The 70,815-nt window shown below is 47.1% G+C and overlaps 3 protein-coding genes across 8 annotated transcripts in view; 1 reads left to right on the top strand and 2 right to left on the bottom strand.

Annotated features, from left to right (window-relative positions):
* The window catches only part of LOC128796707 (uncharacterized), a 14,427-nt gene extending 13,323 nt beyond the window's left edge, over nucleotides 1-1,104 (bottom strand). For 2 of the 5 annotated variants that reach the window (XR_008433871.1, XM_053958607.1), the window contains exon 1: nucleotides 519-1,104. The gene's annotated coding sequence lies outside the window, so the exon portion shown is untranslated. Of the gene's footprint in view, nucleotides 236-518 lie in introns of those variants that run through there. The other 3 variants (XM_053958603.1, XM_053958604.1, XM_053958606.1) reach the window with 3 other exon arrangements.
* Nucleotides 1,105-24,881: 23,777 nt separating this feature from the next.
* NPBWR2 (neuropeptides B and W receptor 2) lies at nucleotides 24,882-26,868 on the top strand. The gene has a single exon (XM_053958650.1). The coding sequence runs from the start codon at nucleotides 25,087-25,089 to the stop codon at nucleotides 26,083-26,085; it is 999 nt and encodes a 332-aa protein (XP_053814625.1). The 5' UTR covers nucleotides 24,882-25,086; the 3' UTR covers nucleotides 26,086-26,868.
* A 9,147-nt stretch (nucleotides 26,869-36,015) lies between these two features.
* OPRL1 (opioid related nociceptin receptor 1) lies at nucleotides 36,016-49,712 on the bottom strand. 2 transcript variants are annotated; one of them, XM_053958452.1, is made up of 4 exons: nucleotides 49,445-49,712; nucleotides 48,728-48,981; nucleotides 39,789-40,144; nucleotides 36,016-39,101 (listed from the first exon to the last, which is right to left on the bottom strand). In XM_053958452.1, exons 2-4 carry the CDS (start codon nucleotides 48,952-48,954, stop codon nucleotides 38,578-38,580), a joined length of 1,107 nt encoding a protein of 368 aa, XP_053814427.1. In that variant the 5' UTR covers nucleotides 48,955-48,981; nucleotides 49,445-49,712; the 3' UTR covers nucleotides 36,016-38,577. The 2 variants fall into 2 exon arrangements, with proteins under 2 accessions (XP_053814427.1, XP_053814428.1); XM_053958453.1 differs by lacking the exons at nucleotides 48,728-48,981; nucleotides 49,445-49,712 and adding an exon at nucleotides 46,446-46,535.
* Between the last annotated feature and the right edge of the window lie 21,103 nt (nucleotides 49,713-70,815).

Genomic DNA, 70,815 nt, shown 5'->3' with positions numbered 1-70,815 from the left:
GCTTAACTTCAGGTATCTGAGCAGCTCCTGAGAAAGTGGCAGGATTGATAACACCTTTTCAATACAGCACAGGCTTTAGTGCCAAAAACTCAGGGCCAAAAGGCATAAAAAAAAAAAAAAAACCCTTAATGTTTTACTTAGTAACAAGCCCCACTGAGAGGGATCCCAGCACATCATCTCACTAGGGGAGGAAATATGATGGGGAAAATTCATCTCATCACATCCCGGGGGCTCAGCACCCTTTTCCACACCATTCCTGGATGGAAAGCTGCTGCAGGGAGCAGCAAATCCGAGTGCAGAGCAGGCAGGGTGCCAGCAGCTGCTCCTGCTCCTCCTCTGAGTCACTGCCCCGTTACCGTGGCGAGCACAGCCACGAGCACCTGAGAGCAGCTCCAGCACCGAGAGAACGTCTTGTTTCCTGTTACTCCAGCAGCACAACTCTGATTACACGTTCTCCCCCTGCTGCTAATTAATTAAATAAAATCAAGAGCACGTTAGCAGATGCAGAAGGGACTCACCAGTTGGCACACGCTGCCTCCAGCCCCCTCCACAGCATCCCTGTGGAACAGAGCTCTTTTTCCCCAGCATTTCAGGGCTGGTGTTCCCCCTCTCCCAATTTTTGCCCTGTTTCTGGCAGAAGGCACCAAAAAGAAGTTCCTTGCATTAGGAGGGAATGTGTTTTGGGCTGATTTTGGACAAAAAGCCAGGTGGGGCCTCATCCCTCTCCCTGGTGCCTTGGGCTGCCACACTCCGGGTGGGAGTTTCTGCAGCAGCACCTGATCCTCTGCCAAAAAGCATTAAACCCTCTGATTTTATCTCACAGCACTAATTACTTCTCACAGGGCCTTTGATGCTGCTGAATAACTCATTAAATTCTCTCTAACCTGCCACAGCTTTGGCTGAGGGCACAGGGCCCTTGCAGGCCCGGGTGCCTCGTGCAGAGCCACCTCGGTGCCCCACGCAGGCAGCGTGTGCCAGGATGCTCTCGTCCAGGACACCACCCACAGGGATGCAAAGAGAATGGAAAGCTCTGTCAAACACGCTGTAAAATCAGGCAGAGAAATTGTCCTTGACCAGCTCTCTCTCCAGGCCCTGGCACCAGCAAATGGGCCCTTGTGTGAATAGATCTGTCAAAGCCCATGGGAGCAATTCCCATCCCAGGCCTGCCTAATCGAAATGGCATCATTTTCGTACCTGACTACTTCAAAGGTGAAAGCATATTCTCTCTAATTTGCTAAATTGACAAAATTTACTCCTCTCAGGAGACAGTCTCATTTCCATCTTCTACCTCTTTAGCTTTGTACACTCAGCCCATAACATGAAAAGATTTTAGCTTAATTTCTTCTCCAGGAAAGAAGTCATTGATCTTTTATTTGTGGCACTTTAATTTGGCATGTTGACTGCAAAAATCCACTTCTCATCACATCGAAGGCTGATCTAATAGTGCCAATTACTCCAGCAGTGGAGATCTTTAGAGGGATGGGTGGAAGGGACAGGATCAAAATGGATGGGTCTTCTCAGAGGAAGAAGCAGAATCTGGGAAGACAGCACAGCTTTAAATTAGGATATCTGCTGTGCAAGGCAAGACAAAACACAACCCATTCCTCATCCTATCTCTGGATGTGATTCAACCCACTTGTCTCCAGCTCTGGAAGTGTGGTGCACAGTCTGGTCCTCACTCCCCTGGCAAATGACAAAGCTGAGCTGATCTCAGCCTGGAATCCCTGTGGATTGACAGCAAGGACTCCTACAAGATGTAACTCATGTGTTTGTAACAAGCACAGCATCCACTGGCAGGAAATGTTTTGCTCTTCATCCTTCCCACTCTCCAGGTATTTCTCTAGGAAATTTCACTCTCTAGTGTGGATAAAGCAGTAGAGATGGAAAGTTCTGTGTGCCCCAAAAAGCCATCAGCCTGTTCATCCCACAGCTCTCCCACTCACAGCCAAGAGTTCTGTGCAGAGCAGGCAGCAAACTGGTCACTGCTGGCACTGCCTGTGGTCTGAACTGGGAACTGTGCATCACCATCAAGCTTCAAGTGTTTTCTAGTGGGAAGTATTTTACACAGCTCCCTCCAGATTCTGGTTCTGGGTCAGTCCCACAGCAGCTTTGGGGCAGTGTTTAGGTCAACAGAGTCTCCCCAGGCTGCAGCTGGAGCTCGGGACCTCCTTCCAAACCACAGCACAGCAAAAAAGACGTACTAAGGTCACAATGAAAAATCCTCTGCTAAGCCTTCTTTACTGTCTCCTCAACTCCTAATTCTGATTATAAAATGCTATTTAGGAAGATCAGACTGATCAAAATCAGGACATTTTTGTAAAAATGCTTTTGGAAGCTTTAAGATGGAAGGATTTTCACTAAAGTCATTATTCCTCTTACAAGATTTTCAGCATCCTGTTGTTTTGACTTTCTATTCTTATCTCCTGCCAACTTTTACCTGCCCAGAGCCAATTGTTTTGCTGACAGCTGCCATGCCCATGTGCCAGTTGCTGAGCATCACTGAGTTGCTCACTAAGGAAAACTCACTCCTTTATACTCTTTGCAGAACCAGGGAAGATCTTGCTTGTTCAGTTGGGCAGTGGAAGAGTCTTCTATTCAAACCTACTCTGTGTGGCATCACTGGTGTATTTTTGACTCAGAGAAACCTGTTTATTTTCTGCTCTTAAATAAGGAGTGAGCAGCTGCATGAGCAACACCACGGCAGAGGAAACACAAACAGGCTGTTACTCAAACAGCATCTCTGAAGGGATTGTGCTCTGCTTTTCAGATGAGATTAAGAGCTCAATTACAGTAGAGAAAGAGGCTTTCATTAAATCACACATAGAACATAATAAGGACAAATTACAAAGCTTCAGAAGCAAATCTGTGTCAGACTGCCGGCTAAAGAGACCCTTTAGGGGAGGCCTTCAGTGGTTTCTCCTGCCCTTCTGAAGAAATGAGTCCTACACACCTCATCTCACCACGTTTTTGAGGAAAGCTCACACCCAGAATCCTATCCTTTGAATGCCTCTCCTCCAGTGGCAGAGATGAGCAGTATAAGCAACTACCCCCTCATGACTGTAGTGAGTGGGGTGAAGCCTTGGGTTAGTGCTGATGTGCACAGTTTAGAAGTGCAATAATTTGTTCTGCTAACACAGGAAAAGCCCAGAAGCTCAGTGTTGTCTCAGTCCCATATTGGTAAGAGGAGATGGCATGTGGAGCTTAAAAGAATTTTAAGGCCCAGCAGCTAAGGGATGAATCAACTATGTAAAGCCAGACCCTGGACATAACTTTTTAATTCCTGCCAGGCTCTCCTGTCTGCAAAAGCCTCCACCAAGAAACCTGCTGATAAGGAGGTGAGGAAAGAACAGATTCAAGCCCCTCACACAGAGGAGAGAGCTCAGAGACCCTCAAGCCAGAGAGATCCCTCCCTGAGCAGCCAGGCTGCCCAAACTTTCAAAATCAAAGCTCCAGTGTGCAAATCCCAGGCACACGAACCACAGGCAGAAATACCCACTGGCCTCTGGATTTGCAGGTGACTGTGCAAGTGTGAACCTGGAGCTGAGGGATTGGATGCTTTTCCCTCCCCAGAAACCTAAGGTACTGCATGGCAGAGCTCAAAGTGGACAGCAAAGGGTTACAGGGCTGCCCAGAATCCTGCAGCCGGGAAAGGGGAAGTCCTGGTTCAGTCACAGTTGTCACCACTTGATTTTGGTCCCTTGTTATTCTGCTCACCTGGAATATATTATGGTTAATTAAAGGCAGTTAGCTAACTGGATTGTAAGCAGGTGCTGGTTAAAAAAAAAAACAAGCCACTGTTCCCCTTTGAAATGCCAGACAGGAGATTCATTGAAATTCCCTTTGAAAAGACATCCCCAAACCTCCTAATCTGTTGATGAAAACAGTCAAGAATAAATGTTTTTCAGGAGGTTTCACAACTTGGGCAACTACAACCCCCATCAAGCATTAGGATTGAGGATTCTCATTCCCACACCAGGAAACCTTTCAAAGACTCATAAACTTTCATTGAAAAGCAGTGCCAGAATGCACTAAATTAAACAACAATCCCATGAAGGCATAATATTTCCATCAAGGCCAGGATGAGATGAGCAGGACAGGATGACTGGGCTCTTCAAAAGCCAGACCTCAAAGCTGTGTACAGGATTTAATCCTGATATTCCCTCTAGTTATCCAGAAAAGGATCAAGACATGTGAGGGAGCTCAGAAAGCCAGAGTGCTCAAAACAACAGCATGTACAGAGAAGGAAGAGGAGGAAATACAGCTGGATACTTCCTAATGCTCTTCTTTGGACTGACCTGGTGTCTGGTGCAGTGAGTCACAGAAAACTTGCTCAAAACATGGGTGGCAGAACTGAAAATGCTCACTGATAAGCAACAGAAAAATTAAGAGCATATAGGAGTGAGCGTAGTCACGAGGACCTGGAGAAGAAAGAACCCCAAAAGGCCAAACATGATGTAATATTGTGCATAATGAGGGTAAAATACATGTTGCTATTCATCATGTATCCAAAGAATTATAGAATAGTTTGGGTTGGAAGGGACCTTTAAAGGTCATCTGGAATGACAGAGGATGGAAAGCAAGAGCAAAACAGTATCTTAACTGCCAGGGGAAACTGTATTGAAAGCAACCTAAGATTAGAGCCAAAACAGCAGCATCTTATCTTTGAACTAAAGACTTATCAATAACTAATGGTGTCTGCCACTGAGGGGCACACTAAACCAGAATCGCTCCACTCCAGTTTTCCCATGCTGTGCTATCAGAGCTCTCCATGCTCCCCAGCTCCTGCAGGAACTGGACTTTGTGATGTGACCCCAGCATGGCAGCAGCCCACGTGAAATTCCACCTCACAGAAGAGCATCACCCCTTCTACAAAATAAAGCAGTTTTTTACCTGAACATCAAGCAACACTAAACTCTGGGAAACACTGGGCGCAGGATAATCAGATGTGGATGTGGACAGAAAAGAGATGTGTCTGTGGAGCAGAGGACAGAATCAGGGACAGAAAAGGGATGTGTCTGTGGAGCAGAGGGCTGGTTTCAATTCTCATTAGGTTGTTAACAGCTGGTTTCATTAGTCTGCCTACAGACAATCATAAATACTTAGTGGCAACTGCAGGGTGAAAAGCCATTTCAGTTTATTAACATTCTTAGAGCCTCAAACCTGTCAGTGAAATTATTTTTAAAGTAGCTTGTAAAGTTCGTCTCTTCTCGAATAACTGTCAGACTGACAGACCGAGGTGTGACATTTATGCCCAAATAAAAGGGAGTTTGAATGCAGTTTAATAGCACTTGAAATGTTCTGCTCTGAGAAACTGTCCCCAAAGTCCAGGTGGACCTTTCTCCATTGGAACTCGCAGAAATTTGTAGAAGCTATAACTTTGGCATTAATTTTACAGGAGCATTTATAGCCCAAGAGTCAAGACCAAAGCCATAAAATGTTGCATCCCGGGTGCTGCTCAAGCCCTGGGCTTTCTCAAACCAGAGGTAAACTTGTATCTAAAGGGCTGTCTGGAGCCCAGGACTACTAAATTTGCTCTAGTAGATTTCTGTTACAAAGCTTAGCCTGCAATGAAGGCAGATTTTTATCTTGGCTTAGTTAAATATTCCCCATAACCAGGATAAATTATAATTTCCCCACTATAATTCATGATTTGTCCACTCCTAATTACTCTTTCTTCTTGCCCTAAGCACCATCTTTATTCATACAATAGGTTTGATGTCTCCCATTAAGTTTATTATTCTACAGACATATGTTGGATTAAAGTTTACCTGAATGAGAGCTTTATCCAGCTCCTGCCAGAGCTAATGGAGAAGATATTTCAGTTTATTCAAAGCAGTTATCTCAGAAAGAGGATCATGCTTAAATTAGAATAAAAATTCTGCCAGAAACAGTATTCATTTGTTTCCCCCAACCATTCACTAAAAACCCTCAGTCACTTAAGAGCTTTTTAAATTATTTCCAGTATTCACTACATGGCCAATTATTAAGAGAGCTCTGACCCTGCAGTGCAGTTAATGACCATCTCTGACATATTTCTTACATGCATTTTTTTCCACATTTCCTTCAACAGTAGCTAGCCAGGTGCCTTGCCCTTTTTATCTCCTGTTTAATCCATTTACTCTCATCCTCCATGGCACAGCACACGACGTTTCCACAAAACCAGCCTGCACCAGCCACTATTTCACAATTCACCCATAAAATCACAGTCTTTTACACTTCCACCTCTTCATCTTCCCATCCGCGGAGGGGAGTCAAGGTCAGCCAGATGCAAACGAGGTGTTTGAAGCTGAGGTGTGATGAGGCAGTGATTGCTTGATGAGCACAGGAGGAGGAAAGGTCTTGGCTGTGCCTTGGTTCTTAAATCATCCTCAGTTGTGCAGGAAAATTAAGGACAGAGCAGTAATGCCCCTCTGACCAGTTTCCCCATGGCATTGCTCCTGTCACGAAGTCAAAGGCAGGCAGATCACACATATTATTTTACTCTGACTCCTGCTGGGATAGGAAGAAAATAGGAAAAAAAATAGGAAAAAATATAATTATTAGGGATTTTCATTGTGTGAGCTCAGGATTCCCCATGCTCTTGCCAAGGGGGAATGTTCATCAGGCAAAGGATATGAGAAGGAGCCTCAAACTGTCCAAAATCCCAGTAAAAATACTTTTTCCTATTGAACCCTTCACCAAAGCTGGTCACACTTCAGGCCCTTTTTACACCCATTTCCTGATGTGTATCTCCCAGTGGGGTGTTCCCACTGCTCCAGGGACCCAACACAAACCTTACAGCCCCACACAAACACACTTCAAGGAGCTGCACCCTTCCCTCCAAACCTGGGTACCTGCCACAGCCACCTCTGTGCTGATCTGAGCCTGTTTCTCCCCAAAACAAGGTACTCAGTTTATCCTTGAAAAAGATAAAGGATAAGATAAAAGATAAAGGATTTGAACCTTGGAAAGATTGACAACAGCATCCTTGTCTTCTCCAAAAGAGCCATCATTTCACAACTGTAATCTCCACACTGAGACTTTATTCCCTTTAAGTGTCCAAGTCCACAGGCAGGATCAAGGAAGGCGCTGAAGTGAGTCAAGTTTAACCCCAAAGATCCCCCAGCTCCCTGGGAAAGCTCAGACAAGCAGTAGAGAAAGAATTAATGCTCCCATTTCTGGCATCTAACAGCCACAGGGCAAGTGAAAAGTTGGTTTTAGAGAATGAAGAAAAAGCACTAAGTAATAAAAGGTGAGAAAAATCCATCACTCCAACAGGTAAATGAAGGCAAAACACTTGAAGAAACAGAGGTAGATGGAGGGAAAAAAACCCCACAATTAATAGTGTCCATGACACACAAAGCCAAAACAAGCCCAGGGGATCAGGAAAGAGGAAAGCATGTGCTCCAAACAACAGCAGAAATGAAGTGAGAGATTTAGAGGGAACAAAAGAAAGAGGCAGCCTGAAGAAAGGAAGAAATGCCTCCCCACAAGGTGTTTTGGTTTTTTTAATCAAGAGTCTCTTGTATCATGTGGTAGGAATCCAGAAAAGTAAAGGTCAGGAGAGGCATGGTTTATTGGGAACATTCCTGCATAGCAGACAAGATATATCCTTGTGCAAATTATTCCATGCAGCACTCACATCTTTAATTGCTTCTTTTCCTCTTCCTGGGGAAGCAGAGATACTTTATTTACTCCAAATAATATTTTCTCCCTCCTCCCTGGCAAAGAACAAGCTCCCATCTTGGCAAGTGCTCACTGGTTTACTAAATGCTCATCACACCCATGCTAAGGAGAGTGGAGCAGGTTAATTTATCACTTGCTACAATGATTAACTTGCCCAGGTGCAGGGTTCAAGAACACAAGAGCGCCTCAGGTTATAGAGGATCACAGGAGGAAAAGCTCCATTGAATTAAGCTGCTGCCACACTGGCCCTCTTTGCCTGTCAAACACATTCAGCTGCTCTGGCACTGCCCTGGGAAAATCCCCCATAAAATAAAAGTGAAATCCCTCATCTCCTGTGAGAAAGCACAGCTGGGTTCTGCTCAAGGCATTTCAAACTACATGGGGTATTTGTGAGCTCCCCTTGCAAAGGCAGCATCTCAGGAAAACCAAAGGTTTCTTTTCATGGACTCACCATTCTCAGGACACCTTCCCCTAGACCAGGTTGCTCCAACCCCCATCCAACCTGGCCTTGAACACTTCCAAGGGTGACACAACCACAGCTTCTCTGGAACCTGTTTTGCTCCTCCCCCCACCTTTGCAGCCTCAGAGATAGATTTCTATTAAATATCTACATTTTTCTAGGAAAGAAATATGGCAAACCTTGTTTGCATCTGACTTTGCAAAATCAGCATAAGCACTTCAAAAAGGGCTGCCGCCCACTTTTCTTATTTTTCCCCATTTGGTGGAACATTTTCATTCTGTTGTTGTTTGGAGCAGTATTTTAATATATCTGGCTGAGGCTGCTTAAAATAGTACATTTTTTAAAAGCTACTTTAGTGAGGGGTGGAAAACTGAGCTCTTGCACATCCAGTGCTTCTGTTGTTGGAAGTCTTAAATCCCACCTCTCTGGTGGGATGAAATAGGTGCTACTAATCCAATTTCTAAAGTATCATGCATCAAGCTGACACTATTTTAAGACTTAAAAAAAAAATCCAATTTAAACAAACCTCTGCTCCTTTCCATTTTCGCTGTTCCATAGTTTATGACAGAAGACAGGAGAGAAAGATTGTTTTGGGAACAATGTTTTCAGGAATCTAAAAATAATATAAAAACTGCTCTGCCACGCTCTCAGCTGTTACAGCCCCAAAAAGCACTGGCTATTTTTGCTCACAGAGTCACAATTGTGGTGGGATTTCTACCACACCACAGGACAGCTAATTTTTGGTTTTCTCCTGGAAATAACTACAGCACTTCTGAGTAGCATGGTGAACATGAGCCTCTTTTAAGGGCCCTTGAAACTGGACACGTGAAATGAGGTACACAAAGCCAAAGGCCAGGTGAACCTGTGATCTCTGAATGGGTCTTCACATTCTTCCCAGGGAGATGAATGGCAATCACTGTTTTGCCAGAGAAACAGCATCTGCTGGGAATGTGGTGTAAAAAATGTGCTTTCTGCTTCTCTCAGAGCCAAAATTCCTGCCCGTTTCTTGTAAGTCCTTCTTAGATAAGGACTATGTTCAGCTGAGTGACAGTGAAGCAAAATGGCAGTCCAGGAATACATTTTCCTGCTCACAGTATCCCCCGTTCACATGGGTGGTCTCTCACTGGCACACAGGAGTAAGGAAGGAACCCAAATGCATCATTGTTCATAAAATCAGATGTGCTGAGGGATGAACAGATCTTGCAGGGATATGGAAACCTCCCCTGAAAACCCAGTTCAGGGAGACCCTGAGCTATTTTGTGGTACTAGGCATGAAGATGCTCAGGATCTTCCACAGAGGCTCAGCAGGCAGTGGGATTGTGCCTGGATCTCACCCTGGAAATGCCAGTGGCTCAACTGAGAGCTGGGAGAATTATTTATATTGCATTGAGAGGGGCCTCAGTCCTGCAAGGGTCTTTCATCAGGAGCAAACAGCAGCCTGGAGGGTGGGGAATGCTGGGTCTGTACCACTGTGTGCTCATCCTTCACCTTAATGGGGAGCTGCCCCCAAAGTTGCCATGTATCACTTTTATAGTTCTCCTGTTGGGTATATTTTGGAGCAGCTGTTATATGTGGCTTTTTATGGTGATCCTGTGGGAAGCAGCCATTTCCCTGCTGTGATATCCTCACAACTAATACTAACTCCTCATTCCCTTTGGTTTTATTTGGGTTTTTTATATGTTTGTTTTATAATTTTTTATTTGTTTGGTTGGTTTGCGTGGGTTTGTTTGTTTGGGTTTTTGTCTGTTTTGGTTTGAGTTTTTTGTTTGCTTTTTTATAAGTGACTGGTGAAGTTGGCATAGCCAAACTCAAGAAAATGTAAACCAGGCTTGACTTTCCAGAAATTACTTTTGGCTGGGTTTAACTGCATCCGCCAGGCTCAGGATCACCAGTATATTTGCAGGTTTTGCTCTGCATCATCAGCCTGCCCAGACTCTGCTGCAAAACCGGCATCAGCACAACAACAACAACAAAAAAAAAAAAAAAAAAAAAAAAAAAAAAAAAAAAAAAAAAAAAAATTCACCACTTAGAGCAGAACCAGTGTCCCACCATGTTCCCCTCTACTGTTATTAATTTTGCACATTTAGAGGCAAACCTGGGCCTAAAGCTTCCATCTCTCAGTTCTTGATGCTATCGGACTTCAGCCTTGACTCCCCCTGATCTAACTGACTGCTAGCCAAGTGGGGCTGGGGATGCTCAGCCTGGAAAGAGGAGACACTGGGGAGGCCTCACTGCAGCTCTGCAGGACTGGAAGGGTCCCACAAGAAAGATTGGGACAGAGTGTTCAACAGGGCCTGTGGCAACAGGACAAGGGGGGATGGCTTTCAGCTGACTGAAGTGGGATCTAAGGAAGCTGCTCTTTTACACTGAGGGTGGTGAGGCACTGGCCCAGGCTGTGGATGCCCCATCCTTGGGAACAGGGCTGTGAGCAGCATGGTCTGGGGGAAGATCGCTCAGCTTGGAACAAGATGCTCTTTAGATCAATTGTGATGTCACATTCCATGTTCCAGCTGGAACTTCCAGCGTCCAGCAAAGAGCACAACACAACCACTGGCCCTGGTGTCAGTCCACCCTTCACCCTGCTCCTGCCCACTCCTGTCACCCTTCCTGTCACCTGCCCACTGATACCCCAATCAGTTCTGCAAGCTCCCTATTGCCTGGATTGTGTCATCCATCCCTGCAGGATGCTGACTTTGGTCCTGAGGAAGGTACGGTGCCATTCCATGGAGGTGGACACCCCCCAGCTGCCCGGCTGGGCTGGAGTTCTGTGGGGATGGTGTGGGACAGGGACCCCACTCTGAGCTTTTGCTACCTCTGCAGACTGTCACAGACAGAGAGGAAGAGATGGAGGTCGACCAACAGACTGATACAGAGGAGGACATGGAAACGGAGGGCGAAGAGATTGGAGAGGAAGAGATGGAGGTGGATATGGAAGAGGAGATGGAAGTGGAAATGGAAGAGGATAGTGAGGACATGGACACTGATGAGAAAGATGAGGAAGAATCTATGATCTTGGGATGAAGACTGATGCCAGCAGCAGGACAGGCATGAGGCCCCCACAGGCAGAGTGGGTCCCCTGCTGCCAGGCTGAGGCTGGACTGTGTGGCTCCTGCTCAGGGACATGGTACCCAGTGCATTGGGTTCTGGTGGCCATCCCCAGCCTGTTCTGTGCTTGCTTTGGGCCACACAAGCCCCATCCCAGTGCCTGGGGCCCAGCCTCCAGACCCAGCCACGCTCAGTTCTGACAGCAGAGTCCTGCTGTGCCAGCCTGGGGGCACATGGAAGAGCTCTCTGTGCCTGACTGGAGTGACCATGGCGCTTGATTTTCTCCCAGGACTGATGGAGATGGCACCCTTTTGTAAATAGGTTTTAAGAGTTTGTTGTTATCTTTGGGATATAGGTTTTAAGGCTTCTTTTTTTCTTCTGTAAATGCATTTCATATATTTTTGTTAGATATGTTCTTATGTATATACGTTCTATAAATTGTTGTTGTTACAAATATTCTTATAATGTAAATGTGTTCTGTGTTTTCATTGCTGTTCTTCTGTAAATAAACAATCTTTATTTTTCACACCCCAGTTCTCTTTCCATTTGCTTCAGGCACAGGCAGCATTTGCAAAGTTGTGGTTTTCACTTGCTCCAAGTTCCCAGGACTGGAGATTGGTGGGGGAGCTGGCACAGCCACCCCAGGAGTGGGGCTACCTGTGCACAGAGGGGTCCCACTGACAGAGGTCACCGTCTCCTTGCAGTCTCTCTGGACACACTTGGTAGCTGTAGGGGCAAATCCCAGCGTGCCCTGTCCCGTGGGATCCCATGCCTGATCCTGCAGAGCCTCATCCATGGCTCTTCCCTGGGTAGCCCCAGGGCTGGCAAGGGTGCACTGGGCTGTGGGCAACCCCTGTTCCTGGGCACCCTGAGGGGCTGGACCGGCTTGGAGGGAGCCTCAGCACAGGGGCCTCAGTCCTACATGAACCAAGATTTCCTTTGGAAAACCCGTCTGTCACCAGACTCTGGTACAAGCACGACATGAATTGATCCTCCTAGTTAAAGGTGTAACGGTAATTGGCACAAATTTGTCCCTTGGACTTTCTAGCACAGCAAATGTCAGCACTTGTAATCCCTGTTCTGCATGCCCTGCTTGGGCACCAAAACATCTGAACCTGACAGAACATCTTTAATTAGCACCAACCTGCAGAGAGCTACAGGGGGAGAACCCACCCCCAGTCACCCAGAGAAACACTTGACATTGATAATCTGGGGCAGAGCTGAAACTAAAGTATTTTAATACCAAGAGAGAGGATTTTTTATTGCTGAATTCATTCTCCAAGAACAATAATGAAAGCTTTTGGTCTCCTCACCTGCCACAGATGTGTATTGCCAAGGTTTGCTTCTGGGTTATGACTGAATTTTATTCATCTGGTCAGAACTCTAATGCTGTTCCTGGCTAAGGTGCAGAGATAATATTTCAGAGCCTGATGAGCTCAGCACAGCTTGTGCAACGCAGAATTTCCAGACCCAGACATTCAGGCCATGCAAACTGATCCTTTTTCATCTCTGTGCAAAGATCAGTATTAGGACATCACTGGTGTACCACAGACTTCTCAGAGCTCCCTTTTATCCAGCTCTCCCCAGTCACTTCACAGACTTCACTCCAAGCAGTTTCTGACAGAGTTCAGTAGCACATGGGATTTAATCCTGGTTTTTCTTCATCTTCTCTTGATCTGTCTCCAGACACAGTGTGTGGGCACTGTCTGACAGCAGCAGCATTAACGTGTCACCTCCCTGACACTGAGGTTCATGTCACAACTTTTCATCAAAAGCAGCAAATAAATGATTCCCACTGGGTCCCACACAGCTCCACAGGGAGTTTGTGTGGCTGCACTTCCAGCACCAGCCCTGATGCACAGGACTTGCAGGAGGAGATACAGAAGGAATCAGCCATTCACAGAGAAAAACATCAGTTTGCATGGCCCAGATCCCCACAACACAGAAACTCTGGTAACCCAGACTCTGCACTTATACTTTGGCCTCTGTGCCTTACTTTTCCTCTCACTAAACTCCTCCCAGTTTCCCTCATGCTCAGGTTCCCAAGACAATTAAAAGCAGCATTAGGAGCAGGGATAGGCGATGGGAACTGTCCCAAGGCTCGACAAAATTTCTCTTCTCAGGCCTGACAATTCCAGCCAAGGAGAGAGGAAAAGCCTGCATGAAAGAGGTGTGAAATCAAAGCAGTAATCAAATTTAGGTACAATGAGGGAAGCTGAAGAGGTTTTCAATGTTCAGAACAAGATTAGCAGCTCCAGGCACAGGAGGGATGCAACATTTTCCCCACTGTAACAACTCTGTGATGCAAATTGCATCTCAAATCCTTCTCCCCAGCTCTGGGACCTGTTCAGCCACAAACGTGGTGCTGAATTTTTAAAGCAAAGTGGAAACTGGTCAGAGAGGTGGTTTGCAAATAAAAATCACAGAGGACAGCTTGGAAGCACCAGCAAAGAGAGGCAGAGCCTGGCCCCAGGGCACAGCACAGCTACACAACACATGCCTGAAACTAAGAAATTAAAGAACTTGCCACTTGTTTTTCTCCCCCAGGAGCTACAGGATGTGCTTTATAGAATCCCTGCCTCCTTCACACTGCATCAGCATGCAGGAGAGCACAAGGATGAAGATTACAGCACCTTCTGCTGCCACTTGCATCTCCTGACTCAAATCTCACCAAAATCTCTCACTATTGGGCCTTCCCAAAGTCTCAGATTGACTTGGTCCTTGCAGGATCTCAGTTCTGAGGAGTATGAAGGGAGATAAAGGGACCTGCAGAGACCAGAGATGCAATTGCTGCCTGAGGTGCATTTCACTGCCCAGGTTAGTGCCTCTAAAACCATCAAAATCAGCCCCTTTGACAGCACCAAGCCAACAGCAGAACATCAGGGCCTGCACATGGTTGGAAATGCCATTTTTAAATATTTCTTTGATTTCATGGTGCCATTGCAAGGGTTAATCCCATCACTCAGCAGCAAGTCTTGGCAATCAGCTTCAGGTGGGTTTTTAGTGCTGAGCAACTAAGAGGCAGTTTTACTTTGTCTCCAATGAATGAAATTTCACTTAAATCAGATGAACTCTCTGTTCTGAGGCTGGCCAGCCAGTAACCACTGCCAGGTCCCCAAGCCTGGATGTCAAACTGCTCTGATATTGAAAAGTTAAAATTATTTGGCTTTGTGTACAAGATTATTCTCGCTCAGAAGAATTGGGATCCATATAATTGCATTTCCAAGCACTAAACTCAAACCAGCCACAAAGGGCACAAGAGACAAGAAAAGAAATACAGATTTCTAAGGAGATGGAAATTGAATGCTGAGTTTTTCCCATTATAGAAAGTTTCATAAATTATCACCTGCCAGCTTCTTGCCTTCACTTGTGTGGCCACTACTGAATACACTCACAGATAAGAAAATGTTTGTCCTACTGAAAACCGGGACTAGAGGTAGAAAAAGGCTCAGAAATCTGAATTAAAAGACAACATAATGAAAAGAGCTGCCTTATAATAGCAAGATATGATGGACAGCAGGAATGGCTGAAGCCAGCAGAGATAAGTCCATGAACTATTCATACTACAAAGATTTCTGACAAAACCCCCAATAACCCAAAAGCAACGTTTTGTCTGGCAGAGCTGATAGGAGCCCTGTGCATTTAATTCAGTCATTGGCAGCAAATGGAGATGGGCTTGAAGCTCCTTTGGTCCACTACTACTTATTTTTTTTCACCCAGAAAATATAATTACATCTACTCTATGGGAAGAAATTATTGCTTTGAGTGGTTCAAGGCAAAGAGTTTCTTCCCATAGCCACTCGTAATCAGTCATCAAGAGAAATATTTTCTCAAAAGATTGCTTCAAAATTTTGGAGTGACTTTCAACATAAATAACTTGGTTATTTTGCTCAAAATGATAAAGGAATTGAATTGTGCTCCCTCAGCTTAAAAAGAAGTGTTTCTTCCCAGTTCTTCACAAAGAGGAACAAAGCACTTTGTTGCAGCAAACTGAAGGGAGGAAGAGGTTTCTTTCCCCCTGAGCTGCACAATAGGAGACAATTTTGTTGCCAAGAGGCAACAAAACCCAGCCAATTTCCAGTTCTTTTAGTGTAAGGGAAAAGCTCTGAGGATCACAGCTGTGGGAGACACAGAGTGAGAGGAGCAGGGGATCTGCTGGGGGGTTTTGGGGTGGGGGACAGATTAAAGAAATGTTCAAGCAAAACCTGTGAGAGCTCAAGGCTCTATCCCTCAGAGGAGAAACTCGATTTGACCCAAATGCCATTCAAATCCAAAAAAAATTAGATTTGAGGCATTTCCTCAAGCTCTGCTGAGCCATCAGGTACAACCCAAATCAATCTGTGGGACAAGGGCAGCAGATTCCTGGCACAGGACAGAGATGCTTCCCTGGGAAGCCGCCTGTGTTGTCCATGGGACTCACAAGATCTGCTTCTGAAGACCCCAACATCCAAAAAACTCCACATTAAAAGCCTTTAATTTGGGGTTTCACTTCATCTGTCAGTTGTCACTAGGCAGCTGCTCCAGTTCAACACCTTTCTGATGGGTACAAATTTTCTCCTAATTTCCAGCCTAAACAGGAAGTTATTTCCATTCACTCTTCTACAAGTACTGGGAGCTTGTACCTGATTTGCTCTTCCTCTCCTGGTGTGCATTTGTTCACATAAAGTGCCAAAGCCAAGAGCACTTATTTGTTTAAATCATGTCATTTGTCCTTATTTCCTTCCCATATACTTGCATGGATTTGGTGCTGGCTCAACACTCAGAGTGTTGACAGCACAAAGTCCAGTTTTCACACCGACTTCTCCAAGTTTTGGAACAAGCCTACAAAGAAGGAAATACAGCAAAGAAACTCCAAACAGAGACCCTAATAAAGGTAATAAATTGCCACATGTCAGAGTTTGCTACGGGAATAATAGTGTTGATAATTAAATCATTACAAACAATTAAAGCAGGAGAGGGGATGAAGACAGCACTATCGTTTCCAGCTCCTCAGTCCTCTGCCCCTGGCATGAATTTAATAAAGCACAAATCTCCCAGCAGAAATCCCTCAGCAATTGATTTCCTACTCGTGGAACACAGAAGACAGACACCTTGGCTTTCCTGGCCAGAAAAGGAGAATTTGCCTCTATGTTTTTCCCAGCCATGCAGCTGTGATGTCAAATCCCCCTCCCTGCCCAGAGATTCCTGAAGTGACATGTTTCTGTAGGGTGACAACCCTCTGGAGAGGCACAGAAGAGCTTTGTGTCAGTGTAAGGGACCCCACAAGGGCAGATCCCTAATTCAAGCTCCATCTTTGTTCACAAGCAGTTCCTAGCAGAAAATTTGCAGTGATTGCATTTCCCTAGAACAGGTAATTTCAAGCACAGTTTTCTCTTGAGCTGTCCTGCCTTCCACAAAAGCAGCGTGCCAGGGATTGCTTTGGAGACGAGCACCAGGAAACATAGCAACACCTAACAGCCAAGACCATCCAAACTCACTTATCAGCTCACCCCCACATCTCCTGGACTCACTTGAATGCCCAGGAGAGTCTGAGAAGCCAACTGATTTCTAAGAAACAGCTGTGCAATCGAAAAGTAAATGACAAGGGCAACCAACCCCACAGGCAGGGGAAGGAGCAGGAGAGATCCAGCCCTTACTGACAGAGGTGCAGCTCAAGTGATGCTCACTCACTCTTTGGGTTGCTTTTACATTAACAACACATCTCCACACTACAATTGCTCTCCCTCCCTGCAGCCACATGGAAAAAATTCACTGGTCTCTCACCTCTTTCTTGCCTCTCTATGCCTGAAATAATTTTTCCCCTCATACAACCAGCAAAACAGGGTTTGTTTTCATGCTGGAAATAAGTCCAGAAACTCTTTGACCGATTTCAATATGGACATCACTACAAACTGCCCATTACTCAGGTGCCCCAGGCAGGCAAGGAAGGGAAATCTGACAACAGAGGTGGGAACACCAGCCATGGATAACAGGATCATAATCTGCCTCTCTCATGGATGCTTTTCTTCCCAGTCCAGAAAATTCCCTGCCTTTTTTAGGGCTGGAGAAATCTGCTGTCTGCCCCACAAAACGAGGAGCAAACCAAGCAGGAATGCTGCAGAGCACCTTTGTTCCTATGATATTATTCTGCTGAACCCATAAACCCACAGAAGAATGGGCACATCCAACTCCTGATTGCAGAGGAGGGAGTTCATCACATCCTCCCTGTAAATTAGGATTTATCAGAGATGGAGAATTGATTGCCAAGTAACCTGCAGAGACACAAAACTGCTCTGCAGTTTTCTAGGACTCACTGAGCAGTACAAAAAGGTTATTGATGCAGTTGGGGAGTGTTTCTGTACAGGATGTGTACCTCCTGACATCCCAGGCGGGGAAAAAATTTACTTAACATTTGCAAGAAGAAAGCAGTTCTTATTTAAAAAAGGAATGGAAAAAATAAATAGAAAATCAACTTTATGGCAAGGAGCCTCAGTAAGAGTTTGCAGAATTTGGTGAAAACAGGTCATTTACAAGGAAATAATTTTCATCTGCCTTCAAGTGGAGTTGTGAAGCAGGTGGAGATGGAGATGTGTCAGAGCCTGAGTGTGTTCCTTACTGACAAAATGACACTGATATTACCAAGTATTAGAAGTGGAAAACTTCAGTGATAACTCAACCCTCCAACACAAAACACCTTCTCCCACGCAGTCAGCACTTGTCTGAAATCATTCCCCTTGGCAGGAGGCCCTCCACGGCCTGGTGAGTTCTGCACTTCAGAAATTATTCCCTGTGGAGAACACAGAGGTGTACCTTTATTTCTTTGCTTTTTCTTCTCTTCTGAAAGCATCCAAAACTTTTTGGTGTGGTTATCTATAATTTACATCAATATGATTTCTGATGGGGACTTCATTTACCCAGGACACTGTGAAAGCCCCAGTCAAAGACCTCACAGCTTCAGTCCCCAGGGAATTAAATTTGGGAGCTTTGCTTTGAGGCTCAATTAGATTTTAAAGTGAGAAGAGCCAGGTGCTCCTTACTGTCACTGCTCTTTTGGCTGTTTCTGGGGCCCACACTGAATCCAGTCCCTCCCCCACTTACTCAAACATGCCCACTATGGCCATGACCATGGGGTGCAGATGAGCAGAGAGCACCAGCCATAAACCTCATCTTGCAGTGATTCCTTCCCTTTTCCTTTTATCTTTCGCATTTTAAATTATTTTTATGAGTTTTATAGCACACCATTTCCTACTCAATTCACCTTAGTTATCCAACTTATATTTTTCTCCATCACACTGACATAACCAACACGGCTCATGCTCTTAGCACTGAATTTTCATGAGCACATACATGGCCACAAGAATTATGATGTCCTATTTAAGTAGGTCAGGCTGGTATTAATTGTAAAACAGAGCTGTAATAAATTATTGCAGTCCAAAGCCAGAACCAAGTTTCACTAAGCTCAAACCAGGCCTTCTGCCTTTTCCTTTCTTCCTTACAGTAGTTGATGGTATTGCAAACTTTGTAGTCCACAATGTCTATTGGCCAAAAGAGGGTGGAGAAAGGTACTAGCTCTGTGTAACTGCACTGGAAAACGTTGTGCCAGGAGACAGATTTCATCTGTTTTGTTGGTTTGGGGTTTTTCAAAATGAACGTTGTACAAAATATTAGACCATTTCTCTAAAACATGATACTAAGGTGAAGATGAGTCATTTCACTGTCATAACACAAAAGGGAGGGGAAACCAGAGTGAACAAGGCAGCAAATTCATTCAGCAGCAATTTGCACTCCATAACCCTCTGGTGATGAGGCTTTTAGGCCAGAGGAGCTCTGCTACTTAAGCAGACAAGGCAGCACATTAAGCTGTTGCTTAGAGATATTGGAATATATTGCACAGAGCCTGCTCCTGGTGAGATCCCTGAAGGGCTCCCAGCTGTTTCCCCAAGGATGCATTACAGCCCTGTTGCAGTGCTGTTGTTTGTAAAAATTCCAAGCAGGTCAAGCAATGACAGAAAGGGTGGCTTTTCACAAGTGACAGTTCAGATGGCATTAAAAAAGTCAAAGTGACAACTCATCTCACTTGGACATAGCAGACACCAAGGGCTCTTAGCAGCTGTGTTACAGCCAGCTTAAGAACAACTAAATAATGTATATTCCTGCTAGGAATGCCGATGGATCACAGCACTGCAGGACACCCTCATCTGCCAGCAGCACAGGAAGGACAGGGATCCAGGGAAGAGCTGATTCCTACCTGCCGACTCACACTACCTTTGGGCAAAAAACATCCTTTTATTTTGGTTTTGCTCTCATCCTTTCAAACTAGTATTCCTCCTCATGTCTTAATCTTCAGCTGTGCTGAAGAACCTCCTTGCACACGCTCTGTGCACATCTGATAAAGGCAACCAGCAGGAAACAGAGCCCTGTTGACATCTCTGTGGTCAAGAGAACTCCAAAAGGAAGCGATTAGCTGTACCCCAGAGTACTGCAGCACCAGGTCCCATCCCATCCAAGGCTTTTTCCTCACAGGTCCCACAGGCAAATTACACAAAAGCTGTCACTCACGTGGGCTGATGGAAGAACTCTGAGATAGAGAAGCAGAAAAGCTCCAAGTCCAGAGGACTAATAGACCCACAGATTCACACAGCACACTCCTGCTTCCAGAGTTAAGGAGGATGAGGCAGCAGCATCTCTGGCACAGTCAGAGCCATGGGACAGTTCTTCTCCACTCCTTGTGGCAGCACTGACACAAGGGAAGCCCCAGCCACTGCCCCGAGCCCCTCACACCCCACAAAGGTGATGAGCAGTACTGAAAAAGGGGAGAGTCCACTTCTAGAAACTTCCCTCTTCCAAAGGGCTCTGCTTTCAACAGACTGAGCTGGCTCAGGGCAGCAAACCAACCAAAGTACACACTCACTTCCAGCCCTGGAGAAAAGCAGGAGTAAATGCTGGAGAATAAAAGCATCCTGGAATGGAAGCAGATTTTAATTTCTCTCTGGAGAAAGGCTGCTTGAAGCCAGACCAACAGGGAGTGGGAGACAAAATTAGGGTGTTTACAGCAGCATTCCCTCTGCACTCTAAATTCTCACAGACATGTATTAATTGCAGCAAGACTGGCACCGTGTCCTTGCTCTCACTCAAGAGTACTCTAGCATAGCTCTCTTAATTAACACATCTGACAGCACAGCTCCTGCTGTGAGCCAGACAACCTCTTGCAATGCCACTCCCTGCCCTTGATGGCTGGTGGCACCTCTGGGTGGCCCCAGACAGCACCACGGGGCTGGGGAAGGTGTGGTAGAAGAGCCAGGGTCTCCAGCAAGTGCTGGGAATGAGGGCTAACCCATTGCAGGAGCCTCCCAACCTCTTTCCTGGCTTGCAGGGAGCAAACAGCTTCAGCCAGCCACCCCCCAGCTCCCAGGGCTACAGCTTTTATTCCCCATCACAGCTGGTCTGAGGAAATTGCTAACACGGCGTTTGTGTCGATTGCTCCCCTGCAGAGACAGGCAGTTATTGATATGTACTTTCCCTGACAAAAACAGGCCCTTTATGGACTTGTTACTCCCATTTTCCTTCAATCACTTCCTGTACCCCTTTGCCTTCACCGCAGCTCTCTGGCAGGCAGGATGTGTCACCAGTCCCTGGATCCACGACAATTATCACCGTTCAAAAGCAATTTCTTTGTCCACAATTCACCAATTTACCGATGGAGGCATTTGCCCTGCACTCACCCCTCACCACCAGCAGCTCTTGCCTGGCTCCCTGAGGTGTCCCACAAGGTGAGCACTATCACCTGCCTAAGCCAGCCTGGCTCAATGAGGCTGGGGAGGTTTTGGGGGAAAGCAGGAGGACTTCCCAGCTTGTGGGTGAATGTTATCCTACAAGCAGCCTGACCAGGCACACTTACCTTGCCAGAAGCAATTACAGCCCGTTTGACATAATCAGGTTTGGACATTTCTCAGGCTAGCAGGTCATGTTGTGGTAGGACAAGGGGGAATGGCTTTAAACAGAAGGAGGGGGGATTTAAATTACATATAAGAAAGAAGTTTTTTCACAATGAGGATGGTGAGGCACTACCACAGGTTACACAGAGCGGTGGTAGAGGCCCCATCCCTGGGAGCATTCGAGGTCAGGTGGGATGGTTCAGTTCTGAGCAATCTGATCTGGCTGACGATGTCCCTGCTCATTGCAGGAGGGTTGGACTGGATGACCTTTAAAGGTCCCTTCCAACCCAAACTACTCCTTGATTCTATTATTAACCTGCAATGCTTTTGAAAGCCTGAACGCTTCATATAAATAAATCACCTTAATAACCAGTGACTGCAAGACAGCCAGCCGAGAACATTTTGTTTTGGTAAACAGATTATTGATTGTATATCTGTGTCCTTGAGATGAACTTGACTCCTTGACAGCAGCCGGAGCCCAACAAAACAGGTTCTCCATAACTCCAAAATGGTGGATGGCCTTTGTCTGGAGCCAGCAGCACATCAGCTTTATGAAGGCAATAAAGCACCACTGATTTAGCATTGGCAGGGATTTCCCCCTCCCTGAAACTCTGCCTTTTCTCTGTTTGCACAGCTGACCCAAGCTGCACAGTGTGAACATGGGCTTCAAGAGGCAAAGTCCATCTCCATGGCACGGATTTGCCAGGAATAAAGTCTTTGTCCCTTTTGCACTGTGCTGATGATGGAGCTGTTGGCACAAAAGTAGGCCCAAGCAGGGAAAACACAGCTCGTGCCCTTTGTAGCAGCATCTCCAAACCAGTGCTTGATTTCCAGGGCTTTATGCCACTGCAACATTTATAATCAAGTGATGCCCAGCCAGAGAAGATAAGAAGAATGAAACATTCTCTCAGCCTTCTCTCCAAGCACTCCCCATCACACCAATATACATGGATCCATTTTCCCTGTGCAGAGCCTTTGGGCCTGGTTGGGCCCAGAGACACACAGAGGAAATATTTTCTCTGTTGGTAGAACAGTTCCTACTGCAAAGCAATTTCCTACATGAGTTTAGATCTGTTGGCAATTGCTCTCCCCACAGCAAAAAAGTTTTATTGGAGAACCAGGCAAGGAGCTCCAAAAGCAGGTGCCAGTAATTTGTTTGGGGCATATAAGCAAAAGCCCCTCTACCACACCAGGCAATGAGTTTTAATTAGTCTCCATCTCATCTCTGACAGGTTGTTTTAATCAAGCACATCCTAAGCAAGTCACGGAGAGCATGTTCACTACGGATAATGAGGAGTAAGGCACAAGGCAGAGGGTAAAGCACAAGGGAGCATCAGCAGCACCACAGCTCCTGCAGCCCCCTCAGCTCCCAGCCCCTAAAACACACAGCATCCAGACACACAACCCCTGGCCATGGCAGCATGGTGCCAATTCCAAGATAATGTAGTTGGGGAAGAGAAAGAACAGCTTTTAAGCTATCCCAGAGACCAGAGATATACTTTATGCTGAAAAAATAGAAAGCCTCAAAGAATTGTGGATGAAAAATACTTTAAAACCCTTTTGTCCCAGGGAATAGTTACAGATCAGCAAGTGTAACATCACATTCTCCTGAATTTTTCTGCCTTCCTGTATGTTTTTCTCTGAAAAAGGACAACAGCAATTCCTGGAAAACACATTCCCCCTGCAGACCTAACAACTCCATATAAACCACACCAGCTTTCCCAAAACAGGTAAGAAGAAAGCTCCAGGGGTGTTTCATCTGAAGAAGTATCATCCATATCATTCCTATGCAATATAATTGGACAATAAAATTCCTGTTTCATTTTCCTTAAGCCCAATGTCTGGTTTGATTTTGGCCAAGGTACAGAAAATATCTTGAAGAGTTGTACATTGGGCATTAAGAAAAATTCCCATCTGCTGAAAAGTCAGTTATAGCCATGGCCTTGAGAATTGCAATGAAATGTTTTACTCCCACCCAGCTACTGGTGCACAATAATCTTGCCAGAAGAATATAAAAACATCCAAAGAAGAGGAGCAAAGTCGAACGCAGTTCTTGGCTACTGGCTCAGATCTGTGAGCTGGCCCTCCTGGTTAAATGCACTCAGCCAGGCATGGCAGTGATGGATACCTGTGTTTTCCCTTGCCTTGTCTTGAAAGAAAGGTCAGGCAACATTTAAAAGACTAAAGGAGACTCAAAAGACTCTTGATTTCCTTTTTCTTTTTTTTCTTCAGGGACATGCTGGTAAAGTGATCTTACATTGCTGCTCTATAACCTGGGGTGCATTTCTGACAAGCTTCATGGTACTCCTGCACCTCCTGATGCACATCTGAAGGATTTCATTGAATTCCCAAAGCCGGATCAGAGACCCAGCTGGAGAAACCCAGCCAAACTCCCCCAGAGCAGCCGAAAACAGCACAGACCTGGAGAGGAGAGGTACTCTATTTGTTTATTTTGCACATTGTAATGTTGCTCACCCTCCTCCTACTCCCTTTGTTAAAACCAGCCACTGTTCCCTATTCAAGCAGTTTAACCCCCTGCTTCCCACCGTTTCATGCATCCCTCACTCAGCCAGTCCTGGGTGCTGCCTGTCCCTCAACATCTCCCTCATTCCTGAAGGAAACATCCACCGTATTGACTATTTTAATAATCCTGCAGAGAGAAAACCTTTTGTTTCCCCCCTTCCCTGATCTGAGCAAGTGCTAATTGGTCAGACACACAACGCGCACACAGAGAAGCATCGTGTTGATCTGATTGCAAATCCCGGTACGTCAGCAACCCAGAGACCCTCCTCCAACTCGGATTAGAGGGAAGAGGCTCAGCAGTGCAAGCAGCAGGTGCTGGAGGAGGCAGCGGAGCCGCTTCCCAGGTAAGGGACACTTCAGCCCTCCGTCCCCAGCGCCGGCAGTCCCACTCACTTTATTGCTGTGCGACAACAAAAGGCAAGAGAAATGAGGCACTTCTCTTTGCAGAGCCTGAGACTGGTTGCCAAACCTTTGGTCTTCACGGTGGGGGTAGGGGTCAGCTGTTTGCTCATTCCCTGTGGAGGAATTCTTGGAAGTATGGGTCAGGCAATAGTGCTGGATGTGGTAACTACTTCAGATGGGATGATTCTTGCTGTGTTTCTAAAGTGGATTTGCTTTCAGGGTACTTTTCTCCCTCTTCCCTGATTAATCCTGAACTTCTGAGATTTACAGGTTTGTCTGTCTGTGCCAAATTTGGGGTGCTGCCAGTTGTTTGTACTGGGGATGGTTTTCAGAGTGAGTAAGTTCATAGCCCACCCTTGCTTAAAGGTGTACTTTGATTGCAGGGTAATCCCCTTTCACTGTTAATTTCAGAAATACTCCCTGAACTATTTTTCCCCCTCCTTCTTTTGCTAGGGGACCCTGGGAGTGGGGAGTAACAGTGTCAGAAACTTCTTCATTGTTTGTGAAATCCCAGTCCATGAAGAGCCTGAACTCCGACACAAAGGCAGGCGCTAATTAACCACTGGAACGCTTCTGCTCCTGCACGGCAAGCGAGCACTGTGCCAGAGAAACAGCAGCCATCCCTCAGGTCCTCCAAGGGCTGTGAACAGCCAGCCAGGCACAAAATTCCCCTTTCTGCCTCCTTGTTCCTGCCAGCCCAGAAGAACTCTCACTGCAGACAGCTGAACAGGAGCCGCTCAACTCCCCCAGCAAAGAAAAGCCAAAGCTCACCAAAATGCTCTTGGAAAGAAGAGTTCCTTGACTTATTTTAGAAAGTCATTATTCTCTTGTTTTCTTGGTTCATGGAGCCTTATGTCTTCCAATCATTTTTTTCTCCCCTCATCACTTCAAAATCAAAGAGGTAAGTTAAGTGGTCCATGAAGATTCACAGCTCCCCTTTGAAAATAAGCTGCATCTAATGAGGTAACAGCTGCTTCTCACAGGAGGGGGAAAAATCCCCAACCAAACAAAAAATCTTTCACTCCTGGGCTAGAGAAGCTTTCAGTGGTATCTGAGGGTGGTCTGTGATCAATAGGCATGGGAAACATCTCCTTTTGGGATGATCTGAACAGCTCCTGCAGCAATGCAGGCAACAGCTGCTACCCGGAAAACAGCATGAGGGTCAACTTCACCCTCCAAGAGCAGGCAGCCGATTTCTACGTTGTCCTGCCTGTGATCTACTCTGTGATCTGTGCTGTGGGACTCACAGGCAACACTGCTGTCATCTATGTGATCCTCAAGGCCCCCAAGATGAAGACTGTGACCAACATGTTCATCCTGAACCTCGCTATCGCTGATGACTTGTTCACCCTCGTCTTGCCCATCAATATTGCAGAGCATCTCCTCCGCTACTGGCCCTTCGGAGAAATCCTCTGCAAGGTCATCTTGTCCATAGACCACTACAATATCTTCTCCAGCATTTATTTCCTGACAGTGATGAGCATAGACAGGTACCTGGTGGTACTGGCTACAGTCAGGTCCAAGAGGATGCCCCACCGCACGTACCGAGCGGCCAGGATTGTCAGCCTGTGCATCTGGATCCTGGTCACCATCATAGTCCTCCCTTTCATCATCTTTGCCAATGTCTACACTGACGACCTGGAGATCAAGAGTTGTGGTCTCAGTTTCCCCAAGCCTGAGAGGTTTTGGTTCAAAGCCAGCAGGATCTACACCCTCATCCTTGGCTTTGCCATTCCAGTATCCACCATCTGCATCCTCTACACCATGATGCTCTACAAGCTGAGGAACATGCACTTGAACTCCAATGCCAGAGCCCTGGACAAAGCCAAGAGGAAAGTCACCATTATGGTCTTCATAGTCCTGGCTGTGTTCCTCTTCTGTTGGACCCCCTTCCACCTGGCCACCATCGTGGCTTTGACCACTGACTTACCCCAAACCTCCATGGTCATTGGGATATCCTACTTCATCACCAGCCTAAGCTATGCCAATTCATGCTTGAATCCTTTCTTGTACGCTTTCCTGGATGACAGTTTTCGGAAAAGTTTCCGGAAGTTGCTGGAATGCAGAACTTCTTGAACAGGGGGCTGGGGCTGGCAGGTCTCTGCCCTTCTGGGGCTTTTCAGGGGCAACTTTGCAGACTGGAGGAGTGGCCAATGAATGCACAATGTCCTTTCTTTCGTTTACATGTAATGTGTCGTCTGTTTGTAAGCCTCAGCAGCAGCAGGGTTTGTCCTGCCCACTTGCAACTCTTGTATTTCCTCTCTTTTCTCCTACCAACTTCTCAGAGTTGCATTTCTAGAACCTGATTTTTAATTGCACCTTCTGAATTATTAAGGACAGAACATTTCCTTTTCAGGGGTGTACTTCTGCCACAGAGTGGTCCTTTATTGCCATCTGCTGTACAGCACGGTCAGGCTGGAGACCAATTTCCAGACGAGTGCAAAGCTCAGTTCTTTATCACTGCGTTATTAGGGAGGATTGTTTAATGGAGCAGAGCTAATGGGCACTTCCAGTGAAACATCAGTAAAACAGAGGATGAGTATTTGGAAGAGAAAAGACACTATTTTCAATGTTCATGTATGTTCCTGTGTGTTATGGCTTTCTTTTGATTTTGAAGGATGTCCATCTTCCACCCCACCACAAATTTCCTCTTTTTTGACATGTTAAATTTAGACCAAAAGGAGGATTTGAGTCTCAAAAATAGTGCTAAACAATACACCATACAAATACTATAATAACTGTGAGAATTTGTGATAGAAATTATTTTGAACTAGTTGTTCCTGTTAAGTGTCAAATACATATTTATTTAAGAATGAGTAATGAAATAAACCTCATGGGGGAAAAAAAAGAGACTGATCCTTCTTTTACAAGAGAAAATTTATGCTACTTGTGCCGTATCTTTGCTATGTATATTGCATTTTGCCCATTATAAAATAAAACACAGTAGGTTTGTAACAAAATTAAGATGTTTTGTAAGCCATAAGAAAAACTCCAGTGAGCACTGCAGATATAAAGTTTCTTCTTTCACAGATAAATAGCCAAAATACTTGAACAAAACCAGGACTTGACTGGGAGAGTCTGGAGATCAGAAACTCCATATCGAAAGCTTGGAAAACTCATTCTCACACCCTTTAGCCCTGTGAAGTTTGTATGATACTGGTTTTAGGAAGACTGTCTTAGCTAAAATATTTCTTTTAAGCTTTCCCCCGACCCCAGGTACCAAGCTTGGCTCTTACCTGTCCAAATTCCCCCAGGAAAGTGCAGGACAGGTAACACAAAAGGAAAGGAGATTGCAGTTCTCAGCTAAATGGGCTCTCAGAGCAATGGGTGGGTGTGGGTGGAGACCCCAGGTGAGACTGCTCGGGGCAGTTCAGTGCCCTGAGCACCCCTACACCAAAACTGACAACCCTCAATACCTCGGGAGGGCAATTTCATTTACAGAACACTAAAAACAGATGTGTGGATACAAGATCGCTCTGTTGCCTTCTCCATATTAAAGGTGCTAACTGTGGGAGAACAGTGAAGGAGAACACATTCTTCCAGGCAAAACTTCTCCAGGAATTTTGCTTTAGCATGGTTGCCACCTGCTGGCAATGGGCTTCCCAGGTGGAAAAACCTCTCAGAGTGAGAAAACTGACCCAAATTATGTCACCTCTCACACAAGCTGGCCAATCAGCTGAAACATCGCTGTTCATTGGCACTGGGGCTCTAGGAAAGGCAGTATATTTTATTAAGTAGAAAAAGTAAGTACTTCTTTTTTTTTTTTTTTTTTTTTTTTTTTTTTGCATGGAGAGGAGCTTTTCAGTGTGAGTTACCCACTTCAGACACGACAGTGATATTGCTGGAGCTTTTTCTGTTAAATCACAAGACATGACAGTCACAGAATCACAGCATGGCTCAAGCAGGGTCAGATTTCCCAGCACCGTGTCCACTTGGGTTTGAATGTCTCCAAGGATGGAGATGCCACAGGTACTGCGGACAATCCTGTACTTCACCACTCTAACAATGAATTTCCTTCCTATGATTTCATGGAATTTTCCATGTTTCAGTTCGTGTCTCCTGTTACTGGACATCACTGAGGAGAGTCTGGTTCCCTCCTCTCTGAACTCCCTTACTGACCCTTCCCTTCCTGAGCACGAGCAGCCCCGTCTCAGCATCTCCTTATGGCAGCATCCTGCTGCATCCACGATTTTCTCTATGTCAAACACCTGACACGAGTCTTGGCCCCTCGCGTGGGTGCCAGGCTCCAAGGGCAGAAGGATTTGCATCGGCCGAGGTCTCCTCCCGTGCCCAGGAGAGGCTCCAGGTGGCCGGTGCGGAGCCGTGCGGTTCAGCCCGGCGGCACTAAGCGGCACTCGCTGCTTTCAGCTCAGCATCGCTGCATCTCCCGCAGCCTCTTCAGCCTCACACACAGCCTGGCACCCTGCTCCTGCGGGCAGCCAGCAAATTCGGGCTTCCCGTGCCTGGGCAGACCCTCGGAGCACAGCGGCAGAAGCCGGGCTGCTTCGGCTTCTTCTGGGAGAGCAGAAAACACCAAGGAGACGCTTGCCCACTCCCAGCACAGGATCCCCCCCAGGGGAAGCCCCACACGCCAGCCCGTTGCTTTGAATGTCCTCCCACTGCTGGGGCTGGCTTGTCACACCAGCCCACATCAGCTGCATCTTGAAGACTGGAAGCGGGGAAATAAACCCCATTAACGATTCACTGAATAAATCCCCTCCCAAAGCAAGCATCCCGTGTGAGGTCTGCAGGGTGGCGGGAGGCTGAATTAGCAACCCCCAGGGTTCCCTCCTCCTCCTAACCCCTTCCCAGCCATGCACTGAGCAGGGAAGTCAGCTCAGCCTGAAAGCCGGGGAGATTTCCTTCTGGGACAGGGTGTGCTGTGTCAATGGGTGCAAAGGTGCGGTGCAGCCACGCAGCTCCCCGCACACGGCAGGAGCTGAAGCCTTTCTGCTGCTCCTGCCCACTGCAGCAGCAAGTTCCTGCTCCGGGGAGGAATCGCCTTCCTTTTCTCACACCCATGAGGACGCAGCCCTGGAGGGCTCTGCTGCATCATCCCCGGGAGCCATTTCCTGCCCTGGAACAGGAATTAGGGCTCATATTCCCACTGCAGGCTTTCAACGCAGGCATCTGAGCTAAGGCGGGGGATCAGAAGCCGTTGTTGCTTTTTGAGTCTTCGTGCTGCAGCAATTTTGGCTGTTTGGATCAATTGTCCTCATCCGAGCTGTGCTGCAGTTTGTTCTCTCGGGAAGCTCTAATCCCCTGGGTTTAGACAGTCTCACACTGCCTCCCTAAGGCTGGTCACGATTTTTGGGTGAGAAAAGAAATAATACCCCACTGAGAGTTGAAGGCCTGGCTCTCAGAAGCGTGTTGATGTGAGAAAAATATGAAAATAAAAATTAAACGTGGATAAGCAAAAACTTGGACTGTAAAAGATGAGAAGCAGAAGGGTATCCAGAAGATAGTGTTCAAATCAAGCCAAGAAAGAGATTTTGTCCCTTCTCTGTACAACCTGACAAGTGTAGCACTCACCTTGTTTCCTTGGGACTGCTGGGAGCCCCTGGCTGCTGATGAGCCACCAATGGTCCCACCATAAACCCAAGGAAATGGTGACCCTCTGGGTTTACTGCCAATTCTGGGAGAAACAAGCCCACTTTGGTGCCTTCAGAGGGTCTCAGCACATCAAGGTTTGACATTCCCACCTGCTGCTGGAGGGAAGGGGACTTCCCAGGCTGGATTCCCTCTCACAGTGAGTCAGGAGGTCACCTGAGGATCCTCTGTGGGCTGTGGGACATGGCCCTGGCAGCTCCCTGTCCATGCCCAGGGCAGAGTGTGGGTCTTGTCCCATCCACACCACCACTGCAGCTGAGGTTGTGCCTGGAGGCAGGTTTGGGGTGATAAACTCTTATTCTATGGTAGGTCTGAGGCCTCCAGAGGAGCTCCAGGCTTGTCATCATGGAGTGACAGGATGAGAGGAAACAGCCTCAAGTTGTGCCAGGGGAGGTTTGATTCGATATTAGGAAATTTTTTCACCAAAAGGGTGGTCAAGCCCTGGAAAAGGTTTCCCAGGGCAGTGGTGGAGTCACCATCCCTGGAAGTGTTAAAAAAACCTGTGTGTGTGGCATTTCATTTGGTTTAGTGGTGAACGTGGTGGTGTGGCTGAGCTGATAGTTGGACTCATTGACCTTCTCTAAACTTAATGATTCTATGATTCCATGATATCAGGCATCCTTAAAAAAAATCTTTCCAAAGAAACACCAGTTGAAAAGCCACAAGCCACATTTCCCTCCCTCCGCCTCCTTTTGACTGGAAGCGAGGAAGAGGAGTTAATTTAAAGGCAAAGGCCAAGAATAGTGACTGTAAATAGTGCGAGTCCTTGTTGGCATTTGTGTTTGATAAGTGAAGATGCAGAGAGAAGGATCAAAGCTGCCTGAATGGCTTTTAATTACAGGCCTTGATTGTTCTATTTTCTCTCAGAAAAATACTGCAATTATCTAACAAAGCTCTTCAAGTGGAATTAGACACTAGCCCCAAGCTTCAAGGGCTGTTCAGTGGCTATTTTCTCTTTAAAAAAGAAAGTAAATTTGATGTGTAGATAAAAACCAGGCACTCATTGCCTACAGCCAAGTCTGGTGCTTCCTGGGTAAACAGAGGATGGGAAGCTTTCCCCATGAGGAAGTGAACAGCCTGGGGTGCACCAAAGGCTGGTGTCGCTCTGCTAAAGCCCCCCACCACAATGTTCCCTGGCTGGGTGGGGTGGGGGCTCTGGGTGCTGCCATCAGCATCCCATGTGGGAAGGGGGAGTTCCCTTTGGGGGTAAAATAAGCTATAATTTGGCAGCCAGACCTTTGTCCTCATTTTCAGTTTTCCTGAGATGTTTTCTTTCCCTGGCTTTCACCAGGACTTCTGCACATCTCCACCACCTCCCCTTGCTCCAATGCTTCTCCTGCAGCTCATGCCAGAAATGTGAGACACCTTGGGAGTTTCTAAGGTCCAAATCATCCCCTGTACAAGACTCAATAAACCAGCTGAATAAGGAAATCAGAGAAATAAGGATTCTGTTTCATAAACTTAACCCTCAAATGAGATCAGAGACTGGTAATTAACAAAGTCAGATTTCAACGCAATGAAAAATCTCCCCTGAGACCCAGCCTGCTGCTGCTCAGCATTGATGGAAATCCTACGGATGTAATTAAATTTCCTTTATCCCTGTGATGGATTCAGGGGGATCCTTCATGAAGGAGCTGAGCTCCTTCATCCATGCTGGCCAGGAGCTGGGATGTGAAGCTGCTGGCCACCATTTCATGATGGATGGGGCAGGCCAGAGCCACCAGCTCACAGAACCACAGAATCACAGAATCAATCACAGAATGGTTTGGGTTGGAAGGAACCTTAAAGATCATCCAGTTTCATCCCCCTGCCATGGGCAGGGACACCTTCCACTCGCCAGGATACTCAGAGCCCCATCCAGCCTGGTCTTGAGCTCATCCCCCACAGTTCCTGGGGGATAGCCCCAGGCAGAAGGGCTCAGTGGCATCGCTGACACTCACCAGAATATGAAGCCATTTTCCAGCCAAGCCCATGCAAATTAAACCCCGGTGCAGATGCCAAAGCAAACCACAGTGAGAGCCCTGGTTGGCTTTCCATTGCCACCTGCCAGTCACCTCTGGAACTCAGGAACAAGGGTAAACACCAGCACCAGGGGCTGGGCTCATTTTCTGCCCCTTTATGCTGGGTTCCTGGAGGCAGCATAATTCTGATTATCTCCAGGAATTTTAATGTCATGAAGGTTGGATAGATGACATTTAAGGTCCCTTCCAGAACAATCCATCCTGTGATTCTGTGATTTCCTCTGTGGTTAAACAAAGGAAGAGCAGTGAAAGGCTGAGATGAGGGAAACTCCAAAATATGTGAGCAAATGACCTGTGCATGTGAAGAAGTTGCTATTAATGACTAACATTGAGCAAACATTAAATAGCCAAATCGCAATATGGGGTTTGTTTCACACAGAGGAAATCAACCTGAAAAGCCATTAATCTTAATTTCATGTTGACTACAGAGCTTCTGTTTTTATTCCTCGTCACTGAATGAAATCAGCATGACATGAGCTGTTCTTGGAGCATCCACTGCACTTGCCAGGCTGGAAACACACAGAGAAACTGATGTTTATTGAATGGACAGAGCCAGCTCAGGCTCTGCCTGGGCTCCTCTCTGTGGCCAGGAAAACAGAGATCTAATGCAGCCAAAACCAGTCTGCGGGAAGATGCTGATTCTTTCAATGGTTTCCTTGGAAAAATCAAGTTTCCTGCTTGGTTTCTTGAAGGATCATTCTTCATTTCATTACAGTGAAAATGTGCTGTTTGGCAGTGCTGGTGCTGCTCCAGCCTTTCCTGCCTGGCTTCAGGCCCAGAGGGGAGGGAAGCAGCGATGTCTCCCTGACCACTGCTGGCAGCAGGAGACTCCATCAGCACTGGAATTACATCCTCTCTCAGAAATAACAGAGTGGAGGAAAAACCCCCTTTGCTGCAAGAGTGGGCTGGTTGAACAGGATATGATTTCCTCTCAGAGGCCCTTCCAGCAGTTCAGCCACAGGAAGACCAAATTCCTGAGAATCCTGCTTATGCCAAGGGGCTGGAACTAGATGATCTTTGGGGTCCCTTCCAATCCAAACCATTCTAGGACTGTGAGATTCTGTGAATCTGAACGTGGGAGATGTACTGTGGGGTGAAGGTGATCTCAGCTGGGGTAGGATATTATTGTGCACTTTCTAACCCAAGGATAGTTTAGGGGTTGCTGAAGCACAGAACTTGAGATGGGAGAAGGGGCTGTCTGTGTGCCCCAGCACTGTGGAGAGCTGGCATCACTCCTTCCCTGCAGCCAGACGGGATCTCTGCACTGAGGGAGAGAGAGCAAAGTCAGTTTTCATGGTTCAGCAGCATCATTGTTGCCAAGATACAAAACCATGTTGCTCTATTTATTGATTATTTCATTCTGTCATGCAATCTATCCAGGCTTCAGAGTGCTGAAAGCAGGAACAAAGGGAGTTTGTGAGCCACGGGCCTCTTTGATTTAACAGCACTCAGTCTAATAGCAATCCCTTTGCTTGGAAAAATTCTAAAACTGTCCTTTCAAAAGGAGCTGTGACCTTGGTACTTCTGCTGCCACATTTTGAGCAAGGGTGTCATGAATCCTCAGTCTAAATAGGCAACAGGGCAAGTGCACGCAGCCACTCAGGCTGCAAAAGAGGCAGGCAGCAGCTCAGACATGACAAGAAGGGGTCCAAAAAACCCTGTACCAAACATCCATCAGCATCACACAGCGCATGCTCTACTTTCTTATGGTCCATCTCTGTTCCTCACGCAGCACCAGGACTTTGGCTTATGGGCTACTCTTCCCACATTCCATTTCACAGAACCACAGAATCATAGATTGGTTTGGGTGGGACAGAATCTCAAAGGATGTTTCATTCCAACCCCCTGCCATGGGCAGGGACATCTTACACTAGACCAGGTTTTTTCAGCCTGGCCTTGAACATTTCCAGGGATGGGGGCAGCCAAAGCTTCTCTGAGCAACCTGTACCAGGGCCTCACCACCCTCACAGGGAAGAATTTCTTCCCACTATCCAATGTAACCTCACCTCTGGCAGGTTGAAGCTGTTCCCTCTTGTCCTGTCACTCCAGACCTTTGTCCAAAGCCCCTCTCCAGCCCTCTGGAGCCCCTTTAGGCACTGGAAGGGGCTCTGAGGTCTCCCCAGAGCCTTCTCCAGGCTGAACACCCCCTGCTCTCTCAGCGGGTCTCTGTAGCTGAGATGCTCCAGCCCTTTTTGTGATCTCTGTGGCCTCCTCTGGATTTACTCCAACAGGTTCTCTTTGTCCCCTTCTCTCCCTTCTTCAGCCTCCCCACCTCACAAACAGTTCTCACCATGGAGGTGGGACAGCTTTCCCTCCTACATCTGTTGCTGCTGGATTCTACCCTCCATCCCTCCCAGCTCAGCTCCGTGGTTCTCCTCAGCAAAGGAGAAGGCTGGTGGGTAAGATCTGATCCTTCAGACTGCCCTGGGCAGGAGCTGGGGAGTGAAGATCAGGGGTGGGAATAACCAGCTGATTCTGCAAAGGGACAGCAATGAGATCTGCTACCACAGAGATCCACAGGGCAAACACGGCGTGAAGGCACGAATGCACAATCAGGGCTGCAGCCTCTGATGCGTCCGAAGGAGATTCTCCTGTTGAAGGAAGGAGAAATTTGCTTTTGCTAAATGCCCACAAAAATAGCTGAGGGGAAGCACAGCAAAATGGGTGGGAAAGCAAGCTGGAGTTTTTCTGGCAGAGCCTACTTTGCTGCCAGTCTGAGTCTCTCTTCTGAGCAGATATCAAAGGCTACACCCACACCAGCTGCTGCTGGAGATCCTTTTCATTTAAAAAAAGGAGCTCTAACTATGGAGAGTAGCCACCTTCCCTATAAGGTATTGCAGGGTGAGAGGCATCCCTCCCTGGACACACATTGTTGTACTCTGCAATGATATTCCAGAGTACCCAGAGAGAGATTGGAGCCCAGTGACAGCTCTTTAAATACTTAACAGACCTCCCAGGAGAAAAAAAAAAAAAAAGGAAAAGATAATTTAAAAAAAAAAAAGAAAGAGAAATTTAGAGTCTAATTTCTCATGAAAAACTTGGGAAAACAGACATGGCAACAGCTCAGCCTCAGGTAGAGCCTTCACCAGGGCAAGTCTCGTGCTTTGGAGCAGGGGCACCACAAGGGCCCAACACAGCTTTGTTCTTTCTGCAGTCGGGCTTTCTCCCACCTGCTGAAGTTGTCTCCAGCCTGGGGGCCAGAGGCACTTGGAGCAGGGGAAAAGCTTTGTGACTGCTATGGCTGTGGGCTTGGGGAGAGGGATTTCAGCAGAAAACTCACCCAAAACAAATGAGACCTGTCTGACCTGCAGCTCAGTAAAGGGTAACCCAGCATGTCCCCAGCTCAGCTCTTCCCACGGCATAAAACCATAAACCACAGAACATCCAGAGCTGGAAGGGACCCACAGGGATCAGAGGTGAGCTCCTGGCCTTGCAGAGAATAACACCAAGAACCCCACCATGTGCCTGAGGGTGTTGTCCATCCAAACCTCAAAGAAAGTGTAAATGCTGCTCCTTATTTTTGCTGTTAGAATTTGTAATTGATGGTGAGTGTTGTTGGCTGAGGGAGAGGAAGGGAGATCTGGTTCTTGCAAAGCCAGATCTCTGCCCAGATTTACCAAGAGTCAAGGAGCTGCTTGGGGGAGAGCTCAGTCCCCTGCTCATCCATTCCTCAGCTTTTTCCAGCACTTGAGTTCAGCCAACAGCAGCAGAGAGAATATTTGCTATGTTAATAAATCCCATAATACTGAATAAAGCACTTTGGTTTATGGTTTTGCTGTAAGAACTCACCCCTGGATACTTATAATTAACTGAACTAGAAGAAAAATAAAAGATTTCCTTTTTTTTTTTTTTCTCACCAATTTACTTTTTTTAAGAAGAAAATCACCACTGCTAATAAAAAACCCTCTCCTGATATTTACCTCCTTGGGTAGGAATATTGATCTCTGCAGAGAGAAAGCACTTTCCTTATTGCACATCTCACTGTCCGATCCATCTTTCCTACAGAATGTGGCCTTGGCTTTATTTTCAGAGCAGTTTTGCAATTTATTGTTCTCCCAGGACACACCCAACCCCATAACTCCTGGGAATTGTGGGGAGAGGAGGTGGAAAGAGCTTCTTTCATCCTTCAGCAGACTTCACTTCTAACAGCAGGCAGCTGCCTGCACTGCTGCCCTGTTACACATCACAGCTGCCCTTTGCAAGACCCAGGGACCCAATTTTCCAGCATCTTCACATCTTCTGTTCCTGTGTTAACTACAGACCAAGTTGTCTGTGTCACAAAAGTTCCCACTGATCTCATTTAAAAGGGATGGGCTGAGACATTCCAAATCCACCCAGTGAAGTCTTCCAGATTATCATCCAAACCACATGGGGTTTAATTTTCCTTTATTAAAGCACACAAGTAGCCACCTAAATGTCATTTACACTGCGGAAGTTGTAAAAGTCACACCAACACAACCACTTCCAAAGGGAATTACAGAGCCAGCACTAAAGCCATCCAGCTGACCATGAGCCTGTAGCTCCCGAGGCACAGTACAATAAGGTTTTGCTTTCAGGTGTTTGCTGCTCTTCTTATAACAAACTTCACTGAGCATTGAACAGAATGCCTAAACACATTCACTGTAAGGGCCGTGGAAATACCCAAAAGCTTGGTAAACACACATTTATTGAGTACTTGATTATGTAAGATCGTTGCAGCATAGTCATTATAACAAAATCCATATTTAAAAAATGCCAAACACTGGAATATTTTTTTTCAGAGGACATAAACCTATTTAAAAACCCAGCCAAGAACGACAAAGGGAGTGTGGCTGTTCCTTGGCCAGCCACTAATGAATGTTCTCCTGCTTCCTAAAGGTAAGAACAGCCTGGCAGTCAGTTCCCAGCTTCAGCCCCAACCATTCCCAGACCCCGTCAGACCATCCCACAGCTGAGGGCTGAGCAGACCCAAGGTCTCTCACTGCCCAATGCTGCTACCACCCACAAACATCCCACCTAACCCAGTTTTCCAAAGGCATGGATGCAACTTGCCAGCAGCACAGTTCTCAAGGAGCTGTTCTTCACATGCCTGGGTTTATATGGGATTTCCTGGTGAGGGCTCTGGGATTAACATCCACTACAAAGTGCTTAAAGTGCCCAGATTTCCTCCTCCCTCCAGACTGGTATGGGGAAGTGCTAATTGCAAAGTTTGCTCTGGTATACATCCAGATTCCAAATCAAATGTTAATCAGCATCAAAATCCTCCCAGCCTGAGCAGTTTACAAGGGATCTGGGTCCTACATGTGGGGCACTGGAATTGCATCTATATTTTAAGCCCAACCATGAGGGAAACACTCTACTTAGAAATATAACATTCAATTCCTTTGTACAGCATATAGAAAGAACATGACAGCATTAAAATATTGGCAAATCAATACATTAAAAATACAGAATCTCATCGATCAGAGCACAAGAAATATATTCACATTGGAATCTGTACAGTCCAGATGAAACTGCTGGTTCTCATGTTGGAATTGACCTCCCATGTCCAGGTGGAGGCTGGTGCTTTGCTCCCCCATCAGCACCACTGGCCACCACTGCCCAGATTTCCTGGGGCTGTTGTGCTACAGGGACAACCCCAGCCTGCTGCTCTCCCCAGCACAGAGGGCACTCAAGTGGTGAAACTCCTTGGGGAAGCTTTTGTTATCAAGCGAAATGGCAGGACATTTCATTTTCCACAAAGCTCTGGCCTACTCTGGGAGAGGAAAATCAATCCATGGTTAGCAGGAGGGGTGGTACCCAGGCAGCATCTCCCACATGCTTTCAGCATTGTGGGTCTCATTTCAGTTAAAAACATAAAACAAACCACAGAACCCCAGGTTCTGTATGGTTTATGCCATGTGGAGTGGGTGGGACTGTTTTAGGCTGCCTCCTCCCACCAGGAATGTCCATGTCTTCTGGAAGAGCTGCCATTCTGACTTCTCCAAAATGGCTTTTCCTATACATAAATACATGTGTCTATAGGCCACTTCATTCCTTCCTCGTCTCACCGAGGAGGATGCCCAAGGCATGCTTGGTAAGGTGAAATCCTACCATGTATCTGCACCTATTCCACTGCAGACATATATATACAGACACAGTCTGTCCATTATTACACTGGAAATACTAAGTTAAAAAAAAAAAAAGTAGTAGCAGCATGTAAATGAGAAATTGTGTTCATTTCCTCAGTCTTTTTTCTTCCTCCTCTTCAGAGCTACACCATCAGTTCTGACAGTCCCTTCTCCCCACCCTGCTCCCCTCTGAGAGGGGGGGGGATCACTGCAGATCCCGTCTGCAGGAGCTGGCGCTGTCCTTCCAAGGCAGTTTGAATTTCTCTTCCCGTCAGCTCCCTCCTCTCCCTCCCTGCATCCTTCCCTGTGCGATGACTCATCCTGGAGATGATCTTGGGTTTTGTCTGATGGCTCCTGCCCACTTTGGCTGCAGCAAAGTCTGATTTCAGAGCGATGGCACAGGAGGAAAACCCGCACACGAGCGCCTGGTGAGCCAGGCGAGCTGTTAACATCTCCACCCAAGGAGGAAAAAAGCAATGCAAGAGTTCACATTCTGTCTGTCTCCCAGCAGCAGAAGTGTAAGCCTCAAGAGCAATGCCTATTTTAAACCCTTAATTCCCAAACTCTCAATAATGTTGCAAACCCCCAGGGTTTTGCAGGAATCAGCAGGCTGATTTCAAGCACGTTCCTTAGTGCAGGATGCACTGGAATTAAAAATGCATCAAATGGGCTCACTTTCTCTGCATGCTCTTGCAGTATCCGGTTTTCCCAACCCCCAGAATTGTTTCCTTGTTTTCTCACCTCTCAGTTTTGGGGTCCTGCTAAAGGGCCGTTATCTGAGTCAGTTCTGACGTGGGGGTGGTCGGACTCTGCTGGGCGACAGCCACCATGGGGATTTCCATGCCTAGTCAGGCCGGATTGTTAGTCCCCTCCGAGTTCTTGCAGGCGTAGGCCACATCCTTGGCGATGCTGCACATCCTGTTGGACATCTGGAGCTCGGTCCTGAAGGCACTGGGGAAGCAGAACTTCTTGAAGCACGCCTTGAAGTTCTCATCCAGGAAGGCGTAGAGCACGGGGTTCAGGCTGCTGTTGGCGTATCCCAGCGCGGTGCAGAAGCAGGAGATGGCCAGCTCCAGCTCGCTCTCTGCCTTGGCACCCAAGCACTGCACCAGCACGAAAATCTGGATGGGAGTCCAGCAAACGATGAAGACTGCCACCACCACCAGGACCATGCGGGTGATGCGCCTCAGGTTCCGGTCCTTCTCCTTGGAGCCCGAGAGCACACGGACGTTCTTGAGCCGCCTGATCATGAGGCTGTAGCAAATGGTGATGATCAACACAGGGATCATAAAGGAGAAGAGAAAGACGCAGATGCCAAACACCGGATCCCAGTAGTCCACGGGAGAAGGGAGCTTAATTAGACAATCAATCTCTGCAAGAGTAAGAAAATAAAATGGGAAGGGAGATCAGCAAACGCAGATCAAGCAGAAAAGCATCTGTGTTGCCATTGGACATGAAATGAGTACACAAAAGTTTGGTAAGTTTAAAGGAGAAAAAGAGTAAGTTTTATTCGAACATCTGGTATTTATAGAATTCCAGAGGTGACCATGGATTGGAGGATGGAATTACCCCCTCTCCAACTACACTGGTCAAACCAACAGTCTATCAATTCTCTCCTCTCACAAAGAAGAATGCAAAGCAATCATTATTTACATGAACAGTGCATGAGAACTCTAGTAGAAATATGTAAACAGATCAGAAGGCTGAAGAAGTTTTATAAGAACTTTAAAACTTTCAAAAGAACTATAAAAGAAAACTTAACACTTTTAAAAATCAGGGCAACACATCTGCACATTCAGATTAGTTTGGTTAGTTAGGTTAATGGTTGGACTTGATGATCTTAGAGGGCTTTTCCAACCTAACATAACAATTCTATGTTTAATGTTCAATTCCTCACATAACAATTCCATGTTTAACACTAGAAAAGCAGCAGCAGTGATACAGAGAGGCAGGGGCAGAGTTAAGATGGTTTTACAGCAGAGACCTCACCCCACTGATGAAACTGGCACCCCTCTCCCTGGGCTCTCCTGTCCCTCCCCCTGGGTGCAGTTTTACTGACCGTTGTTCTCGTTCTCCGCAGATCCCATCACCATGGCCGGGATGCCGAAGACAGAAGCCAGTGCCCAGATGCAAACATTGACCACCTTGGCCTTGTGGGGCGTGCGGATGTCCAGGGCTTTGATGGGGTGGCAGATGGCGATGTAGCGGTCCACGCTCATCATCGTCAGCGTGAAGGTGCTGGTGAACATGTTGTAGTAGTCAATGGAGATGGCAATCTTGCACAGGACATTGCCAAAGGGCCAGAAGCCCAGGAATGTGTCTGTTCCCTGGAAGGGCAAGGTCATCAGGCACAGGGTGTCAGCCAGAGCGAGGTTAAAGATGTAAATGTTGGTGGCTGTCTTCATCTTGGTGAATCTGAAATGCAGGAATGAGGAATGGTTAGAGCTCCCACCTGACAATGATGGGTTAGACACTGAACTTTACCAAAGTAGATTCTGCTGCTTTCAAAAGGAGAACCTTTCCACCTCCCACAGGTTTATCAACACACAGTTCAGCCCATCTCCTACAACAGCACAAATGCTCCCTCCACAGTCACTTCCATGGGCAGGAGAATTATTCCCTCAGAATGCCAGTGAGCACCATGGAAGCATGAGGCTGTCATCTCATGTGGTGCTTCTTGAAAAATTACTTCAATAAGGCCAACTTAGGATTTCACCACCTCTGGCTTCATTGTTAGAAGTATTGGTGAGAGCTTTAGCCAGTGAGCTGATTTGAAAGGCACAGGGGTAAGTTGATCAGCCATTTGATACGGGCTCATAGCCAGAGAGCATGGCTAATGTCAGGTGTCAAATCAGAACAGGCAAAATGGCCAGCCCTGGCCAGCCAAAAGCTGGTGAGGAACTAGGTTTGAATCAGAAATCAAAATATCACAATGGATCTTTCTAGAGAAAGGAGTAAAGTCACAAGTCAAACCCTAAAGATTTTTTTTGTCATTTCAATGTTACTTTTACCACACGAACTGACTGCCCCAAAGGAAGAGTCACCTTGCTCTAATGGCAATCATCTCCTTTTCACACTTGGGAAATGATGCAGAGCCAGCTGTGATCACCTATTCGGGGGGACGTGCGGCATCTGCAGAAATGGAAGCTCAACAGTGACTCTGACTGAATCTAACATTTCAGCTCCAGGATATTCCTCTCAGAATAAGAGCTCAAATAGGTATAATTTTAAAACTACAGCTCATCTATCATTTACTCTACTAATGGCCTAAGCAGAAACATGGCCAAAAATGACAGACAATGATGTTATTAACAGAGTGCAAGTTCGTTTGAGGGCAACACTTCTACCCGTAAACTGCTGCACTATTTTCAGCCTGATAGTGTTAAAATACTACAGGGTCTGATTTGACTTAAAGAGCTCTTTTTGCAAATTTGATACAGAACAGCAAGCCCACAACTTCCCTTCTCAGGGCTGTGCCCTCCTCTGAGCTTCTTCAGCTCTTGATAAATGGTTTGAATGCTTGGCAGGACATTATCACTGGCATATTCTGACCTCTGCTGGGACACATGGTGACCTGGCCAGGTTTGCAAGAGAAGCAGACAGACTATAAAGTCTATTTTTTTTACCTGCCTTGGAGCTCTAAGCTGGGCTTGTATCAGAAGTCTGAAAGCAGCCTCAGAAAGCAAAACCAAATGATATTATTTTTGACCCTAAAAGCCAAGGGAAGATTTTGGAGGTGAGCACTGATGGAAACATTGTTGGAAATATTTTGAGGTCCCCACACAAGCCTGAGTGAGCTTTTCCTGGCCCAGAAATCAATCACAAGTTCTTAGAAAGCCAGCCCAGACAAACTTACATAACCAAAAGCAGTAGAAGGAAAATACTGGTGCTTTTCCTTTTGTGATGGAATGAATGAGGAAAAGCACTTTGCAAATCCAACATAACCAGGCAGCTGCCAGGGCTTTAAGGTTTGGGATTTCCTAAGGAGAATTACAGCAGCCTTCAGTGCCCTGAACTCCAGAGGAGCATCTCAGGGTGGCCAAGTGTTCCTTTCCTGAATTGCACTTGGCATGAACGTGGCAAAGCACAGGGGAATGAGGTGGGTCTGTGAGTGGATCCATTTCCCCCTCCAGGTCAGCAGAGGGGGATTTAAATGAAGCAGTGAAATCACTGTTTTATCAGCTCTCACAAAAATGAGCATTGTCAGCTCAGGCTTTGGGAAATGATTTTGTCACCCAAGATCATGCTGGCAAAGGTCTTCTGAGAGCTGCAGTTTCCCCTGAACACCACTGACCTGGCTGGGCTGGCTCAAACTTCCCAAAGGTCAAGTTTGTTGCAGTCCAAACTTTCAGGAGGTTTGGAGCCAGAGGCAATTGATCAACACGCCTCTAACCCTTTTTACTGACATTATAACTCAAGGGAATAACAATTTTGAGCAATGGTGAGCAACTGTACTGCAAAACAGTAAAAATTAAAGGTTGTTCCTGTTTTATTTTTTGTCATTGACCAGTGGGAGAAACAAGCAACAATTCACCCACCTCCAAGCCCCATCCAGCATCCGTGGAGGACAAAGCTGCCTCCCTGCACACTCCTGTGTCCCCAGCAGTGAGACGTTTGGGGCATCTCAGCCAGCCCTGAACTCAGGGTGTGCAGAGCAAATCTTCAGCTCCTTCCCACATCCCTCCAGCCCCACTGGCCCCACTCTTCCCAGACACTTCCCAGCATGAATTCAGAGTGCCAGTGCAATTGCTCTGCCTGGCCCTGCAAAACCCTCAGTGCACAGATCCCTGTCCTCTGCCTCCTGGTGCTGTCCCACCACTTCCTTCAACCCATCTTCCAATAGAATTTAAAGCTGATTTTGCATTCTTGAAAGGGGGTGAAATTAATTTGCACCTAATTAATTACTTCTACACCACTTTCTCTACATGCTGAGAGCCAACAGCCATTGTCCCAACCAACCAATGTTCCTAAACATTTCCAGAATGTTCAATACACACAAAAATCAATCAATTTCTTCTCTGTGGATTAACATCTCTTTCTGTTCCTCCAGAACTGAGAGTGTTCTTTCTCCTAATCTTCACCAAAAAAAAAAAAAAAAAAAAAAAAAAAAAATTAAACTCTCAGGCTTTAGGAGGCACCTCAGTCTCCTCCCCCACAGCACAAATCTGCTGCAGATAAACCTGTGGATTCCGTGGATGACATTAGCTGCCTGCTGGGCCACTTTCTTGCACTCTGCCACAGAGGTAATTTCCTAATGGAGCATCTCCCACAGGGCGGTGCTCAGCTCTCCATCCAGCTCTCCCTTTGTCACAACAGAAATCGCTTTGCTCTGCTCTCCTGTTCCCTGGGATGCCGAAGCCCGAGAGGAAGAACACCTGGATATCAGCTCAGCACTTCTCTTCCCTCTCCTTTTGGGTACGTGGACCCTCTGCTCAGGGGAATACACGGTCTGGGAGAGGAGATTAAGGGCAGGTCGTTAAGGGTCGGTAGGCAGGTAGACACACCCTCGGGGCTTTAAGGACCTGCTCCTCACAAGAACAAATTCTGCCCCTGGCTGAGCCTCAGGGTGAGCTGCAGAGCTGTTGGTTTTGCATCTTTCCCTTTTCCACCCAGCCACAGCAAGGCTGCAGGGCAAGGGCTGGGGCTAAGGACCAGCTGGCTGCAGCAAACCCACAACCCAAAATGGAGCTGCAGACAGCAGGGGCAGAGGGACCAGAGCAAAGCCTGCAGCCCTGCAGAACCCTGAGCATTGTTTCCAGGAGCTCTCTGACTCTTGGAGCCTCCTGATTTCGATATGTGTAGCTCCAGCTAATCAGGATGCAGACAGTGTTGTTCACCTTGAGCAGCTCCCTCCATCCCCACCTCACACCCTGGCAGCAGTGCCAGCCTTTGCCCCCGTGCCTGGGCATGGTCCAGGAAGCAAAAGAGAGCAGAAAAGGCTCAAAGAGGATTTTTACTGAGCTGCTCCCACCCTGTGATGGTGGAAATCAGCCCCAATTCTCTCCCATCTCTGCTCCCAAGCCCTCAGGTTGTGTGAAGCTGATATTTGATCTGGCACGTTCTGTCATGATTTGTGTCCTGTCAGCTGTCCACCCACACAGTGCTCTCTCCATCCCTGCTGCTCTGATCACCATCCCAGAATCCCCTCAGCCTGAAACTTCTGACCAGTGCAAGATGATTTATTCTTAATGGTTCAACAGGCCCTGAAAAAAATGCACAGAATTTGAGGACAAATTTTAATTAGTCTGGACTCTGAGGCCAGACACTACAGCAAAAGCAGCCACCAGCACAGCACATAAAAGCCTATAAATTACCCAGCAAGACAGGGACTGACTAGCAGGGACTAGTAAGGGAATCTGCAGCCAGCCAGGATGAGCACACACTTTGGGACAGATGATCTTCTTGTCCTTGAGTCTCACCTCTGTGTATGGGGGACAGCTAGGGAAAAGCAGCCCTGCCCTGCCGGTGCTCTCTGGGGATCACTGTGGATGGTGCTGCCATGCCAAGGGAGGAGGCTCTGTGGCTACTGCTGCAAAGGCTTCAGCAGCTCACCCAGGGGCTCTCAGGGATGCTCCCACATCCCTGAGCAGGTGCTTGGCCACCAGGAATGCTGCTCTGGTCCAAGGAGGGCATTTATCAGCATCCACGCTGCAGCAGGATGTTCTTATCCCTGCTTATGGGCCAGATCTGCCTCTGCTGACACCCAGAATGCTTCTGGGAATTGCCCAGTCTCTGAAAAACATCGGGAACCAAGTCCCATGTTAAACATCACAGAGTTAGTGCTGCACACGGGCAACTCCCTTTCACCCATCTCATCACAGCCAGGTGAAACAAAGAGCCCTTCAACACACACTGGAGCTACAGGACCTGTGTTAGCAGGGGCCAGACGTGGCTATTGTGGGTCATGTGGCTAAGCCCAGCTCACCTGGGCTCATGGGGAGCCCAGAAATCAGGGAGCTGCAGACCTGTGCTTTGCAGCCATTATCACAGCAGGATCCCCTGCTGCTCACCTAACCATCCTCACCCAGCTCCACTCACTCTCCAGAGCAAAGAGCCCTTGGTTTGGGTTTCATTTCTCCATCAATAATAATAATTTATGTGTATTTATTTTGTTTTTCAAGGAAAAACTAAGAGGCAGATCTGGAAACAACAAAGGTCTCAGATGGTCCCACTCCTGTCTGCTGGGTCCCCCTGCATGAAGCACTCACTTCATTTCAGCCCTGAGACACACAGCTGGTCCAGACTTTTTCCTGAGAAAGCTTTCTATTAAGAAATCAGCATCTCTGAAATGTCATAATTAACTTAATTTCCCCTGTCTCATCACAGCCAGCTGCCCTCACCCCTGTTCTCAGGGACTGAGGCAGTTTTCAAGCAGAACAGCTGGCACAGCATCCCCAGGCAGGCTCATGGTTCAGACACCTCCCCATCACATTTTTCCTCCTAAAGCTTCACCTGGAGGCAGCAGATGAAAATGTAGGGGCCTGACAGCCTTAAACTGCCCAAAACATTGCTTAAAATGCTCTGAAAGGTGCTCTGCCATAGAGAGAGCTGAGCATCCCCAGCATTTTGCCAGGCTTTCAACAGAGAGCTGCCATAGCAATGAGGAGTGCCCCAAAAATGAGGCAGCATTCCCAGGGGGGTTTGAACTGGAGGAATGGAGTCCCCCAGATCCCCACTGCTGAGCATCACAGCAGCATGGTGGAGCTAGGGACAACGAGCTGCACCTTGTCCCTTCCCTGGGTCACCAATGGTTGGCAGAGATTTGGGGCCTCTGTCACACCCCTAGAAGAACACCTGGGTGAGCCCCACCCCCAGGGCCAAAAATACAAAAATACACCCTCCTTCCCCTTTGCTTCCCTTCCTAAATACAAAGATCTTTGGCAAGCAGCCTTGCAGACTTCAGTTAATAGCTAGGAGGGATCTCAGCAGCCTGGTTTTCCCCAAACCCTCTGTTCAGCTCCTTGTTTCACGTTCATTAAGAAGCAGAACAGGAAATATATGCAGAAGAGAGCAAACAGCAGAAGGAGGAGGGAGGGGAGGCATCGTCTCTGCTGGCAGGAGCTCCAGGATGAGCCAGCAGAACAAAGCCACAGATGAGGCAGGTTCCCACAATAGGCCCTTTACTGTCCAGGAAATCATGTTCCTGACAAGAGCCCTTCTCCATCTTACCCAATTAGTGCTGCTCAGCACTGGAAGGGATTGATGGTCACATGATGACTGTCTCTATAAATTAATCGTTCCAAATGTTAAATCATTCCAAATACAATAGATATGTAGGCTGGGTTCTGCATCAGAGGGGGAAACCTAGAGGAGGCTTTGAATTTGTACTTTTGCATGAAATACCGGGAGATTTAAAACTTTTCCCTTGGTGCTGCAGAAAACTCATTCAGGAGGAACAAAAAAAATGAGCTTTTCTGATGCCTCCAATTTCCTTGAGTGCTGGTATTAGAGTCTTTTTTATTTCCCAACTCCCTGAAAAATGGGAAACAATTACTGTCTATAACACTACCAGACTTTTTCTGGAAGGCAGTACACCATTTTCCTATGGGCTGTGTAATATGTTGAAGCCTGGTTATCATTGCCAAAGCACAGAAAGAAAAAAAAAGCTTGTTGGGGTGCACATTACCTATAGTGATAAGGGTGCAGCACAGAGGGTTTGCTGATCATTTTTCCATTAATTTATCATTATGAGCCCCTAAACCCTGTGTTGACTTACCAGCAACCAACTTCCAGCCTACTGAAAACCAGGTGCTATTCAAGGCATGAAGCATCAAAGCTCTAATCTGAGGAGAAAAGCATGTGTTTGAGAAGCTCATCAGCATCCTCCTTGTACAGCCACATTTTGGCAGCTCTTCATCAATCTGTGCACGTGGCCAGGGTCAAGAGTTCGATATTGAGTCCAATTCATCCTCCTGACCTGAACAGACAGGGCAAGGAGAGAAGAATCCTGGGCAGAGATCACCAGAAGTTGTTGCTCATCGACTCAAGGGTCATTGCCTTGGCTCTAACTCAGTGTTGGTCTCAGCTCAGAGCTCCCAAGGAGCATGGGTGGGGAACAGCAGCCCCTACACGTGCTCTAGCTCAGTTATAACCTCCCCGGCACACACTTTTCATTTCTGAGTAAAGGGAAACAGAGAAATGGAAAAACCTGAGGGAGATTGGGGTGGCACCTGTCTTCAGTTTTCAGTTGCTTAAAAACTGTAAAATGAGAGGACACACAAAAAAAAGAGTTGCATTCCATGGGAAATTCTAGTGCTAAATCCCTGAGTGCCATTTATCCAACTGGAAGGTAACAAAGTCAAAAAGGAGTGGAGCAGAAGCCGGCATTTTTCATGGTTAGCCATGGCACAGGTCCACCCTGCCCGGGACCCCAGTTTGGGACACTCATATTACTGGTGATGCTCCAGTCCCAGTCCTGGGCAGGGCCAGCAGGGTCCTGCTGTGCACATCCCACCAGGCCTTTGCAGACAGGGAGAAGATTTCTGCCAAGGCTTCTCCTTACACACATCAAGGCTCATGCACAGGGTAAGGACTCCCTTCCTCTGCTGCACACGGGCTGGCATTCCCATGCAGCCACATCACCATCATCAGACAAGGGCTTCCAGCTCCAGAGCCTCACTACTCACACACTTACACACACCCACAAACAACTCCAGCAATTGCTACTACACTGAGCAGGAACACAAGCTGTCCAGACATGGCACCAGCGTGCTGCAAACCTCCTCTCTGCATCTGCAGACTCCCCTGGCTAATGGGATCCCCTCTCAGTGCCATAAACTCCTCAGCTAAAAGAGCACACACAGGCAGCCTGATGAACAGACACATCACTTTGCCCTCGGAGCAGAGATTCAACCACTCTTCAGCAACCTCTGGTACCAAAGACCTAATTTTGCAGCATCTCCCCAGCCAAGTTGTAGTTATTCAGGGGAAAGCTGCTCTGGAAGCAGTTGGGCTCCTGGCAGGAACAAGACAATCTCATCAGTGTCTGAATACCTGCTAAATACTTTCCTCTTCTGTTGGAGGATTCAGCCTGTCTTTTCTGTGCTGGCAGAGTGCACCTGCACCAGGAGTCTGCTCCAAGATGTGGATAAAATGGAAGCTCCTTCCTTAACATGCAGGGTGCAGAGATCAGAAGGGAGATGCTGGGTTTAACGTAATCACAGCCCTAAGAGCTGCACAAACTTATTCTGTACTTACAGGGCAAACAAGGTTTCTGATTCCCAGAACCAGAAGGGTTTGAACCACGGCAGAAGCAGACAGGGACACTCAAAATGCCAACCATGGGCAGGGAGGATGGAGTGGTGCATGCTCTGTGCTGTCCCTCTGCAAAGGTCCCCCCCACCCTCCTGACTTCAGCACAAGGAGCCAGAGAAGTTGCCCTCAACTCTGCAGCATCCTTTCACATCTTACTTAAGTCTGCAGGCTCCAAAGGGTTGGAAGACTTACATTTTCATTTTTTTTTCTCCTGTAAGAGTAAAAGGAAGCTTCCCAGCAGGCTCTTTCCTTTGCAACAAGGTTCAGCTTTGGAAAGAGCCAGCTCCCAGATGGAGCAGCACCTGCAAACACAGCTGGAGTGCTGGACACAGCACAGGAAGGAGAGGTCCCATTAAGGTGCAGCACACCCTGGCAGTGGAATGCTCCCAGCACATTGCCCTCCCCAGGGACATACAGATCCCTAAAAATAAAAAAAAAAAAAAAAAAAAAAAAAAAAAAAAAATTTGAGCAGATCTGCTCACTCCATTCCATTCTCTGGGCTAAACTTTAGGAGGCACCAGAGGGCAGCTGAAAACTGGCAGAAACCTTCATCACAGCCTAGGAAAGGAAAAAAAAAAAAAAAAACAAATAAAACCAAAACAATAAAACAAATGCCACATCATTACCTCTAAAGCACATCTCTAACCCCAGGGAAGCGCCTGGCTGCTTTACCCGCAGCAGGGATTGAGGGAAGGAAGGTCTGCCCTGCTCCCAGCCTTCCCGGGAGCCTCCCCGCTGTCCTACCTGACGATCACATACATGACGGAGCAGTTGCCCACCAGCCCCACAATGCACACGATGGAGTAGACGACCACGATGGTGATCTTGATGCTGAGAGGCAGGAAACCGTCCCCTGTGCTGTTGTTGAACCAGTTGCTGGGCAGAAAGCTCAGGTTGAGCATGGAGGAGTCGTTCAGCAGCTTCCTCAGGTCGGGGTCTTCAAAAATGTGGGCAGGGAAGAGCGGGTCCATCCTGAAGCAGCAGCCTGCGCCAAGGACCTGGGGCAGCAAGAGACAGCCTTAAAATCTGCTGATCAAACGGGTGGCAGGGGACTGAAGCAAGGCAAGTGCACGAGAAACGCTGGGGAAGGGTGATTTATTACCAGGGAGAAAGATTTACTGCCACGGAACACAGCCCCCCTCCCCAGGAGTATTTTAATGGGATGCAACCCTGAGAGCCTGGCGCATCCCGAGCACACAGGGATCACGCATATCTCCACACTGCCGGCGCAGGGGACGTGCGGGCTGCACACATCATCCCTTCTTCCCAGGGGCTGGATGTCCCCACCTGCCTCTCCCATCCCTGCGGGTCGGTGAGTCCCCCACAGGCGGTTTTGTGCCCCCAGACCTTCCACTGCCACCCGAGAGCCACCGGGGCTCCGGCACGACCCCAGCGGTCCAGACCACGCAACAACAGCAGGAAAAGCCCGAAGTTGGCAATAAAGCCCAGCCGGCTGCTTACCTGCGGCAGGTCCCCTCTAGCGCAGCTCCGGACCTGGCTCCGCTCCCCGCGGCCGCATCCAGCACCCCCGGGCCGGGGGATGGGGGGGGGGGGGGACACGGCACAAAGCCGGGGGCTCCGCAGGTGGAGGAGGGGAAAGGGCTGCTCTCGCAGGCAGGGCTGCTGCCAGCGCAGGGGGCTGCACCCCGGAGCCCACGTTTTTAAGGAAAAGGGAGGGATGAGGGAGAGGGAGGGAGGGAGGACGGAGGGCGGCTGGGCAGAGCCAGGCTGCCGGGCTGCTCCCACTGCGTAAGAGAAAAGCGGGAGGGGGAAGGAGGAAAAGAGAGGGGGGGAAATGATAAATAACCAAACGCGGCAAAGGGAAGGCGAGCCCACACCTGCGAGACACGGGCAGCGTCCTCCCCCCGCCCCGGGGGAGCTGCGGTGGCCTCCCCGTCCCAGCCCCGGCGCGGCGAGGGGGGACCAGCATCCCCCGACCTCCCCAAACCCACCGTGCCGCAGCCCCCGACCCCCAGCCTACCTGGGGCGGGCTCCCAGCAGGAGATGCTGGGAAGAAGGGAAGAATCGGGCAAGGCTACTGGGGAGATCGCGATTCGGGAAGCAGATTCCTCCCTCCTCTGCAATTGTGCAACCTGAGCGCTGTTCTAGCGCAGGAGCAGCGGAATGGGGAATCTGACCTAGAAACCGGCAAAAAAAAAATACAAGGAGGAATAAGAACTACGGGGAGAAAACTGTTATTGTTTAGTATTCTTCTGGCAGCATTAACTAAAGGTCATTTTGGTAACCCAAACCATCTTGCACTTCTCATCTGAGTTAGGTATTTCAGAAACTGCAGTGGTAAATTCCTTACCTCAAGGTGGGGTGATCCACGCATAGCCCACAGGTACCTGCAGTTCCCAGACTGGCTGTGGGACATTGACCCTGATAATCTCATTTCCCAGGAGCTGCAGAGTCCCCCAGGTAGACCAGCCCCCAAACAGGGTGCACAGAGGACTTGGGGACCCACTCCCAAAGTGGTTTGACTGCTGAGGACCAGAGCCCCCTGCTCTGGTGCCTCTGGCCATCTGCAGTGTTTCCCCAAAGCCATTTCCTGGCATTTGGGGGAAATTTCTCAGTGCTGGGGACACAAGCAGAGATACACACAGATCAGAGCAAATTCAGGGCACACTTGCCCAAGAGGTAGAGAAAAAGAACATGAGCTCATGGGCATCAAATGTTTTTTCTCTTCCCAACCCACAGCCAGCCCAACACAGAGCTCCAGGGCCCCAGCAGGCAGTCAGGGCTACTCCTTTGTGCTCCAGCTCACCTTTAATGCATATTTGGGGATATTTAGCACAAGAGCTGCACCTTCTTCACCAGGAACACAATGCTAAGGTGTGGTGCTGCATGGCAATTTTCTTGAAAGCTTCAACAAGAGATCTCAGCTTTAACGGGGCCAAGGGAAAAAGCATGACCCAGAGTTCCAGCCCTCCTGCGGAACAGAACAGTCTCACTGCTTCAAAAAGTGGGGTTTTGTCAGTCCATTAAATGAGAGTGTGAAATAAATATTAGACCAGACATTACCTTAATTGTCAGTGGATTGATTTCCAAAGGCTGAAGCAAGGACAGCAGTAAATCAGTGCAAGAGCTCCCAGCTGGACAGCCCAGGAGCTGACGGGAAGAGTGTTTGCAAATTCAGGTCTGCTCCTCTCTGCTGGCTCTCACCCCAACAAGTGCTCTCAGCCCTTCCCACACTCCTTTATGTTCATGCAGAGCAGCAAATACAGCAGGTTCACCTATTTATCTTGTGCATTTCTTTCTGGCCTGAGAGGTGTGTTTCAGAAAGACTGCTGGAAAAGGGATCAGGAATGCTCTTTGAACTACTGACAACCAAGATATGTGTCTGGGACAAATATCCTTCCAAAACGTCCCCCCATCCATCCCTCTAGCTATTCCTCAGTGTTCATCCCTGCCCTCTTTGCGTGGGGAAGAAAGCCCAGGATGGTCATGCTGCACCTTCAATCCCAATCCTGCTGCTTCACAACATTTCACTCCAATTATAATTCAATAATGGTGAGATCTGTCCTTCCAGAATATCTCATGGGATCTAAACACATGCTCTTCTCAGGGTCTCTGGTGTGAGAGGAGGACAATCATCTCGAGAGCATGATTGCCAGATTTCTTCTTCATCAGAAATCTCCTGTCCATTGGGGTCTATGCACCAAGGGAAGGAAGACAACCTAAATTTTGTCAACATCACCCAAAAAGGATTTATCCCAGCCTATTTCTTTGAAAAAGTAGATCAGCTCTTCAGCGTGAAGGTTTCTCAGCAGACAGCAAGGTAACAAAAGCCAAGAAAAGAACAAGACAAAAAGCCACCCTTCTTCCAGGTGATGCCCAGGGAGCTTTTGGGGAGACAGCAAATCCCACACACCATTATGAGGTGCTGGATCTACAACAGAGAGTCCAAGGCATCAACAAGCAAGTGAAAACACCTTCCACTACAGCAGATTGCTCCAAGCCCCATCCAGCCTGGCACTGAACACTTCCAGGGATAGGGCAGCCACACACACCTTTACCATTTCTGCCTCCAAACTCCTGGAGCATCAGCACAGTCTACATCAGTTGTGGATTAAAAATCCTCAATTATTTCAAGATAATCCAATTCAAGTGCCAGAAATTGCATCTTCTGCCATTTCAACCAGTTTAACTTTACAGACATTGCTCCTAAATGTGGAGAACCTTTGCTGATTCTGCAGGAAACAGCCCTCAGCCACCTGCATCTCATAATAGCAACAGCCCACAGGGATTTTTTTTTTTGCCTTTCCTTTCAGGGGGTGAAGACGTCTGCATGTCAGAGCTGTTTTGTCACCTTTAGCACGGTTTGTCAATCTGTTTAATCAAGGCCATCATGAGCAGAGAATTAATTTTTCAAGATGTAAAATCATTTTTTCATGCAGGGAACAAGCACCTGGGCTGGAGAGGAGCAGGAGAAAGGCTGGGGGGATGTGGAGCATGCTGGAAAGCAAAGGTTCAAAAATGCAACTGTCCTTCCTGGGATGATGAGCACCTGATTAATGGCTTGCCAAAGGCTAATTAGCTAAATTTGGACCACAACCACTGGTAATGGATGATATTAGGACATTAATGATGCCAAAAATTTAGCAATGATATATCCCTTCCTAAGGCAGGGGAGTTAGAACTGGATGATCTTTACAGATTTATGGTTAACAGAGCATCAGGGAAACAAGAAAAAACAATAAATAAAAATATGGAAACATATTTTCTTGAACCCTAAACCCCACTTTTCCAGAGCAGCCTCTACAAGGGGATTCAGTGGTAGTTCACTGAGATAGTGGTGATAAATTCTGTTCCTTGCATGGTGCTATAAATCATGAAACAACACAAGACAAGAAAGATTCCACAACTGGATTATCTGCCCTCCATGGCCAGCAGACTCATTCAAAGAATGAGAAATAACATCTATTAGAAAGAAGAGGACATTGGCTTCTTCAATATTTCCAGTAATACATATTCATTGTAGCTTTTGTACTTCCTCAAGTCAGACTCATTTTAGAGATGACAGAAACCTCTGCAGACTCTTTTCTGCACTGGTGAGCATCAGACTGAAAAGAAAACCAGAAACATTGTTCCCAAGGAGCAGTGATGGGCCTGGGGACAAACCCACTGTGGGAAAAGGAATCCCACTGACTGCAGCATGTGTTACCTAAATCCCAGTCCCAGCAGGGGGAATGGGGCCAGTGAGATGTCACAGGCCATGTCCTACCTTGTTCAAAGTCCCCATCTCCCTTCCATGATCACTGAACTTCTCAGGAAGAGCAGATCTGGGACAAGATCTCAGGATGCAAATGGCAGGGTGATGGTCCAGCCCCTATCAGAGGTGGCTGATCCCAGTACATCCCATACACTCTCAGACCCAGTCACAAATACAAGCTGAGACATTCACACACAAATTTTAGGCCCAGCCCAGCCCAGCTGAGCTCATCCATCCCCACATTCCTGAGGGGCAGCTTCACCTGCCCAGTGTTGACACTTCTGCACCCTGACAACCCACCTTAATGCTGACTGGGGACCTCCCTGCCAATTCCTGAGGCTGCAAGGAACTGATTTATGAGAACAGGCATATTATACAATAAAACAATTTCCTGAAGGATCAGCTGGTTCCCAGGGCCACCAGGCTAACAAAGCTGGAGTCAATGGGCTCCTCTTTCTAAAACAGCAGGACAGCAGAACAAGTGTAATTCATGCCCATTTCAAGCACAAATACTGAGGAAATATTTCCATTTCTCTTCTACCCATCTGCAGGGTCCATGGTAAGGAGAATAGCCAGGATTAGTGCCAGCAGCCACCTGCATTTTAAGAACACTCTGTGTGCTGCTAGGCCTGATCCTCATTACTTACAAATAATTAGAGCAGACCTTGCTTTCACCAAAAATTCATTTAGAGCAAATTCCCCCAAGCTCCAGCAGGAGAAAGAACACACAGTGGTACCAACTTCACTGACACTTTATTGTCTGCCATCACTATTTGCAATTTTCAAGGGACTGATCATTTCAGGTGACTGCAGATGAGGCCATAAATCTTCACTGCAACATTAAATTGTGTTTCACTGTCTTCCTCCTCTTTGCATCTCAAGCTCATGAACCTGGAAACAAGCAATTCCCTCTACTCCTACAAGACAGAAGCTCTCCTCGTCCCCATTATTCCTTGCCTAGTACACCGATTTTTTCCACTGTTCTGGGAATGGGAACCCATCACCCAACACTCACTATCCGAGTGTCCCAGAGGCTGACAGAGTAAGGGTCTCTGATTTCCAGAAAGGCAGTGATGGTTGCAGGATTTACACAGGTACTGAGTAAGAAACAGCAGCAGATGATTAATTTAGATCCTCTGAACACCATCCCAGCATTTTAACCTCTTATCCCTTAGAGAGGAAAACATCTCTGTGCTCAGATGGTGAATTTCACAGGAACCTTTCAAAGTAAAGATCTGCTTATCACCTTTGTGCTGCAGTCCTTTTATACAACCAACAGCTTAGAGAGCAACAAAATCACTGCAAAAAAATCTGACACCAAGATACCCAGAAACCATTTGCTGTTTGCTTCCCCCTGAAGTTGCTCTCCCCAAAGAGATGTCACTCAAGTTCTCACTGTTGTGCAGATCAATAGCAGCTGATGCCTGATAAACCACCCCAAAGCAAGATGTTTTCACAGCTTTAATCCACCTGGACCCAGCCCCAGAAGCCTTCCCTCATTCCATTTTCCAGCAAGAGGAAACAATAGATGTTTACTGAAAATTTCAAGCAACCATTGAGGGAAATACATTCCCATCGAAGGCTTGAATATCTGCCTTGAAAAGGCTGCAGCCTTTACCAAATCTGTAACTGGGGAGAACCACCAGTGAGGTAGAGGAGATGTATGTAAATAATATGCACCAAGCAGCAGATATGTGCTGGCTCCTCACATATGCTATTTATGTGGCTGTCATGCTCTGGAGATGTCACACAGAGAGCCGTGGCAGCAGCACCATACATGCACTCCAGCTCCCCATAATTTTAAGATGGGATTGAGAGTCAACAGCCTTGCTGGGACAAGCTGGTTCCAGCAAAGCTGTGCTGAGTCACAGAAGCCAAAAAACTGGGCCTGAATGTTTGACAGGATAAAAGAACACTTCTAAACGTATGACACAGATGTCAGTGGCTGCACCCAGCCATGCCTGCCAACAGGACCACAAGCACTGGTGGCCATGAGAGGGGCTATCCAGCATCCTGGGCTGCTCAGAGCTCACTCCCAGCTGAGGAAAGTGTATTATTCCCCTACAAAAGTGACATTTAACCTTCATCAGAAGCCTTTCTGTCCTTGCCTAAAACCACAGCCTTACCTAGGAAGCTGCTTCATCCCACAAGCTGATCCATTTCCACATATCCCTCACCCTCTACACAATCAAACCCCCTTCCCCACCCCCTCAGCCCTTTGTCCCTCACCCACCCAACCCACATCACCTGCATTCACCATGGAATGAAATTGTGTCACCCGAGGCTCCTCCTCGCCATGGGCTCTTCCAGCCTCAGCAAAGCCTGTGGCACAAATGCTGCAGGGGCAGCTTGGGAACTGGTAGAGCTTTTCAGACCCAGTTCAGGAAAGCCACTGCTGCTGAGACGGAGTATTTGTGATGGAGCCAGGCTTTTGAATGTGAAAAACTGTGTGAAAAGACCCTGAGTAACATATATCCTGTTACAGTTTCCTCATCTGGATGTGAAGAATTGTGACTAAGGTCTTTAGGAAACAGACCTCGCTCTCTCAGGAATACCAAGGGAACACATTTGGGGCTGTTGTTTAAGTGTTTTCCAAGCAGGAGCACAAAGCAGGGCACAGCTGCACTTTGGCATCCTCTCCTTCAGACACAGGGACATGCTCCTCTGAGCCTGATCCCAGCTCTGTCCCAGTTTCTGAACCTCTCATTACTTCCCTCAAATTGCCCTCAAGACCATTTTGCTTCATGTCTTGTGCCTTTTCCAGGCTCTCACCCTCCATCACCTTGGCTGAGGCAGCACCCGGTTCCAGAGCAGCGTGAGCTCGGTGCCGGAGGCAGGATCTGCCAGCTGCACTCATCACAGAAACAAGGATGGACTTTTCACACCCTGCTTCTCCTGCAGGCACCCAGAGAGTGCTGCAGACTCTGCAAACTCGTTTGGGAGACGGATGGAGGGGGAGAGACAGCAGGAGCCTGGGGGTGGAGCAGGGGCAGCCAGGAAAGGTGGAAATGCCTCAGCCTTGCAGAGTGCTGCCCTGCTGGAAATCAGGTGACCCCCGACGGGAAGAAATGATGATGTCTGGCTCCAGATCAGAAGGCTGAAGGATAGCTTTATTAAAACTATACTATAATACATTAATATACTATTTAAAGAGATACTGTAGTATTCTACCTACTTACTTCTTATTTACCTAACTAACTAACAAACTCATGACTCTCTGCTGAGAGCCCAAGACACAGCTGGATCTGACTGGTCACTGAACCCAAACAACCTTCTCCAGAATCCAACCCAGCAATCACTTCAGGTAAGCAATCTCCACACCACATTCCACATGGGGAAAACAAAGGAGCAGAGATAAAGATTGTTTTCTCTGTGCTTCTCCTGAGACACAGAATTATGTCTGTCCAGAGAATGTGATGTCACACTGCTCCACGCCAGAGCAGCTGCAGTTGTGAGGTGTTGGATTAGGCCCTTTTCTGTGGCAGCAGCTCTCCCCACAGAGAGCAGCAGGCACAACTTTCCCAGGCATTTTCCCAGGGAAGGCTGTGAGAAGATCAGAGGAAAGAAGGAGAAACAATTCTTATCTCCACTTGCTGCACCGGTTGCTGTGCGCATGTGGAATGTGTCATGGAGATTTGTTTTCCAAAGGGTGATTCCGTGGTTGGTCACTGGTGACGGTGTTTGGATGGATTGACCAGTCTGGTCTGTCGGTATCGGACTGGCTGCAAGGGCAATGAGTGTTTCTTAATAGAATAATATAGAATACCATAGTGTGATAAAATAAAGTGATTGATCAGCCTTCTGCAATCATGGAGTCAATGCTAATTATTACCTGGCTGGGGGCCTGCGGCGACACTTTTCTGACCCAGAGATGGGGCAACTGAGAGGCATTTTCAAAACTTTTATTCCATTTTCAGTCTCATGTGAAGGGTGAAACAATACAGGTGTTTTAATTCATGCTATCACAATCACAAGATGACTATTTCCTAATTAAAATACATTGTAAGTGTTTCTTGGCCTATCAGATTTTGCCACACCATGCTGTAAATGCCTTAAAGCCAATCATCTAAAATTACCCCTCGTGAGTCCTACTACAATGCATCTCTACAATAACAAACAATTAAATAAAATAATAACAATAAATAATTAAATAAAACAATGCTTATAAATTTTGTACAAATCCATTTCCCACAGTGAGGGACATCCAGACTGAGGGCACCATCATCTGAAGGAAACACCTCACCAGGGAGCAGGGCCCCAGGGGGAGTGGGGCCACCCACCCCTGAAGCTTTCCAACCCATCCCCCCCAGCACAGCCATGAGGATCCCCAGTCCCCTTCCCACTGACCTCATTCCAGCTCGGTTCACATCCCAGCCTCCCACAGCACTTCTATTTGCTCTGCTCCAACCAGTCCATCTTCAATAAAAAAGAGCAGGTTTCCCCTGGAAAGCATCCCAGACTGCTGAGGAATTCTGGTGGCAGCCACAAGTGCTGCAGCTTCCTGAGCCCATGGACATGTCCAGGCATCAGAGTGCTCAGATCTCAGCAGCATCAAAGGGAAGAACATGTGACAGATGAAACTGGGGACTTACGTTTACTTTTGTGAATTTTTTTCTGTTAATTTAAGTTGGGTTTAGTTTTTTTGTTTTGTTTTGGGTTTTTTTGTTTGTTTGGTGGGGTTTTTTTGGGTTTTTTTTTTGTTTTGTTTGTTTTTTGCTTGTTTGTTTGATGGTTGTTGTTGTTGGGTTTTTTAACTGGAAGTGTCTCAGATTCAATCCAATAATTAAGGGACATTTTATTACACATAATATGTAGGACAGAAAAAACCTATTCCTTCCCCAGGCCTCATTTTGACATCTGAGCATCAAACCTCCAGATTTTGGGCTGAGAAAGTAGTGACAGAGCTGCCTTGGATAATGAAGGAACAGCCTTAGACGTCTAACTCCTTTAGGATTTCAATTATTTAATTTCTGAGGAAACTTTGGGAGACCATTGCCATGTGTCTCTACTTTTTATTATTACTATGTATGCTGAAGGCTTCCAGTTACCATCCTTATGTGTGACTGAACTTTCTAGTTCTCACACAATAAAAATCTGCAGTGGTCAGGGAAAATCCTGGAAACAATTCTTCCTCCCTGTCCTGACCCCCTCTGTCTCATGACCTCTGCATCAGATGTTTCCACAGGTTCTTCCCAAGGTTTCCCTGTGGCTGAAGTTTGGTGCAGGTGGATTAGGTCCCCATTCTGCACTGAGGCTCAATCCAGGTGAGAAAACAGACCAAAGAGCAAAAAAGATCTTCTCCTAGAGTTCTCAAAAACTCTGTTCTTAAAATAAGAATTTTAAAATTCCAAAACTTGTAAACATCTCTTGATATTTTATCTGTGTATGAGGTCACCCTACAAGCTGGGGCATCATCTCATGCTATCCATTGGTCTCAAGAACATTTGCATGAGGACCGAAGAAAAGGAAGAAGAAGAGAAATGGCATTTTTTATAATTCTGAGGGGAAATTATATTTTTGGAGGTTTAATTTGTGCTTTCCTGCAGGCTTTGATCTTTCAGACAAGGTGAATTAGATTTTGCAATATGCTTGGAGTTGCTTCTACTAACATTGAAGTAGATATTAAAGCAGTTCAGGGCCAGTCACCAAGGGTGCTTGCTAAATTTTGCCCAAGGATGCTTTTTATTGTCTCCTCATTGTGATGCTCAGAACATGACAGTAAAATTTAATGATTTAACAAGCTGCTTTCTTACTGCCCTCTCTACCCTTGTTTTCTTCACTGAAGCTTTGAGGTTGTGAACCATTCCAGAGAAACACCCATGCATCCCACTTCAAATCCCAAAGCCTGCCAAATGGGCTGGTTGGCACCTCCTGCCCAACACCTCCCGAGCTCTTCCCTGAGTTTGTAAATTCCCATTGGAACCAGCAGGTGATGCTGAAGCAGAAAACATGGAGTTCATTCTGCCTTCTATTAGGCTTTTATTTTCCTCCCATAAAATTCACAAGTGAGAAAAATCCTGTGATCCTGGTGGGGTATTTAGAAACATAAGACAGAAATGCTGGCATGCAGCATATGGCTTTGTTCTCACCGTCTACTCAGCTCTTCAATCCCAGGGAAAACACTCTGGGCTTTTTCACACCTAGGACAGAGCGAGGACACCTGAACTCATGGGAACTTCTCTCTAGTGGGAAGTTAGTGGGGTCTGGGCTCTCCGTGAGTGGGTCTTCCCACAGCACTTGCAAAGCCCCAGAGCTGCTCTCCAGTGACCTCGCTGTGACATTCCCAGGCTGTGACAGACACCACGTGTTCCCTTGCAAGTCTGCAGGTGTTGGAGTGAGCATTGAGGAAGCAGCTGTGTTGGGAGAGGAGACTCGAGCTCAGCATCCTGCTGTGCTCCTCTGCAGACATGGTCAGTGACCCTGTCCAGAGCAAGGACGTGGCTTTTCCTTTTCCAAGGATCCCCCCCTGCATCATCAGCAGGTTCTGGGAGTCACACTGAGCTGTGAGTCTCCCTGGCAAATCATCCTGATGGTCTTCCCTTGAAGCTGGAACATTGCAAGGGTTAGCAGTGCCACAGATGTGCCTCTCTGGGCTGGTTTTTGCTTTTAGTCCTTGACTTAATTCTGCATCTTAATGTTTTGGCTGAGACATCTGCTTGTGGGAGAGATGGCATTTATTAGATAAAAGGAAGAAGGAGAAATGGGAATGTCATCAGTAAATACCAGCAGAAAACGGATCCCTTTTTGGTGCCGGTGTTCCCTGAGAATACAAACTCCCACCAACCTCCTCCAGCACCAGCATGGCAGGAGGGGACACCAGGTGCCTGCCCCTGCCCCTGCTCACCTCCCCTCTCCCCCAGGCATGGCACACAGAGGGTCAGTCCCAGCCCCACCCAGAAGTGCAGCCACCACCTCGTCTGCTCCATTTCCACAGCAGCTGATGCTCCTCTCCAGCTGCCACCAAGGGCAGGGACAGCCCAGCCCAGGCAGTGACACCCTCACCCTGCAAACCTTCACTCCTAACTGGAGCAGAACCCATCCCAACGTCCTGCCCATCATCACCTTCTGTCACTGTCATCTCTGTGATGTGCAAGGAAGGATCACATGGACTTTTACCATCTGGGCTTTGTCTGCTGATGTAGCCCCAGGAGGGATAACTTCTTTCATTCCCCTGACCATTCCTTGGCTTTTCCCTTAACTGGCAGCTCCAGTGTGTGATATGTGCTAATTCTGTTCAGACAAAATCTAAAAATCAAATTAGTAGCTTTAGCAGAAACATTAAACTGCGGTGAAGAGACACTTGATAGGCAGCCTCCACTCCAGGGGATGGAAAATGCAAAAGATCTTCCTGACAGGCACTGACAAGTGCGAGTGTTGCCAAATTTTCAGGGGAAAACAATATTCAATATGTCAAGGGAAGAGCTTGATACCTTCAGTCTTCCCCCACTCACCACAGGGACCAGGACCCAAATATTCTGTTTGGATGATTGGACCTGCTGAAAAGAGTTCAGAGGAAGCCACAAAGATGCTCAGAGTGCTGGAGCCCCCCTGCTCTGGACACAGGCTGAGAGCTGAGGGTGTTCAGCCTGGAGAAGAGAAGGCTCTGAAGAGACCTTAGAGCCCCTTCCAGTGCCCAAAGGGGCTCCAAGAGCAATGGAGAGGGACCTTGGAAAGGGCATGGAGTGACAGGACAAGGGGAAATGGCTTCCCACTGCCAGGGGGCAGGGTTAGATGGGATATTGGGAAGAAATTCTTCCCTGTGAGGGTGGGGAAGCTCTGGCACAGGTTTTGCCAGCACAAATCCTTTACATATTTTCTAAGGAGCTTCACCACTGTACCCAGGTGCCTTCCACACTGCAGTGAACTTTGGTGGTTTGGGGGTCTGTAGGAGGCATTTATTTCCAGGATGGAAATGTACTAGGCTTAAAAGTTTTGCTTGATGAATATTTTTTGCAAAAAGCTTTTAGTTTCTTTTCCTTTCCTTCCCCAGAGGATTTAGTTCAGTTTTGTGCTCTGACTTCCCTGAAGGCACACACAGCACAAGGATCCAAACAGAGCAAACAAAGTTCACAAGTTCAGAGCAAACTTTCATATCCCTTCTTAGTTCGTAGCTCAATCCTAGATTAATTTCATCCAAATTTTCAGGCAGTTTCAGTTGACTTTGTACAGCATTTTCCCCGGAAAGTTAAGATGCAGCTAACATTTTTTTGAAAGCTCCAGCTAAAGCCAGAGCCAAACCCTGGCTAAGAGATGTGGTGACCTTGATGGAAAATAAACAGAAGAAACGTGAAACAGAAACAGTCAGAGTCCTCCACAGCCTCCTCCCATGACATCAGGCACCTCAGCTGCAGAAAATGTCACCTCTGGCAACCAGATGACATGGATGAAAATTTCTAGGAAAAGGGAAGAAAGAAAGAAAAAAGATTTGCTTTTATTCTAAGAAACATCATGTGCAGCTGCCGTCCTCGAGGAAAAGATTGAAAAATCATTTCCTGGTTAGCCAGGGGCTGTTGGGTATTTTGTTCCTTAACAAGGTGATCTGGCCAAACCTAATGAAGGAGGAGGATGAAGCACGTGCAGCCCCTGAAGCTGGAGGAAAGCGCTGTTCCTTCAATCCCTGGGACATGGATGTCTGCACTTGGAGCACATCTCTGCCCATGCCATGGACAGGGCTCTGGAGAGCCAGCCCAAATTTGGGAGAGCTGAAAATGTTTATGGCAGCATCAGAATCCAGCAGTAAATTCGTGCTGCCATAAATGTGAGCACTGCTGGCACTGCCATAAACATCCACAGCAGAGAATTTCAGTTTCTTACCCTTGCCAGACTATCCACCTTCTCCAAAACTGTTTGCAGTTCATCTGCTCTGGGCAGGAACGTTCCCCCACTCCCTCTGTGCAGATCTGCCAGCACCATCCTCTTCCTCCCAGCCCAGGAATGACACAGGGACATTTTCCATCCCCAGAATTCACTTTACCACTGCTAAGCCTACACTGTGGGTACATAAAAGCACCAGCCAGATCCCTGCTTCATCACAGCCTCAGATGATGGGCTATGTCTTAAAAGCATGGGAAAGCTTTTAGGAAGTCATTTAGGAAATTCTATTTGCCTGTTCTCAGGCCATCTCTCAGGCTGTGGCTCAGTGCCAGGAGCAGGAGCTGTGTCCTCCCCAGCTCTGAGCAGCATCCTCAGGAGGTGCAGATGCCAAAGGAAGCTTGTTCCCTGCTCCTGGGATGAGACACGACCAGTTAAACAAACCTGCAGGAACAGGAAAAGCCTCAGGGGCCTCAGGGTCCAGATACAGTGTGTCCCTCCCAACCCAAACCGTTCTGGGATTCTGGGATTGCCCCAGATGCAGTTTGGGACCCCAGAATGAACCCACTGGTGGTTCTGGCCACCCCTGAGGGCTGGCTGTCCTGGGAGCCCACTTGCACCTGGGTAAGAGCAGAGCTGCAGCACTGATTTACCTGGGACTCCACCAAGGCACTCAGACAGGGCTGAAGGTTTCCAAGATCATTTCTCCTGGGATCACATGTCACTCTGGATCACATGTCACTCTGAGCCCTGCTGAGGGATGTGTCTGGGCTTTTCCCAGCCCAGATGAGCAGTGGCTGCTCCTGCTCCGTTTGCCATCCTTCTCCTCAAGGGCACCATGCACTGGAAATTTGCTGATGGGTTTTTTCCTGGCTAACTTCTGTTTTTTTCCTTTGTGCGTAAAGTGAATCTCACGCAGACCTGGATCACAGGCTCAAGTTCCCCTTCCCAAATCCCTGTCTGGATCACAGGCTCAAGTTCCCCTTCCCAAATCCCTGTCTCTCAGCAAGGCCAGCATTCGTGTCTTAAGGTTGCACTTCAGATCCTGAATTTATGTGGCTTTGGGCTGAATACTTAAAAGAGTTGTTTGGTGATTTCATCCTTGGAAGTTGAGGTGCAGGTGCTTAAATACAGCTCTTAAATTTTCTTCTTTTTTAATGTGAAAATACTAATGTTTGAGGACAGCTGCTGTCCAAGGACTGACCCATTTTGAGAGTACTGCTGTATTTTTCTGGCCCATCTTCTTTTTGCTCCTTTGTGCAGTATTTGTTTCCTGAGAGAAAACAACAGATCAATTTTGCCTCATTATGTTCACTGCACATTTTTAGAGATTCCTTTTAAAATTCTCTGTACTGTTCCACCCTGTTTATCTGAAAGGTTGCAGGAACTTGAAGCATCATTAGATCCTTGACAGAAATTATTTCTGCCTACAATTTACCAACCCTGCTTGGAGAAAAGCCTCAAATCAAAGGCAGGGAAGCTGCCCTGGAGCTCGTTAGCTGTGTGAGGCTATGCTCTCTGGGCAGGCCACATCAACAGCTCACCCAGGGCTTCCAAAACTTCCTGATGTTTTGTGGAAGAAACCCTGACCCCCAAACAGGATTTTGCTTCCTATATCATGCTCCCAGACCACAATCCCCAGCTCATCTGCAGCAGTTTTTTTCAACACCACAACCATAGTGGAAAAAAATCCTCCATCTCCTGATCTGTGTTTACTTCCACATTCTACTTAAAAGCTTCCAAAACCCAGTGGGATAAGAGCATGTTCAATAGCACAGATGAAAATAATGTCATGTCCTGATGCCCAGTTTGTGCCTGTGGAGCATCTGCCATGGCCTGGGAATGGGCTTCTGGATGCTGCTGCTGTAAAAGTGCTGGGAGCTGTGTCCTCACACTTTGGTTGCAACCACTTCACTCCTCCAATGCCAAAACTTAGGTGGAACAGCTTGAAAACACAACGATTTATAATATTTTCCACTTGGCCAGAGAAATTCACTAAACCAAATTTCCTTTTACTTTGCAATATGTTCTTGAGAGCAAGCAGTGAGGCATTAAAAACATTGGCTTCCGTGGATTAAAATATCCCTTGTTTGTCCTCCTGGAAGAGGTGACCTTAAAACACTTGTGCATCAATTCACCCCTAATATCACCAGGCCACTGCAAAAACAGCTTTTAACCTGAAATCACATCTCACATGTGAAACCAGGGGGAAGATAAGCCAAACAACAATTTTGTGTTAGCCTAGAACTGTCTTTAACTTGAGAAATTAAACAGAAACACTGGAAGTCCACAGAAATGTCACAAGCATCTGTTTGCACACCTGGAGGTGTCAAAGCCTTCATCCCAGTCCTGGTGTGACCTTCCTCCCTATAATCTTGCTCTCCCCATCTCTACACTTGGGATCCCTCCAGGGACAGGCAAAAAGAATCCAGACAAGGTCTTTTCTCGGGGTCTGCGGATCGAGGTGACCCCAAGATTGTAAAAGTCCTCATTTCCCAGCCTGTGCAGCCAAAGAAGGAGTCAGAATGCATAGGATTGGCTTCTCAAGGTTGTTTATTTTTCCTTATCTATAACATTCTTTCTCTGACCTGCTGAGCTCTGTCTAGCAAGTCGTCCATGGCATTCTGTCTGCCCTCTAGGGCAGCATTTACATTTTATACTAGAAATTACATGTACTCTGTTTACAATAACATGCCAATATCTATCATTTATGTTGGACAGTGTGTCTCTACCTTAAACCAATAGAAAAGTGTCACCATCACAGCAAGACATGGAGGGCAAGGAGAAGAAGAAGAAGGTCAGGACATGCCTAAATCCCTCCATCTTGTCCCCTGAACCCCATTCTAAAAAAACCCAAAATTCTACTTTTTGACCCCGTGTTAACTCAACTACCACACTACTCAAATCCTTGTGGCTTGTAATTCCTCATACAAAGTTGGCAGCTTTTTCCACGGGCTAAAATGGAAGCTACAGGTGTTTTTGACTTTGTGCCAAGGTCTCCAAGCCCCCTGCCAGGGTCTCAAGACAGCCAGGGAAGCCAGAGGGATGTCCTGGGTTCCCACAGTCTTTGACTGTCACCAAAGCATGTTGCCCAGGAGGCACACCTTTATTGCCCCTGTACCATGGGATGGTGGAGTGGTGGGGGCTGGGATGCTCCCTGTGGGCAGCCAGAGAGGTTTGCTCACCCTCAGCATGGCAGAAGCCACCCACGAAGCCCATTGCTCCCAGCAGGAATGACTCAGCCTGGGAGACCCAAAGGCAGCACTGGATGCAGATGGAGATGCATTCCTCATCCCTGCAGAGGGAGATGCATTCCTCATCCCTGCAGAGGAAGATGCATTCCTCATTCCTGCAGAGGAAGATGCATTCCTCATCCCTGCAGAGGAAGATGCATTCCTCATCCCTGCAGAGGGAGATGCATTCCTCATCCCTGCAGAGGAAGATGCATTCCTCATCCCTGCAGAGGGAGATGCATTCCTCATCCCGGGCGGGGTGGCAGGGAGGCTGTGCCCTGAGGGCAGCAGTCACTGAGCAGCTCCTGGCTGATTCTCACAGCCCCTGGGGCCGTTCCAATCCGCGTTAGAAACCAGAAGCACGAGAGGAATGGACAGCTCGGGTCCTGTTTGGGGGTGAATTTGTGTTTCTCCTGGGGTTTCATGGCTTGCTTGGAGGTCATGGCTAACAGGAAAGAAGAGCCCGGTTTGGGCAGCATCGCTCCCTGCTTCCCGTCACCCACAGCTGGGAGCAGTCCCCAAGGAGGTGGAATGGCACAGGGAGGCACAGCTCAAAACCAGGATCCTCTTGTTCTTGTGGAGCCCTCAGCATCCTGGGCAAGACAAGAAGATCCCATGTCTTGGCTTTGGAAGACACTGTTGCTGTAAGCACTGTAAAGGAAGTCCCCCTGTGACATCTGGGTGTTTGTAGCAGGGCTAAGTCAAATGGTGAGAACTCATCCAAGTGCCGTTTTGGATGGAGCTACTTGGGTAGATTCTATCACTATTTTTAAATGATCTTTCTTTTGTTTAAAAGTGTTCTTTTCTATTGGATTACATCTTCGCCCATAATTATTACATTGCAATGAAAAAGTTTGGTTCTCTAACAAATAGCAGAGCAAGAGGTTTTCTGTCCTAAAAAAGCCAGTGCTGGAGCTGATGGAGGCTGAGCCCTCATCAGTGCCACTCCCAGCAAAGCTGCCACCGTGGGGTAAGGATCCCCCATCCCTGCAGCTCCCTGCTCCCTCCAGGGTTTCTCTGTGCCCCCTCGGGTGGCTTAATCCAAATTCCATGTGAAACGATGTCAAACACTTTACAAAACCCCGGGAATATTAGAGCTACCTAATAACCATGACTAAGCTAATGAATTCAGACGTCTGTGGATCTGTGTTTCATAAATCCATTAGTTTTATCCCCAGCTTTTAATTCTTCCTTATTTGAATTCCCTTTCACCTATACCATTCTTTTGTCCAGGATTACTGGCTTGCAGTTATCTGGGACATGAGGACAGCCTTTTGAAAATATAAACCAGCTCTTTCCCAACTTTTCTGGTATTGATTAAAAACAAACATCTGCAGACATCAATCTTTGGAGACACTCAGACACGAGTTATATGGACACTGATTTCTAAGTGTACCCCCTGACAAGACAGATATAATTTACTACACTGTTGATTAGAGATGGAACAGGAACGGTTTGATCTCCCATCACAGAGATAAAGCACATAGTTCTGTCTTTCTAAATGCCACAAAGAAATACTGACCAGATCTTACTGCGCTGATTGAACCATGTCACCCTGTGATGAACACACCAGCTGGCACTATTTTTTTTTTTTCTGTTTAATGGTATTTAAAGTTTTTGTGCTTACTCTTGATGGCCACAGATTTAAGCTCTTCTCCCTCATCAGCAGGCTGAGCTTCATAATTCCTGATACACATCACTGGCAAATCAGCTTCTTTCACAAACTACTCCTTTTTGGACTTTTTTGGAATATCTTCTCTGACCTGGCTCCTGGATCTGGATGTCCCTCAAGGCAAAGCCAACATCTCTTTATAATGAATTCCAGGGGCTTGTCCAGATGGCAAACTCTACCTAAAAATTTCCACATTTTTTCACCCTTTTCTGTTCATATTTTAGCTTTTCAACAATTCCAAGTTGGAGAGGCAACTGCTGTAGGACCGTACGGCCATAAATAATGGTGATATTGATGAAAATGCCCTTTGTCAGCCCATATTGGACATAATCAAGCGTTGATCGCCAGTTCCTAAGCAACCACAAAACTCCTGTCCATCAACTAAGTCCAGAACAGGCTCCAGGTTTGCTTTGGTCAAAATATCTTCCATGTTGGAAATTTTTTAGCTCATTGTGAGAAAGCCTTGCAGTGTTTTAATTACTGGCTGCACGAGACTTCCAGCGAAAGTCACCCTTGGGAATGATAGCAGGTTTTTTCTTGCAGGTTGTCAGCAGGAGCAGCAGAGCCCACCCAGCTGCAAGATGCAGCATCTCCTTGGGAAAAGGATCCCTCTCCCACGTCCCCAGGGTTCATAGAAATACATCCACACACATTTTCACTTCTCCAGGGTGAGGTAAGAGGTCTTACAGAGCTACAGATAAAAGCATTCCCTGCTCCTGAAGATGGAAATCTCCCTTCCCTGTCAGGTGATTCCCAAATTTTCAGCTTCCCAGCATTTCTGATCACATTTCTGAGTAAGGAGTTATTTGCTGGAGCTGAATCTCTCCAGGTTTCCACTCCTATCTGCTTGTATTAAGCCACTTCAAATTTCCCTCTGGGCAGAAATTAAATCTGAATCAGGAAAATCTTGATGGAAAATAACATTCTCTCTCTAAAGTATATATTATTTTTCCTTCAGTTAATTAAAAAGTGAATTACACTGATCCTTTTCCAAAGTTTCTTGAGTGTCTAGAGGTTGTGGGTAACTGAAAAGCAGCAAAGACAACTCAAAAGAGCATGAAACAGCCCTTTGCAGCAGGAGATGAAAGAGTCAGCACAAGAAAAACCCAATTTCTTGGCACCCTTCAAAGGTCCTGAGTGTCAGCAGCCAACTATGAGGAGAGCAGGGTTGAAACAGACATCACAGAGAGAGGTGGTCACCTGGACCTGCTCTCATATCTTAGCCTGGGAGAATGATGTCCCAAAATGTCCAAAAATAGAAATGCTACAGACACTGAGCAAAGGAAAAACTGTGGCTGAGAGCCACCGTGCCAAGTGTCCTCCATGGCCTCTCCAGTGGCACGTGGCCACTGCAGTGCAGTCACCAGCAGGGTCTGCAGCAATCACACCAAACCAACCTCCCTTTCCCTCCATCCTCGAGTTTGCCCAGGCTCATTTGTAGGGCAGCCACCCCCTCTGCAGTCTGAGCCCCTCTCGGGGTCTCTGTGGTGCCTTGATGACCCCAAGATTGTAAAAGTCCTTTTTCTCCCATCCCGAGCAGCCAAAGGAGTCTGGAATGCTTCGGATCACGTTGTCAAGGTTGTTTCTTTTTTTCTTATCTATGACATTCTTTCTCTGAGCTGCTGAGCTCTGTTTAGCAAGGAGGCCATGGCAGTCTGCTCTGCCCTCTCGGGCGGTGTTTACCTTTTATATCAAAAGTTGCACACAGTCTGTTTACAATAACATGCCAATTCCTGTCATCTATGTTGCACAGTGTGTCTCTACCTTAAACCAAAAGAAAAGTGTCACCATCACAGCAAGACATGGAAGACAAGAAGAAGGAGAAGAAGGCTAGGACATGCCTAAACTTCTCCATCTTGACCCCCTGAATCACATTCTAAAAATGCCAAAATTCTACTTTTTCACCTTGTGTCAATTCAGCTACTACACTACTCAAACCCTTGTGACTTGCAATTCCTCATACAAAATTGAGAGCTTTTTCCACAGGCTAAAATCAAAGCCACAGGTGTTTTTGACTTCATGCCAGGGCCTCTGAGCCCCCTGCCAGGGTCTCGAGACAGCCAGGGCAGCCAGGGGGATGTCCTGGACTCCGACAAGCTCCCTCCTGACCTTCAGTGCTGCTAGTGGTCTCCCCAAATCTCCCTGTCCTTCCTCCCATCCCTCCTCTCGTGTAGCAGGTATCTGCCAGAGCTGCTGAGCATCGTTCCCGGTGAGCAGCATGGTGGAAAGCTCAGCTCGTGTTTGCCTCTCTCTGTTGCTTCATTCTGGGGACAAGGAAAACTGTCCTACAAGAACTTTCATACCACAGTGATACCTCTGCTTTCAGAGCAGCTGAGCTGTGCTTTGAGCTGTGTGAAACCCCAAGACTCTCTCTGTCCAGTGAATCTGAGACTGAACACATATTTCCTTCAGAAAAGGGTTTTGTTCCCTTTTTTACTTTTTGGCTCAGCAGGTAAAAAAACACGACAAGTATCTGTGTTAAAACTGAATCAAATCTCAGCTTTTTCTCTTCTATTCCAGGTAGGTGACAATTCCTGGAGTTACTCTCATCCACAACACCCAGTAGCTTTGCTTAGATATTAAAGAATCCAGCTTCAAAAATGTGGATTTAAAGATTTCTCTGCAACACTTCTGAGCTCTTCCTACCTGTCAGGGCCATGCTTCCCCAGAGCGGTGCCTCTGGCAGGCAAAAGCCAGGATGCAATTCCCTGGATTCAGCAGAACATTATTTATCTGAGCAGGGAGCAACAATAGCACAGCAGAGATTTCATTTCCTTTCAGCACATAAGAAATCCAGCGAGCGAAGGTGAGATTCAATAATGCAGCAGACAGAAAGAGAGCAAGGCAAGGGAAGGTTTTCAAGTCCTTCTCCTCTGCAAGGAGGAATGAAAACCTTACAGGAGGCTTCACATCTGCATCTCCCTGGTTATCTCAACAAAGGTGCCTCAAATACTCCCCACACAGACTCACCACAAGATTTCCTGGGTGGCTGCAGAAGGACCCAACTTCCCAGCTAACAGAGCTTAATGTGGACTGGCTTGGGGTTTGCCACTCAAACCATTGATCCAGCTCCTTCATTTTATCACATTATTTTTTTTCCCCACAGGGAAAAGGTGCTGCTTGATTCTGGAGGACAATGAGCAGTACAAAGGAACCTAAATTCCTGATCCTTTTGTTCCCAGCAAAACGTGTCAGGCGTGCTGGCAGGAGCTTTGCAGACACAGCACTGGGCCCCAGGGCCTCAGCTCAATGAAACAGTTGGGTAGGTGTTGAAGTCCATCCTCACCCAGGGAAAAATTATTCCAAATTAAAAAATTAGGAATTATGTACATATATTGGAGATTTAAGCATGTGCTTAAGCGTGTACAGGCAAACTCTGACAGGAAGGGTGGGCAGCTGAGCCCACCCAGAGCTGACAAAGTGTGAAGCAACTGATGCTCACACGAGTGGAAGGAACACACAGGCAAGATGCACAGAAGGAGGAGTGACATCTTGGCACTTCATTGTAATCAGAAACCCAGGTTTTGGCAGTGCCTCGCGGCTTTACTTTCAGCCAATACAACAGAAAATGTTGTGCCTCCTGTGCAAGTGGTTGCAAGAATTCATCAGTCTCATTGGAAGCCAGAATAATCCTTTATCACCAAAGACTTCTCGAGATCTGACTGTGAGCCAAGGACTGCAATGAAATGCAGGACTTAATTATGTTTGACAAAAGCAAGTCAATTAAAGGCTGTTTCACATCTGTGCCATTTGACTGGGGCTTCTGCTTTATCATCTCTTCTCTGGTCCCTTGCAGAAATTTAATATTTATGGCCAGGAATTAGGTCAAAGCCCGGGAACGAATAAATGTTTGCAGCTCTTTGCAGGAGACAGGGAAAATTTCAGATTGCTAAACATGAAG

This window comes from Vidua chalybeata, chromosome 17 (assembly GCF_026979565.1).
Source record: "Vidua chalybeata isolate OUT-0048 chromosome 17, bVidCha1 merged haplotype, whole genome shotgun sequence".
Lineage (NCBI taxonomy): Eukaryota > Metazoa > Chordata > Aves > Passeriformes > Viduidae > Vidua > Vidua chalybeata.
This window is presented reverse-complemented; position numbering and strand designations above follow the sequence as displayed.

Excerpts from the sequence above, each read along its gene's own strand:
- NPBWR2 (XM_053958650.1), top strand. The coding sequence starts at position 25,087 with ATGGGAAACATCTCCTTTTGGGATGATCTGAACAGCTCCTGCAGCAAT.
- OPRL1 (XM_053958452.1), bottom strand. The coding sequence starts at position 48,954 with ATGGACCCGCTCTTCCCTGCCCACATTTTTGAAGACCCCGACCTGAGG. Across the intron at positions 40,145-48,727 it reads GTCATGTATGTGATCGTCAG|ATTCACCAAGATGAAGACAG; the intron begins GTAGGACAGCGG and ends CCTGCATTTCAG. Across the intron at positions 39,102-39,788 it reads TGCGGAGAACGAGAACAACG|AGATTGATTGTCTAATTAAG; the intron begins GTCAGTAAAACT and ends TTACTCTTGCAG.